The sequence below is a fragment of the Schistocerca gregaria genome, chromosome 9, assembly GCF_023897955.1.
Source record: "Schistocerca gregaria isolate iqSchGreg1 chromosome 9, iqSchGreg1.2, whole genome shotgun sequence".
Lineage (NCBI taxonomy): Eukaryota > Metazoa > Arthropoda > Insecta > Orthoptera > Acrididae > Schistocerca > Schistocerca gregaria.
The window spans coordinates 82,590,077-82,662,165 of record NC_064928.1 but is presented as its reverse complement, the minus strand read 5'-3'; the positions used below and the strand labels follow the sequence as shown (position 1 = coordinate 82,662,165).

Genomic DNA, 72,089 nt, shown 5'->3' with positions numbered 1-72,089 from the left:
GTCCTCGCCGATACCCCATGAGCAACAGTGTCCCTAATTTGCTGGGAAGTGGCGGTGCGGTCCCCTACGGCACTGCGTAGGATCCTATGGTCTTGGCGTGCATCCGTGCGTCGCTGCGGTGTACTGTGGAGACCTCACGCCCCACGTGTTGAGCAATTCGGCGGTACGTCCACCCGGCCTCCCGCATGCCCACTATACGCCCTCGCTCAAAGTCCGTCAACTGCACATACGGTTCACGTCCACGCTGTCGCGGCATGCTACCAGTGTTAAAGACTGCGATGGAGCTCCGTATGCCACGGCAAACTGGCTGACACTGACGGCGGCTGTGCTCAAATGCTGCGCAGCTAGCGCCATTCGACGGCCAACACTGCGGTTCCTGGTGTGTCCGCTGTGCCGTGCGTGTGATCATTGCTTGTACAGCCCTCTCGCAGTGTCCGGAGCAAGTATGGTGGGTCTGACACACCGGTGTCAATGTGTTCTTTTTTCCATTTCCAGGAGTGTGTATTCACAATTAACATGCCAGAACTGCATTACATTGATAGATATTTTACAGCGTTCTGTGTCATTTTATATAGCGATTATTATTGAGCGGAATAGCCTCGCTATACCCTATCGAAGGAAATAACATCACAGTAGCAAATCAAGCTCACGTCATGAAGTTCTTCACAATAGTGATAAAAAGTATGAGAAATGATAGTCATTATAAAAGGCAATACTCCATCAAACTCGCAGTTTCGCTTGAGCACCAGGGAATATATGGTTCAAATGGCTCTGAGCATTATGGGAGTTAACTGCTGAGGTAACCAGACCGCTAGAACTTAGTACTACTTAAACCTAACTAACCTAAGGACATCACACACATCCATGCCCGAGGCAGGATTCGAACCTGCGAACGTAGCTGTCGTGCGGTTCCAGACTGTAGCGCCTAGAACCGCTCGGACACACAGGCCGGCTCAGAGAATATACATTGTAAATGAACTCCTTGTGTTGGATTTAAATTCGCCACCAGGTCCTGTGACGTCAATTCCAAATTTGCTGTCTCCGCACGTTCGTTTACACACCAGTCCCTGCCGCTGCCCATTCAACCTAAAACTCATCAGCTGAATCTGTTTTCGGGTGCAAGTACACTACACAATCGCATAAACGAGAGCATGTACTCGCGTTTGCTACTACAGGGTGTTACAAAAGGGTACGGCCAAACTTTCAGAAAACATTCCTCACACACAAATAATGAAAAGATGTTATGTGGACTTGTGTCCGGAAACGCTTAATTTCCATGTTAGAGCTCATTTTACTTTCGTGCGTGTGGCTTCATTCCAACGTGATCAAATTGTAAATTTTCACAATCAAGATGTGTGGGCTGACGAGAATCCGCACGCAATTGTGCAATCACGTCATCAACACAGATTTTCTGTGAACGTTTGGGCAGTCATTGTTGGTGATATCTTGATTGGGCCCCATGTTCTTCCACCTATGCTCATTGGAGCACATTATCATGATTTCATACGGGATACTTTACCTGTGCTGCTAGAACATGTGCCTTTAGAAGTACGACACAACATGTGGTTCATGCACGATGGAGCTCCTGCACATTTCAGTCGAAGTGTTTGTACGCTTCTGAATAACAGATTCGGTGACCGAAGGATTGGTAGAGGCGAACCAATTCCATGGCCTCCACGCTCTCCTGACCTCAACCCTCTTGACTTTCATTTAACACCCGTACCAAATTTAGAGACTCCTTCGTGCTCGTATTGTGGACGGCTGTGATACAATACGCCATTCTCCAGGGCTGCATCAGCGCATCAGGGATTCCATGCGACGGAGGGTGGATGCATGTATCCTCGCTAACGGAGGACATTTTGAACATTTCCTGTAACAAAGTGTTTGAAGTCACGCTGGTACGTTCTGTTGCTGTGTGTTTCCATTCCATGATTAATGTGATTTGAAGAGAAGTAATAAAATGAGATCCAACATGGAAAGTAAGCGTTTCCGGACACATGTCCATATAACATATTTTCTTTCTTTATGTGTGAGGAATGTTTCCTGGAAGTTTGGCCGTACCCTTTTGTAACACCGTGTATAAGCGAGGGATGCCAGCACCGGCCTGGATAAGCAACCGTTTTGTGTGACGATTATTCTATAGAAGCACCAAATACAGTGAATGATCGGTTATCAGAGAATATTTTTCTTTTATATAGGAGTCTGTTCAAAAGATTCCGGAACACTCGTAATTTTGCGCCGGTGTATTGGAGCGAAGAGCGGTTGGCATCTCTGAACACGCCTGCGTTTAATGTGTAACTGCCAGAACTTTCATTGTTGTGTGTCTGATAATTATTGTTCAGTGCTGTATTGAGTAGATCTGCTGTATCCAACAGTTTGCGAACTGCGAGATGGCAGAGTTAGAGGAGCGACGTGTCTGCATTAAATTGTTCGTGAAATCTAATTAAAACCAAATGATGCAGGAAGCATACAAAGATGAGTGCTTAAGCCGTTCTCCGGGTTGCGAATGGTTTACATGGTTTAAAAATGGCCGAACTCAAGTCAAACATGGCCCTCGATCAGGACACCCTTCGACGTCTACCGACGACTCTCATGTCAGGAATGTCAACGAAATTGTTCGTGCCAATTGAAGACTGACTGTGCGAGAGATTGCAGAAGAACGTAACATTTCATTTGGATCATGTCATGAAATCCTGATATAGTATCTTCGAATCCATCCCGTTGCCGCCTTTTTCGCCCCATAGCTCGTGAGTCAAGGCAAGAAAGACGTTCGTCTCGCAAACTTTGAAGAACATTTGGATGACCCAAAAGAGAATGAGATGTTGCTTGAGAGACTCACAACTGGTGACGGGACATGGTTCTACGGTTACTGCTCTGGGATGCAATGGGTGGCAGAGTTCTTTGATACGAGCTTCGACCCAGCAAGTTTCATAAAAAATCCTCAAGATTGAATTCAGAGACTGTTGCCTTCCATGTCACGACCAATACGAGAGTGTATTTCTGCCAGTTTGGCCACGCGTCACACTGATGACGAAAGGTCATAAATCTACATGGAGTGCAGGGTCAGTCATTTAATACCTATTGTATGATGAACATGTCCTTTATAAAAAAAACGACATGTTGCTTCATGGTGTACCACTTTACATCTCAGTCAGTGTATGTGGGATACTGAGTACAGGGGTTACATAGAGGTGTAAAGATTGTAATGAGTCGGGTTCCAGGACGGCAGCAGATGAAAGTGAGGTCTATGTTTGCCTTTCGCATTAGTTCCTCGTACCACTCGATTTCTAAAGTACGTGATGGGGTACAGAACTGTTTACTTTTCCTGTACTCATTTCGACACAAATTACCTTCTCTCCGTACGTCTGCTAACTTCGACACACACATACCGTCTGCTGGGAGTGCTAATGCCGTGTCCTGCGCAGGAAGTGTAACGCTTATAATGGCAAGGCATGTGACATAACTGTGCTACGTATCTTTTTTACGTGACAAGGAAAAGTCGCCCACTACGCCTCTTCCTTCGTATCCTTCGCAAGCACACCTGACACCTCGTCTCAAATGGTGCAACCCGCGAGACACTGTATCTCCTCGGTGTAAAACACTTTCAGTCGCCGCTCGTACGACAAGCTTTGGTGTTACGTCGATACGTGGTACGAGAGCACCACAGCGGAGTAATCAGCCTCGTAACATCAGAGGACAGAGCGTATACTTTCCCCACTTTGAGAAATAACCTGCAAGCTGTTCTCTTGGCCTGAAGGTAATTTGGTTTCCCTATCTGATAGTTACACCGCTAGCCACAGACGCTAATAATATGCTTCTCAGATGTGCCTCTATTTCTTTTTTTTTAATCAATACACAACATAGGAGATTATACACTCTCGTTTACGCTATTCTAAATAAAGCTGTTTCACCATGTTTCCGAGAGGATGTGAGGAGATGCAATTTAGTAAGACAAGCAATTCATATGATGAAAGTGGGAATTTAAGGAGGTGGGACCTGGATAAACTGAAAGAACCAGAGGCTGTAGAGAGACTCAGGGAGGACATTAGGGAACGATTGACAAGAACGGGGCAAAGAAATACAGTAGAAGAAGAACGTGTAGCTTTGAGAGATAAAATAGTGAAGGTAGCAGAGGATCAAGTAGGTAAAAAGACGAGGGCTAGCAGAAATACTTGGGTAACAGACGATATATTGAATTCAATTGATGAAAGGAGAAAATATAAAAACGCAGTAAATGAAGCAGGTAGATTAGATTAGATTAGATTAATACTTGTTCCATAGATCATGAATACGACACTTCGGAATGATGTGGAACGTGTCAGGTTAATGAAAGATGTCTGTGCAAGATATTACATTACACAAAATATTGCATGACACTAATGCTTAAGTTAGTTTTTTTCCCTCCCTTAATTTATATCTAAAAATTCAGCCAATGAGTAGAAGGGGTTGTCATCTAGAAATTCTTTTAATTTATTTTTAAATGTTGGTTGACTATCTGTCAGGCTTTTGATGCTGTTTGGTAGGTGACCAAAGACTTTTGTGGCAGCATAATTTACCCCCTTCTGTGCCAAAGTCAGATTAAACCCTGCATAGTGAAGATCATCCTTTCTCCTGGTGTTATAGCTATGCACACTGCTATTACTTTTGAACTGGGCTGGATTATTAACAACAAATTTCATAAGTGAATATATATACTGTGAGGTTACTGTGAGCATCCCTAGATCCTTAAATAGATGTCTGCAAGATGACCGTCGGTGGGCTCCAGCAATTATTCTGATTACACGTTTTTGAGCAATGAATACTTTTCTACTCAACGATGAATTACGCCAGAATATGATACCATACGAAAGCAGTGAATGAAAGTACGCATAGTAAGCTAATTTACTGAGATTCTTATCACCAAAATTTGCAATAACCCTAATAGCATACGTAGCCGAACTCACACGTTTCAGCAGACCATCAATGTGTTGCTTCCAGTTGAACCTCTCATCAATGGACACACCTAAAAATTTTGAAAATTCTACTTTAGCTACAGACTTCTGTTCAAAGTCTATATTTAATACTGGAGTTGTGCCATTTACTGTACGGAACTGTATATACTATGTTTTATCAAAATTTAAAGAGAGTCCATTTGCTGAGAACCACTTAATAATTTTGTGAAAAATATCATTTACAATTACATCACTTAGTTCTTGGTTTTTGGATGTTATTACTATACTTGGATCATCAGCAAAAAGAACTAACTTTGCATCCTCATCAATATGGAATGGTAAGTTATTAATGTATATCAAGAACAGTAAAGGACCTAAGACCGAACCCTGTGGGACCCCATGCTTGATTAGCCCCCAGTTTGAGGAATCAGCTGTTGTATTAACATTACATGAACCACAGGCAAAAAGGAATACAAACATCTCAAAAATGAGATCGACGGGAAGTTCAAAATGGCTAAACAGGGATGGCTAGAGGAGAAATGTAAGGATGTAGAGGCTTATCTCACAAGAGGAAAGACAGATTCTGCCTACAGGAAAATTAATGAGACTTTTGGAGAAAGGAGAACCACTTGTACGAATATCAAGAGCTGAGATGGAAACCCAGTTCTAAGCAAAGAAGAGAAAGCAGAAAAGTGGAAGGAGTATATATGGGGTCTATACAAGGGTGATGTACTTGAGGACCATATTATGGAAATGGAAGAGGATGTAGATGAAGATGAAATTGGAGGTAAGATACTGCGTGAAGAGTTTGACAGAGCACTGTAAGACATAAGCCGAAACAAGATCCCGGGAGTAGACAACATTCCATTAGAACTACTAGCCTTGGGAGAGTCAGCACTGACAATACTCTACCACCTAGTGAGCAATATGTATGAGAGAGGCGAAATACCCTCAGACTTCAAGAAGAATATAATAATTCGAATTCCAAAGAAATCAGGTGTTGACAGATGTGAAAATTACCGAACTATCAGTTTAATAAGCCACGGACGTAGAGAAAGGTTTTGACAATGTTGGCTGGAATACTCTATTTCAAATTCTGAAGGTGGCAGGAGTAAAATCCAGGGATCGAAAGGCTATTTACAATTTGTACAGAAACCCGATGGCAGTTATAAGGGACGAGGGGCGTCAAAGGGAAGCAGTGGTTGGGAAGGGAGAGAGACAGGGTTGTAGCCTCTCCCGGATGTTATTCAATCTGTATATTGAACAAGCAGTAAAGGAAACAAGAGAAAAATTCGAAGCAGGTATTAAAATCCATCGATAAGGAATAAAAACTTCAAGGTTTGCCGATGACATTGTAACTCTGCCAGAGACAGCAAAGGACCTGGAAGTGTAGTTGAACGCAATGGACAGTGTCTTCAAAGGAGGATATAACATCAACAAAAGTACGACGAGAATAATGGAATGTAGTAGAATTAAATCGGGTGATGCTGAGGGAATTAGATTAGGAAGTAATACACTTAACGTAGTAGATGAAGTTTGCTATTTGGGGAGCAAAATAACTGATGATGATCGAAGTAGAGCGGATATAAATGTAGACTGGCAATGGAAAGGAAAGCGTTTCTGAGGAAGAGAAATTTGTTAACATCAAGTACAGGTTTAAGTGTCAGCGAGTCGTTTCTGAAATTATTTGTATGGAGTATAGCCATGTGTGGAAGTAAAACATGGACGATAAATAGTCTAGACGGAAGAGAATAGAAGCTTTAAAAATGTGGTGCTACAGAAGAATGCTGAAGATTAGGTGGGTAGATCACATAACTAATGAGGAGGTACTGAACAGAAATGGGGAGAAGAGAAATTGTGGCACAACTTGACTAGAAGAAGGAATCAATTGGTAGCACATGTTCTAAAGCATCAAGGGATCATCAATTTAGTATTGGAGGGTAGCCTGGAGGGTAAAAATCGTAGACAGAGACCAAGACATGAATACACTTAACACATTCACAAGGTTGTAGGTTGCAGCAGTTACTGCGAGATGAAGAAGCTTGCACAGGATAGATTAGCATGAAAGCTGCATCAAACCAGTCTCTCAACTGAAGACCACAACAACACAACAACATGACGAGAGTATGAGTTTATAGTCGGTAGACAATGCATTTCGTTAGTTAAGGTGGCAGGCTGCCCAGTAACTGACAACACAGAGGAATCTGTACGGCTATTCGAAGCTTTCTGCCAATCATTTTGTACGGAAGAACCAGACTTGCAAATAATGAAAAAAATAAACACACGTATCTTCTAGTTGGTGAATGACGAAATCAGCCACAAATAATTTATAATTTTTATTTTGTTTTGGTGTCATAGCCGGTTTGGGACAGCCATGCACAACTTGAGATGGTTAACAGTTTTCGCTACACAGACGTTTTGATCCAATGCATGTCGTCTGCTCCGCAATACCTTATAGTAGACAGCGATCAGTTTTGTTGTGGACCATGTGGTTTTCTAGCTCGATGTAAATGTTCTTCAATGCCACCGTACCAAACATATTGTCAATAAATAACTCTGGCACACTTCATAATATTCTTAAGATGCGTGCTGACATCGCGTTTGCGTGTGCCACAGTGATTTATTTACAACATGTCTGCTGTGGTGAATTTCAAGAACATGCACTAAAGAGTCAAAGAAACTGGTACACCAGCCCAGTATCCCGTAGGCCACCCACGAGATGCAAAGTGCCACAACACGATGTGGCATGGACTCGGCTAATGTCAGAAGTAGTGCTAGAGGAAACTGACACCATGAATCCTACAGGGCAGTCCATAAATCCGTAAGAGTGCGGCAGGGTGTAGATCTCTTCTGAACAGCGCGTTGCAAGGCATACCAGATATGCTCAACAATGTCAATGTCTGGAGAGTGAGGTAGCCAGCGGAAGAGTTTAAACTCAGAAGAGTGTTACTGGGGCTACTCTGTAGCGATTCTGGAGGTACGGGTGTCGCATTGTTCTGTGGGAATTGTCCAAGTCCGCCGGAATGCACAATGGACGTGAATGGATACAGGTGGTCAAACAGGATGCTTACGTACGTGTCACCTGTCAGAGTCGTATCTAGGCGTATCAGGGGTCCCATATGACCTCAACTGCACACACCCCACACCCACACAGCGTTAGCGCGGGACAAAGGCCGAAAGAAAGGAAGAAAAAATTCTGCCATACACTTTGACTCGCAGTAGTAAACACTCTCTTCAAAAAGTCTCAAGAGGATAACATGTGTTCGGAGAGGACCAGGAGACACTAGGACATGTCATGTCGAATACATAAAGGTGAGACAAAAGGTTTACAAGTCAAATACTGGACTGCAGATCACATCCTAGTGCGTGTGATGCTCATATGAGAAACTAGCACAAACGAGCTTCAGGCTGAAATTCTAGACAATGAAGCAATGTATGTAGGCTGTTTAGGTTTTTTTATTGGTAACGCCACGTAGCGCTCTGAAAATCACTGGCTGTGCCGTGTGCAGACTGTGGCTGGTTTGCATTGTTGTCTGCCATTGTAGTGTTGGGCACCAGCAGCTGGTTGCTAACAGCGCGTAGCGTTGCGCAGTTGGAGGTGAGCCGCCAGCAGTGGAGGACGTGGGGAGAGAGATGGCGGAGTTTTGAAATTTGTAAGACTGGATGTCATGAACTACCATATATATTATGACTATTAAGGTAAATACATTGTTTATTCTCTATTAAAATCTTTCATTTACTAACTATACGAATCAGTAGTTAGTGCCTTCCGTAGTTTGAATCTTTTATTTAGCTGGCAGTAGTGGCGCTGGCTGTATTGCAGTAGTTCGAGTAACCAAGATTCTTGTGAGGTAAGTGATATGTGAAACGTATAGGTTAATGATAGTCAGGGCAATTCTTTCATAGGGATTTTTGGAAGTCAGATTGTGTTGCGCTAAAAATATTGTGTCTCAGTTTAAGCACAGTCGTGTATAATTTTTCTAAGGGGACGTTTCAGCAAGTATAAAACGAAATGCCGTAGGGAGCATTTAGTACACTACGGCGCAAAGTTAAAATGTTGTGCTCTAGTGAACAAGTGTGACTAGTTCACTACAAAAGGACATATAACCAAAACCTTAAATCTGTTTTATGAGCATCGCCTTAATGCTATGCTAATTTAACTGCAAAGTTATATTTTTTAGGAAATATTTTTGTCTCGTGGTTTGGCAGTTATCGATTTCAAGTCAATAAGTACAAAAAAAGCCTAAATTTAAGAATTAAATTTCAAAATATACGTATTTTTTCATGAAGAAGTGGCGCAAAGATATAGTAATTTATATTTTGGGTTGATACAGTTCCATATGATGCATACCAAAAGCAAAAAAGGGGCGCTCGTTGATCTTGGAATGTTTGGCAGCCCATCCATAAGACTTCGCTCTTGAATCAGCCACGAAATCTGTTTTAATACCAGTCACAATCAGGTGCGAGACCGTTATTAAGATATGATGATGAAAATTAAACGTGAGTACCTTACCACACCCTAATTCAGAAGCGTGGACTGTGTGGTCTGCATAGATATTTTTGTTTTTATCTAATCGAGTCTATATGTCATTGCGCCTATTGCTCATGTTTAAATCTACACATCATGTAAACAGTGTATACAGTCTATGCAAAATAAACCGTAGAGACGGTACTAAAAGGAGGGTGTTAATACAAAACAAAGAAATCCTGGATATAAGATTTGCACATTTTAAAAAAGTTAATTGATTTTATATATCCTTACGCACATTGTTCGTGTACAAGTCAACAATCTGAAAACAGCATAACTGTTCATCTCAGACAGACATTCCTGTATATGGAATCTGATTTGAACATATTACCTACTCTCTCATCAGTAATGATTACTTTGCATGCTAATACAACAAAAATAATTTCATAAATGTTTATTAGGCCCATTGTGTTAAAAATGCGTTTCTTTTCCAATGCCGTTCTGACAAAGCCGATTTTTCGTCATGATAGTTAGATACCTATCTTTAATTTAGTTCAAATTTTGCAGCACCTTTTAACTTTTCACGCTACTTAAAACCATAGAAACATGGTGTTTTCCAAATGCACTTCTGACCTAAACGTCATTCTCGTAGGTTTGAGTTTTTTGTTATTCCTTTGAGTTCTTGTGTTGATATTTGGATAGAAACATTCATCCGTTTACACATATTTCCATATTTGTAAGCGAGAAGTCCAATACCTATTTTCATATATTTAACTTTGAAAAGGTTTCAATAAATTCCATTATTTTCATAAAAATTTTCAGTCTCTATTTCACTGCCTTAGAGACTGAATTTCCAAAAACAGTAACACAAGATTTTTTAAAAAAATTCTCACCGACAAGTTTGTTTTCATAGTTGTAGCTTGAAAATTGTCTTTGTAGTTTTGAAATAACGATTTAAATAAAAAAAGCTCAGACACTATTTCACCACCTTATGGATTGCATTTCCAAAAATAATGTGTCATATATTTTTTATAATTGCTGACCGAGAAACCAAAAAACAATTTTCGTAGCTTCGAAACTACCTTAATAGCGACATATTTTCGAAAATTCCACCAGCTTCGAAAAATCACTTACTAAACGATGTGTACATTATGAGATCAACACTTTCTCCAAATTGCCAATTTCTATTGTTAGTGGTTTAGGGTGAACGATGAGAGTCAATCACTTTGGACACTGCATTTCACATATACATGATCAAAAGTATCCGGCCACCCGCCAAAATATACGTTATTCACATTAGGCTCTTTGTGGTGCCACCTACTGCCAGGTACTCCATATCAGCGACCTCAGTAGTCATTAGACATCGTAAGAGAGCAGAATGGGGCGCTCAGTGGAAGTCAGGTACTTCGAACGAGGTCAGGTGATTAGATGTCATGATAAAGTGTCACTTGTGTCATAAGTATATACGCGAGATTTCCACACTCCTAAAAATCCCTAGGTCCACTGTTTCCGATGTGATTGTTATTGTTGTGGTCTTCAGTCGTCAGACTGGTTTGATGCAACTCTCAATGCTACTCTATCCTGTGCAAGCTTCTTCATCTCTCAGTACTTACTGCAACCTACATCCTTCAGAATCTGCTTAATTCATTTCTTGGTCTCCCTCTACGATTTTTACCCTCCACGCTGCTCTCTAATGCTAAATTGGTGATCCCTTGATGCACTCAACATATGTCCTACCAACCGATCCCTTCTTCTAGTAAAGTTGTGCCACAAACTTCTCTTCTCCCCAGTCCTCTTCAATACTTCCTCATTAGTTATGTGATCTACCCATCTAATCTTCAGTATTATTCTGTAGCACCACATTTCGAAAGCTTCTATTCTCTTCTTGTCTAAACTATTTATCGTCCATGTTTCACTTCCATACCAGGCTACACTCCATACAAATACTTTCAGAAATAACTTCCTGACACTTAAATCTATACTCGATGTCAACAAATTTCTCTTCTTCAGAAACGCTTTCCTTGCCATTGCCAGTCAACATTTTATATCCTCTCTACTTAGACCATCATCAGTTATTTTGCTCCCAAAATAGCAAAATTCCTTTACCACTTTAAATGTCTCATTTCCTAATCTAATTCCCTCAGCATCACCTTAGCACCTGTTCATAATGCACAGCCTGTAGCAAAGTGGTTACACGACAATAACATCCCTGTAATGGACTGACCTGCACAGAGTCCTGACCTGAATCCTACAGAACAACTTTGGGATGCTTTTGAACGCAGACTTCATGCCAGGCCTCACCGACCGACATCGACAGCTCCTCTCGGCCCAACAGAAGACCATAAAAAGCAACCAAAGACTGTGTGTGCTGGATTGCTTCTGCGTTAAGCGCAATTTTTTGTCCAACATCGTCTTAGGCTACGACATCGATCACGAGAGTGGAACCATGCGGGCATACTGGCGCTCCCGCTAAGGTAGCAAAGCGCCGTCACACTGAACTGAGAAGAAAAGTAGTGCTTTGTAGCCAAAAGACTACATAGGAATCCTGAATGAAACCAACATGCTTTTACGAAAAACACCAGATGGAATAGTTATTGAGTGTTCCTCGTATAGCTACAGAGTAATAGGAAAGGGGTTAGTGTGGCATTAGTGTCTTTGTGACGTGCGTGTCGTAAACGCGGGAACGTGGACTATGGCGACGTTATTACCAAATGCGTCCAAATAGGACCACCATGCTGTTATTCTTTTCTTGCATGTCGAAGCAAAAACACCGGTTGAAATTGGAAATTTGTGGTTAGATCTTATGGGACCAAACAGCTGTCACCAGTCCCTAACCTTACACACTACTTAATCTAAAGCTGACTTACGCTAAGGACAACACACACACCTATGTCCGAGGGAAGAGTCGAACCTCCGAAGGGGGCAGCCGTCCGGACCCTGACATGACACCTTAGACCTCGCGGCTTCCCAGCACAAACACCGGTTGACATCCATAGGAGAGTGACGAATGTGCATGGGGCAGCACGTCCGTCGAAAAGCACTGTTGTGGAAGAGTGCGCTACTACTTCATGATAACACACGACCCCACTTCGCAACCGCTGTAGGGCAGAAGTTGTGCCAACTCGAGTGGCAGACACCCCAGCACCCGCCCTGTAATCCTAATCTCTCTCCAAGCGACTGTCACACCTTCTGTCTCATCTCTGTCAGATGAGCATGCGCAGCAGACAATTACGGACTTCTTACCGCTGCAGTAGACGGTGCCGTACCAAATGAGTACCTTCAACCTAGTGTGTCGGTGGCATGATTGCGTCGGCGCTCCAGTCGATTTAGCCTGATTTGCATACCGATTCTGGACTCCACGACCTTCGAACGGGAACTTTTTGGTCGCCCATTGTAGAACCGAGGCCTCCGCCGACTCTTCCTTCGTTAGCAAAAACCCAGAAGGACAAAAAACATTACCAATTTCTATGGCAGCATCTTGATTTTTTTGATATGATAATTAAAACTTTACACGTTACGCCTCGTATTTATCCGATCTGGTGCCGTAGTCGAAACTGAGCAGCGCAATGACGTGCTCCAACACTTCTCATTTATATTTGCGACGTAAGACAAACGGATTTTAACACATCAAATATCACATATAGTAGATGTTACAAAGAAAAACAAACCATTGGAAAGGGTAACATGGGGAATTTCACAGTCTTAGCAATCCTCCATCAAAACATCCAATCAATAAGAAATAAAATACAACCATTAGAATTTGAGCTCCAATCTTTGAACTGCACTGTAGTTTGTATTACTGAGCACTGGTGTAGAGACACAGAAATCCAACACGTTGTATTACTATTGTATGAAAAGGCTTACTGCAGAACTACTTCAAGAGGGGGAGGATCATGCATTTATATCAGAAAAGGAACACAGTTCGCCGGCCGTGCTGGCCGAGCGGTTCTAGGGGTACAGTCTGGAACCGCGAGACCGCTACGGTCGCAGGTTCGAATCTTGCCTCGGGCATGGATGCGTGTGATGTCCTTAGGTTAGTTAGGTTTAAGAAGTTCTAAGTTCTACGGGACTGATGACCTTAGAAGTTAAGTCACATAGTGCTCAGAGCCATTTGAACACAGTTCAAATCAGGACATGACCTCAGAACAGTAAGTGAAGACAAACGCTTTGAAATATCAGCTACTGAATTAACAGGGCTTGATACTACCAAGAAATTAACCATTTTGTGTGGGAATAGATCTCCCAGTGGTCGTGTGGACACTTTTTTCAGTAAGTTAACAGAAGTTCTAGATAAAGTCTCAAGTACAAAGGTCAAAATAATTCTGTGTGGGGACATTCACATCAACGCTAATATCATAAATGAATCCAGTAGCATCTTCATAAACATCCTACAAACTTTTGGCATGTCCCCATTGGTCAATAGTGCAACAAGTGTTACTACAACGACTGCTTCACTAATTGACCATACGGCCACAAATATGGACAGGGAAAAATGTGATATAGCTGTAAAAGATCTGGGACTATCAGACTGTCTCGATCAAATATCAACATTAAAATCAGGCATCGATTCATTCCCTAAACTACAAGCCTACAAACAGCATCTATCAGAAATCAAAATAAAAGGTTTTTCAAAAGAGTTCGAAAAACAAAGCTAGGATAAAGGTGTAAGGAAACCAATGTGAATATGAAATTCTCTAACTTCTCCACATTCTTTAAACTGAACTTGCAAAAGGCATGTCTGTATCAAGGTCTCACAGAAACAGATGGATAACAGCAGGTATTAAGAAGTCCTTCCAAACACTTAAACAGCTCAGTTCCATGAAAAAGATTCGCAATGATCCAGAATTCCTGAATTTCTATCATGGATACAAAAAATGCAATAGGAAGGTGATGATTCCTGAAAGAAAGTCATTCAATGAAAAAATAATATGTAATGCAGAGAATAAAATCAAAGCAGTCTGGGTTGTTATAATAAAGGAAAAGGAGAGAGGCAAACAAATGCAGAACAACATACTGCTAAGGGAGGGGGATAAGGTGATAAATGATTCACAACACTGTGCAAACTATGTAAACTAGCATTTTTCAAGCATTGCAGAGACGTTACAGCAAAAATTCGCCAAAACAAATATAAAACCTGTAAATAATGTTGCACTAAATACCGTGATGTTACTTCCAACTACAGAGATTGAAATCAATAAAACTGTTCAAAAACGAAAAAATTAAAAGTCAGTAGGCTTAGATGAAGTACCAATGTATGTACTGAAACAGTGCATAGGGATTATACAAGACCTCTTAAGAAATATAATACATGAATCCTTCACATCAGGGACACTTCCAGAGCAGTTAAAACACGCAAGAGTTGTACCTTTGCTTAAGAATGGTAATGCAGAAGTTGGCCCATTTCCCTGCTGTCAGCATTCTCAAAAATAATAGAAGCAATAATGAAAGATTAATGAATTACCTGAATAAATACAATCTTTTAAGAGAATCTCAGTTTGGTTTCCAAAGTGGCAAAAATACTGAATCAGCCATGGTAGAACTCACAAAAGTTGTACTTGATGCTCTTGATAAAGATGAGTGTGCCACAGGCACATTTTTGGATTTTTCTAAGGCGTTTGATACAGTCGACCACAAGATTCTATAAATAAATTAGAAGCATTAGGGAAATGAGGGATAGCTAATGACTGGTTTCGATCATACCTAATAGGTAGGATAGAAAGAGTAGAGATAACACATACTTCAAATAGAGCTAAACATTTAGTAAAACACTTATCAGAATCAAAATACATTTATATAGGGGTTCCAATGGTAGCATATTAGGACCAGTACTATTCCTGATATACATCAATGACTTTCCTAGTAGTGTTACTCATTGTGAAAAAATTCTCTTCGCTGATGACAGCAATATTATAGTCACAGAGAAAACAAGAAAACTCCTTGCTGAGAAAGCAAATGAAATTCTGAAGGAAGTTTATGATTGGTCAATAAGCAATTGAGTGACAATGAACTTAAAGAAAACTAATGGCATGAATTTAAGTTTGAAGAGAAAAAATGACAATGTTAAATTAAATGTAGATGGCACCTCTATAGACTGTGTAACAAATGCAAAATTTCTAGGAATGAATATTGATTGTCAGCGTAAGTGGTGCGATACACAATGGTACATGCAAACAGAATGTCATCAGCATGTTATGCCCTTAGAATCCTATCATCAGTGTGTAACAAGCAGTGTCTTTTAGTTACATACTATTCATATGTACACTCAATTCTTAGCTATGGCATTCTTTTTTGGGGAACAAACGCATAAAATATGAACACAATTTTCAAACTCCAGAAAAGAGCTGTGAGAGTAATAAGCAAAAATACTAATAGAGCTCATGGTAAAGATCTGTTCAAAACACTGGGGATTTTAACTGCTCCATGTGAATACATTTAACAGCCAGCTGTACACGCCAAAAATAACATTGGTAATTATGGCACAAACAGCTCTGCCCATGACCATGCGACAAGAAATCGATTCAACTTACATTTTCCAAGAAAAAAATAAAGATACAACTCAAATCAGCATTTTCTACCAAGGAATAAAATTGTACAATAAATTACCAAAAGAGATTAAAGAAATTGCAAAAATAAACTTATTTAAAAAGGCAGCTAAAATGTACCTGTTACACAATACATTTTATACATTGAAGGATTACTTATATAAAACAGAGTAGTGGTTTGATAGAAATGTTATACAAATAAATAATAATAATAATGATCATCCAACATTCCACATAACACCTTCACTTTATGTTTTTTCCCTTCTTTTTTTCCTTTCTCGAAATACTTATCCCCAAGCTACGCATAGCACAATACTAACACCTCTTCCTTTTTTGAGCTCAACATCTGATTCATTATGGAAGATACTAAGTTTTTCAGGATAGCAAATGGGAATAGTACAGAAAACGTCCCAGAGATCACCAGTGTGTGTGTGTGTGTGTGTGTGTGTGTGTGTGTGTGTGTGTGTAGTGAGTGAAGTGTTATGAAACAATGTGTGTATAGTGTTTGCAGAGACTGATAGTGAGATATGAGGGGGCAGTATGGCGTTACATTGTTTAATAATTTATTTGTAAAATAAATTTTGTATACCAGGAGTAAAAGTAATGATTGTCTCTAACTAGAAGTCTGTAAATATATGTGTGTACGAATTAGCTTATTTCAAGTTTGTCTGAACTTGTAAATACTTTGACATGTCCTATATCCTTGTAAAAAGAGATCTGCGTTAAGTAAAGTTGCTACTACTACTACTAAAATCGAAAGTTCCCAACCCCACTGAAAGAATATGTGTGGGCGCCGCGGAGTGGGAAACATTTATGCTTGCCAGGTGATCCAGTGTCACGTGTTAGCTTGCGGCCATGAACTCCCCCCGTGCACACGTCAGCATGAACGCCGACGCAACAGGGTGTACCGTGCAAACACAGGCCCTTTCAGGCGGCCGCGTCGCTTTAAGGGGCGAACGTCCATCGATCACGTGTCTGTCTGACAGGATAAAGTGCCTTCACTGTCTCAATTGTTTGCCGTAGCAACGATGTCCGTAGGGGCGATACAAGTACCAACTGAATGATTTTACACTACTTTGTTTAATAAAAGGGACTGAATTCCGATTATAGGTCGTGGTTCCTTCGAATGTAATTTGTTTTACCCTTGATTATGCAACTTATGCTTATCAACATTGATTAATATTAAGATAATTACAAAGGTCGCAGCTTAACGATAGAAATACTACAGAGTGACAGATAAGTAACTTTTTCGAACTGAAAAATTATCGAGGGATTGAAACAGGAACTGTTTTATTGATACTAAGTACCAGTTGAATGATTCTATGTTGCACGCTTACAGAACATGGTACTTTTTTTTTTGATCATCAGTCTACTGACTGGTTTGATGCGGCCCGCCAAGAATTCCTTTCCTGTGCTAACCTCTTCATCTCAGAGTAGCACTTGCAACCTACGTCCTCAATAATTTGCTTGACGTATTCCAATCTCTGTCTTCCTCTACAGTTTTTGCCCTCTACAGCTCCCTCTAGTACCATGGAAGTCATTCCCTCATGTCTTAGCAGATGTCCTATCACCCTGTCCCTTCTCCTTATCAGTGTTTTCCACATATTCCTTTCCTCTCCGATTCTGCGTAGAACCTCCTCATTCCTTTTCTTATCAGTCCACCTAATTTTCAACATTCGTCTATAGCACCACATCTCAAATGCTCCGATTCTCTTCTGTTCCGGTTTTCCCACAGTCCATGTTTCACTACCATACAATGCTGTACTCCAGACGTACATCCTCAGAAATTTATTCCTCAAATTAAGGCCGGTATTTGATATTAGAGGACTTCTCTTGGCCAGAAATGCCTATTTTTCCATAGCGAGTCTTCTTTTGATGTCCTTCTTGCTCCGTCCGTCATTGGTTATTTTACTGCCTAGGTAGCAGAATTCCTTAACTTCATTGACTTCGTGACCATCAATCCTGATGTTAAGTTTTTCGCTGTTCTCATTTCTACTACTTCACATTACCTTCATCTTTCTCCGATTTACTCTTAAACCATACTGTGTACACATTAGACTGTTCATTCCGTTCAGCAGATCATTTAATTCTTCTTCACTTTCACTCAGGATAGCAATGTCATCAGCGAATCGTATCATTCATATCCTTTCACCTTGTACTTTAATTCCACTACTGAACCTTTCTTTTATTTCCATCATTACTTCCTCGATGTACAGATTGAAGAGTAGGGGCGAAAGGCTATAGCCTTGTCTTACACCCTTCTTAATACGAGCTCTTCGTTCCTGATCGTCCACTCTTATTATTCCCTCTTGGTTGTTGTACATATTGTATATGACCCGTCTCTCCCTATAGCTTACCCCTACATTATTCAGAATCTCGAACAGCTTGCACCATTTTATATTGTCGGACGCTTTTTCCAGGTCGACAAATCCTATGAACGTGTCTTGATTTTTCTTTAGCCTTGCTTCCATTATTAGCCGTAACGTCGGAATTGCCTCTCTCGTGCCTTTACTTTTCCTAAAGCCAAACTGATCGTTACCTAGCGCATTCTCAATTTTCTTTTCCATTCTTCTGTATATTATTCTTGTAAGCAGCTTCGATGCATGAGCTGTTAAGCTAATTGTGCGATAATTCGCGCACTTGTCAGCTCTTGCCGTCTTCGGAATTGTGTGGATGATGCTTTTCCGAAAGTCAGATGGTATGTCGCCAGACTCATATATTCTACACACCAACGTGAATAGTCGTTTTGTTGCCACTTCCCCTAATGATTTTAGAAATTCTGATGGAATGTTATCTATCCCTTCTGCCTTATTTGACCGTAAGTCCTCCAAAGCTCTTTTAAATTCCGATTCTAATACTGGATCCCCTATCTCTTCTAAATCGACTCCTGTTTCTTCTTCTACCACATCAGACAAATCTTCACCCTCATAGAGGCTTTCAATGTATGCTTTCCTTTCCACCTATCTGCTCTCTCCTCTGCATTTAATAGTGGAATTCCCGTTGCACTCTTAATGTTACCACGGTTGCTTTTAATGTCACCAAAGGTTGTTTTGACTTTCCTGTATGCTGAGTCTGTCCTTCCAACAATCATATCGTTTTCGATGTCTTCACATTTTTCCTGCAACCATTTCGTCTTAGCTTCCGTGCACTTCCTATTTATTTCATTCCTCAGCGACTTGTATTTCTGTATTCCTGATTTTCCCATAACATGTTTGTACTTCCACCTTTCATCAATCAACTGAAGTATTTCTTCTGTTACCCATGGTTTCTTCGCAGCTACCTTCTTTGTCCCTATGTTTTCCTTCCCAACTTCTGTGATGGCCCTTTTTAGAGACGTCCATTTCTCTTCAACTGTGTTGCCTACTGCGCTATTCCTTATTGCTGTATCTATAGCGTTAGAGAACTTCAAACATATCTCGTCATTCCTTAGAACTTCCGTATCCCACTTCTTAGTGTATTGATTCTTCCTGACTAATATCTTGAACTTCAGCCTACTCTTCATCACTACTATATTGTGATCTGAGTCTATATCTGCTCCTGGGTGCGCCTTACAATCCAGTATCTGATTTCGGAATCTCTGTCTGACCATGTCGTAATCTAATTGAAATCTTCCTGTATCTCCCGGCCTTTTCCAAGTATATCTCCTCCTCTTGTGATTCTTGAACAGGGTACTGGCTATTACTAGCTGAAACTTGTTACAGAACTCAATTAGTCTTTCTCCTCTTTCATTCCTTGTCCCAAGCCCATATTCTCCTGTAACGCTTTCTTCTACTCCTTCCCCTACAACTGCATTCCAGTCGCCCATGACTATTAAATTTTCGTCCCCCTTTACATACTGTATTACCCTTTCAATATCCTCATACACTTTCTCTATCTGTTCATCTTCAGCTTGCGACGTCGGTATGTATAACTGAACTATCTTTGTCGGTGTTGGTCTGCTGTCGATTCTGATTAGAACAACCCGGTCACTGAACTGTTCATAGTAACAGATCCTGTGCCCTATCTTCCTATTCATAACGAATCCTACACCTGTTATACCACTTTCTGCTGCTGTTGATATTACCCGATACTCATCTGACCAGAAATCCTTGTCTTCCTTCACTTCACTGACCCCTACTATATCTAGATTGAGCCTTTGCATTTCCATTTTCAGATTTTCTAGTTTCCCTACCATGTTCAAGCTTCTGACATTCCACGCCCCGACTCGTAGAACATTATCCTTTCGTTAAGTTATTCAATCTTTTTCTCATGGTAACCTCCCCCTTGGCAGTCCCCTCCCGGAGATCCGAATGGGGGACTATTCCGGAATCTTTTGCCAATGGAGATATCATCATGACACTTCTTCAACTACAGGCCACATGTCATGTGGATACACGTTACGTGTCTTTAATGCAGTGGTTTCCATTGCCTTCTGCATCCTCATGTCGTTGATCATTGCTGATTCTTCCGCCTTTAGGGGCAATTTCCCACCCCTAGGACAAGAGAGTGCCCTGAACCTCTATCCGCTCCTCCGCCATCTTTGACAAGGCCGTTGGCAGAATGAGGCTGACTTCTTATGCCGGAAGTCTCCGGCCTCCAATGCTAATTATTTATCAAAATTTAGGCACTGTCGGGTATCGAACCCGGGACCGAAGACCCTTTTTTTCGTTGCTTCTACTCGGGGCGGACGTCGTAGGACATCTGTTGAAGATCGTTGTTGATCGATTAACTCAATTTTTTATTACAGAGAGCAGCTATCCCTCTGACCAAACACGCTGAGCTACCGTGCCGGCATCCGTTTGATTATGAATCAAAGACGCTACACCTAGACCACGGGTACATACGCAACCTGGTACTAAGAATAGCAATTAGAAGTCGTGGTTCAAGGAAGTAATTTTAGTTGCTTAGCTTTTTTGCTCTCAAATGTATACGAATCCTCATTTCAATTACCAAGACTACATCTGATCACTGAAAAAAAAAAAAAAAATACATTTTACCAAAGTAAGGCAGCTCTTGCGAAATGAAACTGTGTGAAAATTTCCTAATATTTGTTGATGTAATCAATGAAGTACGTGTTTGCCCAATCTGACGTTCAGCTCTGTATAGTGATTGGTGCTTCTTACTGTTACGATTGCCCACTTTTCTGTTTCAGTCTTCTCTTGTAACAGTAAGCGGCAAGTATGGCCGCACCGCTCCGTGTTTTTCTGATTCATCCGTCGTGTTCATTTTACGAGACACTTCTGTTGCCTGACTCTTCTTGCTATGAACACTGACGGAATTTCAACAGTAAACAGTAAACGAGTGTTGCATAATACCTCTCTTGCAGCGTCTGCCGCTCGACCTTCATAAACCTCGCCTGGATACTCAGACGTCAATTTTGTAGATCTGCTGGTATCTTCGCCCTCGCTGATATTTTCCGTTGTCATACCGTTGGTCGGGCGGAAGGGAATTGATTAGGATGTTGGTCAGTCTTTCAGCCGTCCCTGGGTCGGGTTGCCATCCGATTATTTAGTCTGATCAAAGGTGCAACGGTGCAGTGACTCAGGCCCACAGATTCATATTTCGCATATAGATCTGACTCATTACCACAAAGCACTGATGGCCCATGCAAGATGACTTGAGCGCCTACGTAGTTATTGGTAGCAATAGAAATTTTGTCTATTCCTTTAAAAACTGTAAGACACGAACGCCTATTCCTATTAAAATAACGCTTCATAATAGTGAACGCATTATTGTGGCAGAGATAGACGCGAAACCCACGCCTACTACAGTAGTACAAGTTCATATGCCAACTAGCTCTGCAGATGACTAAGGAATTGAATAAATGTACTAAGAGATAAAAAAAAAATTATTCAGACTGTGAAGGGAGACGAAAATTTCATAGTCATGGGTGACTGGAATTCTATAGTAGGAAAAGGAAGAGAATGAAACGTAGTAGGTGCAAATGGATTGGGGGTAAAAAAAATGAAAGAGGAAGCCGCCTAGTAGAATTTTGCACAGAGCATAACTTAATCATAGCTAACACTTGGTTCAAGAATCATAAAAGAAGGTTGTATGCATGGAGGAAGCCTGGAAGACACTGACAGGTTTCAGATAGATTATATAGTGGTAAGACAGAGATTTAGGAACCAGATTTTGAATTGTAAGACATTTACCGGGGCAGATATGGACTCTGACCACAATTTATTAGTTACGAACTGTAGATTAAAACAGAAGAAACTGCAAAAAATTGGGAATTTAAGGAGCTTGGACCTGGATAAATTGACTAAACCAGAGGTTGTGCAGAGTTTCAGGGAGTGTATAAGGCAAAAATTGACATTAATGTGGGAAAGAAATACAGTATAAGAAGAATGGGTAGCTCTGAGGGATGAAGTAGTGAAGACAGCAGAGGATCAAGTAGGTAAAAAGGAGACAATATAAAAAAGCAATAAATGAAGCAGGCAAAAAGGAATACAAACGACTCAAAAATGAGATCGACAGGAAGCGCAAAATGGCTAAGCAGGGAAGGCTGTTGGTCAAATGTAAGGATGTAGAGGCTTATCTCACTAGGGGTAAGATAGACACAACATAGGAGATTATCTACTCTCGTTTACGCTATTCTAAATAAAGCTGTTTCACCATGTTTCCGAGAGGATGTGAGGAATGCAATTTAGTAAGACAAGCAATTCATATGATGAAAGTGGTAATTTAAGGAGATGGGACCTGGATAAACTGAAAGAACCAGAGGCTGTAGAGAGTCTCAGGGAGGGAATTACGGAACGACTGACAGGAACGGGGCAAAGAAATACAGTACAAGAAGAATGTGTAGGTTTGAGAGATAAAATAGTGAAGGCAGCAGAGGACCAAGTAGGTAAAAAGACGAGGGCTAGTAGAAATCCTTGGGTAACAGACGATATATTGAATTCAATTGATGAAAGGAGAAAATATAAAAACGCAGTAAATGAAGCAGGCAAAAAGGAATACAAACATCTCAAAAATGATATCGACGGGAAGTTCAAAATGGCTAAACAGGGATGGCTAGAGGACAAATGTCAGGATGTAGAGTCTTATCTCACAAGAGGAGAGATAGACTCTGCCTACAGGGAAATTAGAGAGACCTTTGGAGAAAAGAGAGCCACTTCTATGAATATCATGAGCTCAGATGGAAACCCATCTCTAAGCAAAGAAGGGAAAGCAGAAAAGGTGGAAGGAGTGTATAGATTGTCTATACAAAGGCGATGTACTTGAGGACAATACTATGGAAATGGAAGAGGACGTAGATGAAGATGAAATGGGAGATATGAAACTGCGTGAAGAGTTTGACAGAGCAGTGAGAGACCTGCGGCGAAACAAGGCCCCGCGAGTAGACAAAATTCCATTAGAATTACTGACGGTCTTGTGAGAGCCAGTCCTGACAAAACTCTACATCTGGTGAGCAAGATGTAAGAAACAGGCGAAATACTCTCAGACTTCAAGAAGAATAAAATAATTCCCATCCCAAATAAGCAGGTGTTGACAGATGTGAAAGTTACCGAACTATCAGTTCAATAAGTCACAGCTGCAAAATACTAACGCGAATTCTGTACAGACGAATGGAAAAACTGGTAGAAGCAGACCTCGGGGAAGATCACTTTGCATTCCGTAGAAATATTGGAACACGTGAGGCAATACTGACCTTACGACGTATCTTAGAAGAAACATTAAGAAAAGACAAACCTACATTTCTAGCATTTGTAGAGTTAGAGAAAGCTTTTGACAATGTTGACTGGAATACTCTCTTTCAAATTCTAAAGGTGGCAGAGGTAAAATACAGGGAGCGAAAGGCTATTTGCAATTTGTACAGAAACCATATGACAGTTACAAGAGTCAAGGGGATGAAAGGGAAGCAAGGGTTGGGGCCATTCGACGGTTTCGCAATACAACACTAATAGGAATGATAAGACTGGTATCGTCGAGACAAGCGAATGTGAATGACGTATTCAGTGAGAGCTTAAGTCTTATACAGTGAAAGATATGCTCAACATACTCACCATACACCTTGTACATTTAAATATGTGTATGATAAACTGAGGACAACGGGATCTTAAACGCATCGAAAACATATCCGGAATAGGAAACACTAACGAGGAAACGGAAATTCGTACTCTTGCCACTGTGGTTCGAGATCCTTGTGTTAGTACGCGTCAAATCGGAACTGAATCTGGCGTGAGCCAGAGTAGTGTTGTTCGTGTTCTGCATCGTCATAAATATCCTCTTTTCCATATCAGTCTCCACCAAGAATTAATTGGTACGGATTGTACACGTTGCATTGAACTCTGCCGATGGGCTCAACTTCAGATTCAAAGGGATGACACATTTATTAATTTGATTTTATTTACTGACGAGGCTACATACAGAAACCATGGAAATATTGATCTGCATAACATGCATTATTAGGCAACTGCAAATAAATATTGGCTGTTGCAAGTTGCTCACCAAAAGCCGTGGTCGGTGAATGTGTTGTGTGGCATTGTGGAGGACAGAATTATAGGCTTCTATTTCATCGAAGGAAATCTTAATGGTAGGAAGTACACCGCATTTCTGCAAGAAACATTAGGTCTGTTATTGGAAGAGATACCTATAGGAACAAGGTTACAGAATGAGGTATCAACATGATTGGGATCCGGCACATTTTTCGCTGATGGCTAGAAATGAGTTGCCGAGACAATTCCCAAATTGTTGGATTGAACGCGGAGGAGATGTGTCGTGGCAGGCTCGTCCGCCAGACTTGGCGCCTCTGGAATTTTTCTCGTGGGGATTCGAAAAAGACATTGTTTATAAACACGTTCCAACTACACATGAAGATATGCGTGAGAGAATTATCAGAGCACGTGCTTCGATATCTGCCGATGTGATAAGGAATACCACTCAATCCATGGTAAGAAGATTGCAGCACTGCATTGAGACCAATGGTCATCACTTCGAACACCTTCAGTAAATGGACGTTCATGTCACCTTTGTGACGTTCGGTGACCTTCAAAGACTTTAGTGTTACACATCACTGGATTCGTCTCGATAGCTGCTGTCAGAAAATAAGTATCAAACTAAAGCATCAAATTAAAAAAACAAAACACGCAGTTGACCTTCATATCTCTGTAGCGACCCCAACTAGCAACAAAAAACCGCCGGCCGGGGTGGCCGTGCGGTTCTAGGCGCTACAGTCTGGAACCGCGTGACCGCGACGGTCGCAGTTTCGAATCCTTCCTTGGGCATGGATGTGTGTGATGTCCTTAGGTTCGTTAGGTTTAAGTAGTTTTGAGTTCTAGGGGACTGATGACCTAAGAAGTTAAGTCCCATAGTGCTCAGAGCCATTTGAACCATATTTTGAACAAAAAACCAACGTCATGTTATGGCTGTTGTCCCACGCAATTTTTGTCCCACAAAACTTTTCAGCTCCTATCATATTTTGAGTTATTCTTGGTGGCAATATATGGTACCTTACATCTCATGCGTATCAGATGCTTTTCAGGGTGGAAACAACCAATTTCCTACGGCTTGGATCCCACACTTTCTTCTCCCCCCCTTGCAACCTAATTATCCCGTACAGACCCTGCAGACAAAATTTAGAAAATAACAGCTAACACAGAAGCCTACTAGCGGTAATTCCTTCTACGCCCCATCCGTGAATGGAAAGAAATCTTATCATATGGTACCATAGAAAATACCTCCTGCGAGGCACTTAGCCTCTCAATGGACACAGAGTAATAAGGGCACACGCTCTAAGCGTGGTCGAATGTCTCTTGCAGTGTTTAAATGCCATTCACGTGTTGGAGTCCGTTGAAGCCCAGTGACCTGACAACGCCACGTTCCTCACAAAGACAGGCGCCTACCGCCCGCTCTCGTTTATGGCGTAGACTTCTCGTCAGCGGTTAGCGTGCGTCCGCTATAACCCACAAAGGAAATAAGCCTCTGACGTCACACGATTTGCATTATCAGGTCAATGGAGTGTCGCCCGGACGCAGAACGTAAGATGTGCGCAGTAATTCTACAGTCTTTGAATTTGTGGTATCTAGCGGTCTGCTGCAGCTATGCTTATTTTAGAATTTTCTTATTGAGGGAACACAAACTAGTCGATAGCCCATGAATAGGCTGTAAAGGCTACCGTGTTCCCAACTGTTGAATATATAACCCAATGCGGGTAAGCATTTGAGGATTTGGAAACACGGATTTATACGTAGATTTAGTTTGGCAGTTTGACATTACCTTTCGTGTTTGTCTGTGGTCTCTGGCAAACTATGTTTCTTCCCCTGATTCTGCGATTGCGCTGCTGTATTTTCTTCCTAGGACAATGCCTGCTTACTCAGTCTATGTTGCATCGGTGGTGCTGGTCGCTGCACCTGAGAAAAGGTATCACATATGTTCGGTAAGCTCGATTAGCTTGGGGGCTGTTTTTCACGTCTTGTGATGCCGGTTCTAACCCAACGTTTTGGGTTCTGGGATTACGTCTATCTTAGTTCCACTGGCTGTTTCATTCATCACGCCAATCTTTTGCGGTAAGATAGGGAACTTATATTATTTACCGTTTCGGAAATTTTAAGGGCATTATTGTTTGAAGGTCCATATACCTCACTTGATAGTCAGTTTTAATATAGTTTTGACACGATTTTTGTATCTTCTTTAGATCAAAAGTTTGTCATCAGTAGATGTAACTACAGTACTGGCCATTATAATTGCTACATCAAGAAGAAATGCAAATGATAAACGGGTATTCATTGGACAAAAATATTATACTAGAACTGACATCTGATTACATTTTCACGCAATTTTGGTGCATAGATCCTGAGAAATCAGTACCCAGAACAACCGCCTCTGGCCGTAATAACGGCCTTGATACGCCTGGGCATTGAGTCAAAAACAGCTTGGATGGCGTGTACAGGTACAGCTGCCCATGGAGCTTCAACACGATACCACATTCATCAATACTATAGACTGGCGTATTGTGCCGAGCCAGTGGCTCGGCCACCATTGACCAGACGTTTTCAATTGGTGAGAGATCTGGAGAATGTGCCGGCTAGGGCAGCAGTCGAACAGTTTCTGCATCCAGAAAGGCTCGTAATGCAGTAGTGCATTATCCTGCTGAAATGTAGTGTTTCGCAGGGATCAAATGAAGGGTAGAGCCACGGGTCGTAACACATCTGAAATGTAACGTCCATTGCTCAAAGTGCCGTCAATGTGAACAAGAGGTGACAGAGACGTGTAACCAATGGCACCCCATACCATCACGTCGGAAGATACGCCAGTATGGCGATGACGAATACACGCTTCCAATGGCCGGCCGGGGTGGCCGAGCGGTTCTAGGCACTACAGTCTGGAACCGCGTGATCGCTACGGTCGCAGGTTCGAATCCTGCCTCAGGCATGGATGAGTGTGATGTCCTTATGTTAGTTAGGTTCAAGTAGTTATAAGTTCTAGGGGACTGATGACAGCAGAAGTTAAGTCCCATAGTACTCAGAGCCATTTTTTGAACCACACTTCCAATGTGCGTTCACCGCGATGTCGCCAAACACGGATGCGAGCATCATCATGCTTTAAACAGAACCTGGATTCATCCGAAAAAATGACGTTTTACCATTCGTGCACCCAGGTTCGTCGTTGAGTACACCATCGCAGACGCTCCTGTCTGCGATGCAGCGTCAAGGGTAACCGCATCCATGGTCTCCGAGCTGATAGTCCATGCTGCTGCAAACGTCGTCGAACTGTTCGTGCAGATGGTTGTTGTCTTGCAAACGTCCCCATCTGTTGACTCAGGGATCGAGACGTGGCTGCACGATCCGTTACAGCCATGCTGATAAGATGCCTGTCATCTCGACTGCTAGTGATACGAGGCCCTTGGGACCCAGCACGGCGTTCCGTATTACCCTCCTGAACCCACCGATTCCATATTCTGCTAACAGTCATTAGATCTCGACCAACGCGAGCAGCAATGTCGCGATACCATAAACCGCAATCGCGATAGGCTTTAATCCGACCTTTATCAAAGTCGGAAACGTGATGGTAATCATTTCTCCTCCTTAAGGAGGCAAGACAACAACGTTTCACCAGGCAACGCCGGTCAACTGGTGTTTGTGTATGAGAAATCGGTGGGAAACTTTCCTCATGTCAGCACGTTGTAGGTGTCGCCACCGATGCCAACCTTGTGTGAATGCTCTGCAAAGCTAATCATTTGCATATCACAGCATCATCTTCCTGTCGGTTAAATTTCGCGTCTGTAGCACGTCATCTTGATGGTGTAGCAATTTTTACGGCCAGTAGTATGTGATGTCATAAAACTAGTCGTGATTAATAAGTCGTTTTGATGCAGCTGTTATATTTTTCGTCATTTTAAACGCATAATCACAGCTGTGGTTGCTCAACACAACAAGTCATTTGTATTATATATCTGTTATAACACAATAATATATGTACTTAAAATAAGCGTTATGGCGTAAACAACACTTACAGATTTTCTATTGTCACTGAATCTTGTTCGGGTATTAGGAAAAGCATTAACTACGCGATTTAAGGATGAAAAAATGATCTGAGATTAAACAGCCTTGGTCGTGAAAAACATCCTAGTTACGAGTGCTGGGCACTCATGAAAGTAAGGAGAATCTGTTATAAGAAGTTAGGCCGAGCTGACGTGGAAGAAGTAGCGTCAGATCCTGTGAAGTTGTGCATGCTTGTATGAAAGCCCGCAGAGAGACTGGAATCGGGGCATAGTTCTGAAGAAAATGACTCTATACGTACTGTCGTAATATCAGGTAGCCGGCAGTTATGGGCCAATTACAGGTACTTACGGTGAGAGTATTGAGGGGCGCTGTGTGTGCTGTATTGAGACATGGAACACTGGGATTAATAAGTGTGTGAATGTGTTGCCTTCGTTGTTCTGGCCTTCAGTCCGAGGACTGGTTTGATGCGTATTTCCAGGCCAGTGTGTCCTAAGCAAAGCTCTTCATTACTCTGTAGCTGCTGCAAGGTACGATGATCCTTAACTAACACCTCACAAAATTTTTTCCCTGAACATATTTATGATTCACAGTTAGAAAGGCAAAGGTCCCGAGTTCGAGCCTCGGTCGGGCACACAGTTTTAATCTGCCAGGAAGTTTCATGTCAGCGCACACTCCGCTGCAGAGTGAAAATCTCATTCTGGAAACATCCCCCAGGCTGTGGCTAAGCCATGTCTCCGGTATATCCTTTCTTTCAGAGAGTGCTAGTTCTGCAAGGTAATCTGCCAGGAAGTTTCATATCAGCGCACACTCCGCTGCAGAGTGAAAATCTCATTCTGGAAACATCCCCCAGGCTGTGGCTAAGCCATGTCTCCGCTATATCCTTTCTTTCAGGAATGCTAGTTCTGCAGGGTTCGCAGAAGAGCTTCTGTAAAGTTTGGAAGGTAGGAGACGAGATATTGGCAGAAGTAAAGCTGTGAGTACCCGCCGTGAGTCGTGCTTCGGTAGCTCAGATGGTAGAGCACTTGCCCGCGAAAGGCAAAGGTTACGAGTTCGAGTCTCGGTTGGGCATACAGTTTTAATCTGCCAGGAAGTTTCTTTCAATAGTTGTTTTACGTGTACTATATTTCTACACAGTCTTTATCACGTAGTATAGCCTCACTCTAGTGTAACAGCAGTATTTCCTGCTGGTGAAAGCAGTTGTCCTATTCTTGTAGCCATGTGTTCATTGAATCTCAGTATCTTCCAAATGTGTCCTCAAGTGTTCCTAACAAATGGAAATATGAGGTTTCCATATCTCGGCTGCAGGGTGGACGAAGCAATAAGTCCAACCAAATTTGTCAATGTACTCCCTGGTTCTGACACTGTGCGTGGCAGTGCACTGTGTGTATGATAGAGAAAGTTTCGATGCTTTTTAGATCGAAAGAGTTCTTGAGTTTGTTAGAGTCTTCACACATGCCTCCGACTTAATGTTTGACCTCTTCGGCTATACATCTATTGCAAAGACTGTTATGACCAGACAAGACTACAGTCTTCCAGCCATAAGTGTAGATGCCATGACTGCTCTATGAGATGTTTCATTGAAATTTAACGTAAGAAATATTAGTCCAACTTCCTGGCAGATTAAAAGTGTGCGCCGGACCGAGACTCGAACTCGGGACCTTTTGTCTTTCGTGGGCCAGTGCTCTAGGTTCGCAGAAGAGCTTCTGTGAAGTTTGGAAGGTAGGGGACGAGGTACAGGCGGAATTAAAGCCGTGAGGACGGGGCGTGAGTCGTGCATGGGTAGCTCTGTTGGTAGATCACCTGCCCGCGAAAGGCAGAAGGTCCCGAGTTGGAGTCTGTCCGGCACACAGTTTTAATCTGCCAGGAAGTTTCATATCAGCGCACACTCCGCTGCAGAGTGAAAATTTCGTTCAGGAATGTTAGTCCATTTTATTACATCAATGGCAAAGAGATTTATTTAACTTGACACAATCATCGATAATTTACAACTGTCACTGTCTCTTAAAGCATTCACTTGGTGCACTAATTAACATACTCTTCTCTTGAAGTAAAATGATCAACATTTCTAGGAACATACTTCTATCTGTTACTTGAATAACTCTTTATTCCTACTCATTCATGTTTGCTGCTTCGGTTGAGACCACGTACTGGGCACAGCACTTCCATGTGTGGCTCTATATTGACCTCTGTGTGAGTGCGCTGCTGTGCTGAGAGAGGGAGAGCATGGCTGCGTTAGCGTCTCGCTGTCGCCATCACGGATTGCAGTGTGACATCATTAAAGCAGTGTGGTTTAGTGCAACTCGATCATGTTTGCTACTTCGGCTGAGACCACAAACTGGGCAGAGCACTTCAATGAGTGGGTCTATATTGACATCTGTGTGAGGGCGCAACTGTGCTACGAGAGAGGGACTGGCTGCTTTAGCTTCTCCCTGTCATCATCGCAGATTGCGGTGTGACACCATGAGAGCAATGTGTTGTGTAACCGCGAGCATTGGGCTTCACGACAGTGAGCTGTCTTGAATTTCTTCTGTCTCTGGCGATTAGGCTTCCATATGAGTGTGTTACCCCATAGCTTCATCACCTGCAACGATACTTGACAGAAAGACCTCTCCATTGGTCTCTAACTCCTCCTAGAGCTCTGATGAAATGTGGTCCATTGTGGGCTCTCTTGAGGCTCATCTGGACCACACTTTCGAACATCTAAGCCTCTATCATAGCACATGTGCTTCCAATGTTCCCTGACTGAAGAACTGTGATGCACCAGTCTGCATGACTAACGACATAGTGGCAGTGGGTGTGACAGAACGTCCCAAGTGGCTTGTCGTGGAGTTCAGTTTCTATACTTACTGCCGATTTAATTCTCTGTCTTCATCTGTCAACAGTGCTCCTGTCAACTGCATCATTACCATACACAACACACGCACGTTTATGGATGTTCATACTGATTTCTATTACCGCAACCAAGAATTCAATTGAAGCGCGTTTGCTTGTAACGAGTGTCTTGCTTGGGCGCCATTTTCATCGTTACATCACTACCATGCGTCTAAACTATCCGAAACGTCACCTACGTGAAAGGAAAACACAAATTTGAAGCACCTCAATGGACGTTTTCCTATATACACTAACGGAAATAAATTCTAACACCAAGAAGGAGTTGTGCAACATAAATGAAAGTTGGTAGGTGTTTTGATACAGGTCTATTCAGATGTGGTGCCAGTTGCCATTATGAGGATGCAAATCAAATTTGCTTTAAATAAACACGCTGTAACGGTCGTGGGCGTTAGTTACCTTTCAGACTGGACATGGTGAGTCGATGTTAGTCACGAAAGCCTTCAAGGTGACAAAGACGGCATTGTCAACACCTCAGTGAGTTTGAAGGAGGTCTTGCCAAAGGGCTACGAGAAGCTATATGTTCCTTCTGTGATATTGCAGAAATGCTTGGTAGGAATGTAGCGACTGTACGTGATTACTTGCAGCTGTGGTAGCAAGAATGTACAGTCGCAAGAAAACAGGTCTCTGGTCGGTCACGTGGCTGTGACAAAAGACCATCTACACTCCTGGAAATGGAAAAAAGAACACATTGACACCGGTGTGTGAGACCCACCATACTTGCTCCAGATACTGCGAGAGGGCTGTACAAGCAATGATCACACGCACGGCACAGCGGACACACCAGGAACCGCGGTGTTGGTCGTCGAATGGCGCTAGCTGCGCAGCATTTGTGCACCGCCGCCGTGTCAGCCAGTTTGCAGTGGCATACGGAGCTCCATCGCAGTCTTTAACACTGGTAGCATGCCGCGACAGCGTGGACGTGAACCGTATGTGCAGTTGACGGACATTGAGCGAGGGCGTATAGTGGGCATGCGGGAGGCCCTGTGGACATACCGCCGAATTGCTCAACACGTGGGGCGTGAGGTCTCCACAGTACATCGATGTTGTCGCCAGTGGTCGGCGGAAGGTGCACGTGCCCGTCGACCTGGGACCGGACCGCAGCGACGCACGGATGCACGCCAAGGCCGTAGGATCCTACTCAGTGCCGTAGGGGACCGCACCGCTACTTCCTAGCAAATTAGGGACACTGTTGCTCCTGGGGTATCGGCGAGGACCATTCGCAACCGTCTCCATGAAGCTGGGCTACGGTCCCGCACACCGTTAGGCCGTCTTCCGCTCACGCCCCAACATCGCGCAGCCCGCCTCCAGTGGTGTCGCGACAGGCGTGAATGGAGGGACGAATGGAGACGTGTCGTCTTCAGCGATGAGAGTCGCTTCTGCCTTGGTGCCAATGATGGTCGTATGCGTGTTTGGCGCCGTGCAGGTGAGCGCCACAATCAGGACTGCATACGACCGATGCAAACAGGGCCAACACCCGGCATCATGGTGTGGGGAGTGATTCCTACTCTTGCCGTACACCTCTGGTGATCGTCGAGGGGACACTGAATAGTGCACGGTACATCCAAACCGTCATCGAACCCATCGTTCTACCATTCCTAGACCGGCAAGGGAACTTGCTGTTCCAACAGGACAATGCACGTCCGCATGTATCCCGTGCCACCCAACATGCTATAGAAGGTGTAAGTCAACTACCCTGGCCAGCAAGATCTCCGAATCTGTCCCCCATTGAGCATGTTTGGGACTGGATGAAGCGTCGTCTCACGCGGTCTGCACGTCCAGCACGAACGCTGGTCCAACTGAGGCGCCAGGTGGAAATGGCATGGCAAGCCGTTCCACAGGACTACATCCAGCATCTCTACGATCGTCTCCATGGGAGAATAGCAGCCTGCATTCCTGCCAAAAGTGGATATACACTGTACTAGTGCCGACATTGTGCATGCTCTGTTGCCTGTGTCTATGTGCCTGTGGTTCTGTCAGTGTGATCATGTGATGTATCTGACCCCAGGAATGTGTCAATAAATTTTCCCCTTCCTGGGACAATGAATTCACGGTGTTCTTATTTCAAGTTCCAGGAGTGTAGTTTCGCGTATGGCTCGGATCATCGTACATCATCTGCAGCAGCAACTTGAGCAGCAACTGGCATAACAACGACACAACAGTCAAACTCGGCTACATCAAGGATAGCTCCAAGTCATACCCGGTGTAGCGTACACTGAAGTGTGCAAACCAACGGAATTTACGATTTAAGAAATGTCAGGGTAGAGGTCTGTTGTATTTTCCAACGAAAGCTGGTTCTAAAAAATGGTTCAAATGGCTCTGAGCACTATGGGACTTAACATCTGTAGTCATTAGTCCCCTAGAACTTAGAACTACTTAAATATAACTAACCTAAGGACATCACACATATCCATGCCCGAGGCAGGATTCGAACGTGCGACCGTAGCAGTCGCTCGGCTCTGGACTGAGCGCCTGAACCGCGAGACCACCGCGGCCAGCCGAAGGCTGGTTCTAATTCGGTGCCAATGATGATCATGTGTTGATTAGAAGGAAGCCAGTTTAGGGCCTGCAGTTACCTACACCTGGAGTTATGGCCTGGTGTATGATATCATATGACAGCATTAGCACTCTGATGCTTCTCCCACACACCCTAACTGCAAATTATGTCAGTCTCGTGATTCGACGTTTCGTGCTGACATTTATGAACAGCATTCCAACAGGATAGCACTCGATCACTGCTATTGCAACCCGACATGTTCTACACCATGTCAACGTATTGGCTTTTCGTGCGAGATCACGAGATCTGCCTCCAATCGACATCATTGCATGACAACTCCAACATCAAGCACAACCAGCATTAACCATTCCTGTATTGACCGACCACGTGCTTCAGGCATGGGACTCCATCCGGTAAACTGACATGCGGCACCTATAAAATACAGTGCATGCACATTTGCTTGCATTCATTCAACTTTCGTACTGTTACATCTGTTATTAATGTACCAGCATTTCACATTTGCAATGGCTTATTTCGCGCTCACTTTAACTTGTGATCGTGCTTTGTTACTCACGTTACCTAGCCAAATGTATTACAGAATATTTAATGCTCTAACTTAATTACATTTTGGCGTTTGATTTTTTCCCGTCAATGTATATTAACGCTTGTAAAAATATTTGGGAAATTGTTTATTGAACGATCCTAGTACATCCTGTCATACTGCTTACTGTACTCAAGTCTTGGTCACACACTATAGTTCTTACTCGCTCCACGCTATACCTACCCACTATCATCAAATTATTCCTTGTTGGCTTGATGCCTCAGAATGTTTCCTACCAACCCATCCCTTTTTTAAGCTTGTTGTGCCCTACATAGTTCTCCCAGATTCATAAGTTATCCGATGTATCAGCCTTATCTTCTCCATTCTTGTGATACCTAGGGTCGTCTCAGCTGTGTTAACTTGGCGCACTAAAGTTACTGGTACCATTTTATGTATAATGTTTTGACGACTGATTCTGAAGTTCCCTTTGGTGCTGCGATCAGTGTTTTTACGTGTACTTGATGGCTGGATTCCTGCCAGACTGGCTCCTTAAATAATTTTCATGAGTTATATGTAACTGTAGAACGATCCGTTTCAAGGCTACGTCCAAAAAATAAATTGTGAATGTGGCAACATATTGCCCATTTACATAAATTGTATAATGGCTCATATATAACAAGGGTTAACATATTACTTCACGTTATCCTCGTACCACAAGTGAAAACATTTATCTGAACATACTGCATCCTCTTCTCTCCATTTCCACCTCTCCCTACCTCTATTCATCTTATCCTCCCACCTCTATCTACCTCCTCCCCAGTCTCTCTGTCTCTTTATATCAGTCTCCCAATCTCTGCGTCCCTTTCCTCTCACCCCTCTCTCTGACTATATCTTCTTCCCCTCCCTCTGACCATAGCCTCCCTCCACTTGCTCATCACTACTCTACACCTTCCACTTGCCTCACGCATCTGCCCCCCCCCCTTCCCCCTCTCTCACCATTACCTCATCCTTGATACCTCCTTTTTTTAGGCGAGTTGTGTCCTACATTTTTCTCCCAGATTCTTTAGTTAATCATCCCCTCCTCTGTCCATCTCAAGCTGTTCCCAGCCAAGCTCATTGTAACATGTAGCCGCTGCACTACAGTTCAATAAAACAGGCAAATACTGTGGTATCAAGCAGAGATCGTGATGTCTCATCAAAGTTAGCAACACTAATCGATACCACAGATATTAGCGAGGCCTCTGTGCAATCTGGAACAACCAATGGGAGGCACTCCAGAAGACCACACCTGCCTCTCAGCAAGCAGTACCTTCACACTGAAGTCAACAGAGTGTCGAGAATGCAAGAGCTCAGTAATATTCGTGACCTCATCTGCGGGAGCCAGCACCATTGTGTACGACCAATGAGATGTTAAGGTTTCAGATGAATTGTCGCTGTAGTAAATGTCAAACATTGTACTTCAAGACAACAGTTTGTTACTCACGCATCACGTGATGCTTTCATTGACAATTGTACATTATCAGTACTCCTTTGGCAAAGAAGTACCTCAATGTTACTTCCTGCCAGATTAAGACAGTGTGCCGGACCGAGATTCGAACTCGAGACCTTTGCCTTTCGCGAGCAAGTGAACTACCATCTGAGCTACCGAAGCACGACTCACGCCCCGTACTCACAGCTTTACTTCTGCCAGTAGCCGTCTCCTACCTTCCAAACTTTACAGAAGCTCTCGTGCAGAACTAGCAGTCCTAAAAGAAAGGCTATTCCGGAGACATGGCTTAGCCACAGCCTGGGGGATGTTTCCAGAATGAGATTTTCACTCTGCAGCGGAGTGTGCGCTAATATGAAATTTCCTGGCAGAGTAAAACTGTGTGCTGTACCGAGACTCGGACTCGGGACCTTTGCCTTTTGCGGGCAAGTGCTCTAGCAGGAGAGCTTCTGTGAAGTTTGGTAGGTAGGAGACGAGCTACTGGCGGAATTAAATCTGTGAGGGTGGAGCGTGAGTCGTGCTAGGGTAGCTCAGTTGGTAGAGCACTTGCCCGAGAAAGGCAAACGTCCAGAGTTCGACTCTCGGTCCGGCACACAGTTTTAATCTGCCAGGAAGTTTCATATCAGCGCACACTCCGCTGCAGAGAGAAAATCTCATTCTGGATCTCAAAGTTAAACGAATATTTCCTTCCTTAATGTGATAATATGGCCTAGTATTTAAAGTTTTCTAGCTTGATGAGTCCTCTCCCAGAGCGATAAAATACTCTACAGCTATGACTGTAAGAAAGTGACCTGGCCACAAATGATATTGCTGCCACAACATGCCTGTCATGTGTGGATAATTACCAGTCAGGGACTTGCAAATGCTTTATTTGTCCCTGATGCACGGACCAACCTGCAGAGCAGGTCAATAAAGCAAGCTGATACCACTCCAGCACAACGCACCTGCCACACAGGGCAAGCTACCTGTCACGTCCAAAGAATCCTTTCTTGTTTGTGACATATAGGCTGCCCTGCAAAGCAGGTGGGTATTGCAAGCCGATACTATCCATCACAACATACCTGTCGTGTAGGGCTGGAAAATAAACACTCCTAGAAATTGAAATAAGAACACCGTGAATTCATTGTCCCAGGAAGGGGAAACTTTATTGACACATTCCTGGGGTCAGATACATCACATGATCACACTGACAGAACCACAGGCACATAAACACAGGCAACAGAGCATGCACAATGTCGGCACTAGGACAGTGTATATCCACCTTTCGCAGCAATGCAGGCTGCTGTTCTCCCATGGAGACGATCGTAGAGATGCTGGATGTAGTCCTGTGGAACGGCTTGCCTTGCCATTTCCACCTGGCGCCTCAGTTGGACCAGCGTTCGTGCTGGACGTGCAGACCGCGCGAGACGACGCTTCATCCAGTCCCAAACATGCTCAATGGCGGACAGATCCGGAGATCTTGCTGGCCAGGGTAGTTGACTTACACCTTCTAGAGCACGTTGGTGGCACGGGATACATGCGGACGTGCATTGTCCTGTTGGAACAGCAAGTTCCCTTGCCGGTCTAGGAATGGTAGAACGATGGGTTCGATGACGGTTTGGATGTACCGTGCACTATTCAGTGTCCCCTCGACGATCACCAGAGGTGTACGGCAAGTGTAGGAATCGCTCCCCACACCATGATGCCGGGTGTTGGCCCTGTTTGCATCGGTCGTATGCAGTCCTGATTGTGGCGCTCACCTGCACGGCACCAAACACGCATACGACCATCATTGGCACCAAGGCAGAAGCGACGCTCATCGCTGAAGACGACACGTCTCCATTCGTCTCCACGCCTGTCGCGACACCACTGGAGGCTGGCTGCACGATGTTGGGGCGTGAGCGGAAGACGGCCTAACGGTTTGCGGGACCGTAGCTCAGCTTCATGGAGACGGTTGCGAATGGTCCTCGCCGATACCCCAGGAGCAACAGTGTCCCTAATTTGCTGGGAAGTGGCGGTGCGGTCCCCTACGGCACTGCGTAGGATCCTACGGTCTTGGCGTGCATCCGTGCGTCGCTGCGCTCCGGTCCCAGGTCGACGGGCACGTGCACCTTCCGCCGACCACTGGCGACAACATCGATGTACTGTGGAGACCTCACGCCCCACGTGTTGAGCAATTCGGCGGTACGTCCACCCGGCCTCCTGCATGCCCACTATACGCCCTCGCTCAAAGTCCGTCAACTGAACATACGGTTCACGTCCACGCTGTCGCGGCATGCTACCAGTGTTAAAGACTGCGATGGAGCTCCGTATGCCACGCCAAACTGGCTGACACTGACGGCGGCGGTGTACAAATGCTGCTCAGCTAGCGCCATTCGACGGCCAACACCGCGGTTCCTGGTGTGTCCGCTGTGCCGTGCGTGTGATCATTGCTTGTACAGCCCTCTCGCAGTGTCCGGAGCAAGTATGGTGGGTCAGACACACCGGTGTCAATGTGTTCTTTTTTCCATTTCCAGGAGTGTAGATTTTACCCATACCTTCACTAAATAGCACAGTACTGATTCAAGTGAGGTCTGCTGTTTCTGTACCATGTGGGGTTGAAATACATCCAGAGATTTCGGAGGAGATCCCAGACAAACAAACATACACACATACACCCTGATTTATAGACACTGAGGTGGCAAATGTCGTGTGATACCTGCTAATATCGTGTTGGATCTCCTTTTACCTGCCACAGTAGAGCCATTCGATGTGGTATGAGCTCAAGAGGTCGTTGGAATTTCCTAGAAGAAATTTTGAGCCATGCTGCCTCTGGAGCCGCGTAATTATGAAAGTGTTGTCAGTGCTGGATTTCTCCACGAAATGACCTATCAATTATGTCCAGTAAATGTTTGATGGCATTCGTCTTGGGTGATCTCAGCAGCCAAATCAGTCGCCAGAATTGCGCAGAATGTTCTTAAAACAAATCACGAATTATTGGATCCGGTTACAGGGCACAATGTTATTTATAAAACTAGTCGGACATAACCATTTTCAGTGAGTGATCGATTCAGTTGGACCAGAGGACCCAGTTCATTCGATGTAAACACAGCCCACACCATTAATGAGCCGCCACCATCTTGCACAGTGCCTTATTGACAACCTGGGCCTTGGCTTCGTTGGTTCTGCGCCACACTCAAACCCCATCATCAGTTCTTACCAACTGCAGGCGTGACTCAAGCTACCAGGCCACAGGGGACGCGCTATAGGTGATGTCGTACTGTATAGCAAACTCGCTTGCGTCGATCGCCTGCTGCCATAGCCCATTAACGCCAAATGTGGCCGCAATATCCTCGCGAAAATTGTCGTATGACCCACACTGATTCCTGCGATTATTCCAGGCGGTGTTGCTTGACTGTTAGCACTAACAACTCTACGCAAACCCCGCTGGTCTCGGTCATTTAGTGAAGGCCGTTGGCCGCTGGGTTGTGCGTGGTGAGAGGTAGCGCTTGAAATTTGATAGTATCGCGATGCTCTTGCCACTGTGAATCTCGGAATATTGAACTCCTCAAACATTTCCGAAATGGGATGTCCTATTCGCCTAGTTCCAACTACCATTCCGCACGCAAAGTACGACAGTTGGAACTTCAATTTACGCAACTATTTATTTACAGTTCTTAAAAAACAGATACGTGTTTCAAAGTTTTACTAACCTTCAAGGTAGTCACCAGCATTGTGTACAATCCGTTGTCAGCTAAGTCGTAGTATACTCTTAGCAGTGCCAGTTGTATTGACAGTTCGAGTGGACTTCTGTCTGTAAGCTGGTGGTAGGTTGTGTTCCAAAAATGAACAGCATAGAGGCAGAAGTGATGACACTTTCTGCAGGACCTGACCATGATTTTGCAGGACAATGCTCAAGCACGTACAGAGCAAGCTGTTAACGATTTGTTTGACTGATTGTGCTGCTAAGTCCTATACCACCTACTGCACTCCCCTGACTTAAGTGACTTAAGTCCTAGTAAGTTCATCTCGAATTCTAAACTGAAGGAAACACTTCACGGCATTTGCTTGAGAACTGCTACAAATTCGTCGGGCAATAGACCGCGCCGCTCGAACTGTCAACACAACTGGCCCTGCTAAGCGTATCCTACGACTTCCACATCGCTGACAACGGATTGTACGCAATGCTGGTGACTACTTTGAAGGTCAGTAAAACTTTGAAACACGTATATATTTTTTACGAACTGTAAATAAATATTTGCCACTATTAAAGTTCCAACTCTCGTACGTTAATTCCCTTAGTGTGCCCATGATCTCGGCAAATGCACTGCTCTTTTATACTGTTTGCACGCAATGCTACTTCGATCTTTATATGTGCATTTCGCCCTTCGGTGACTTCCCAGGAGATCAATCTCGGGTCGAGAGAAGTATACGCGATGCAACACTGACCATACGATATGCCCTAGAACTTAGTTTCACGGTTTAGAGAAATATTTTCACAATGTAGACTGGATTATATTATTCTGAAGTAGCAGGGATAAAACACATGGAGCATAAGCTTATCTCATCAGTTTGTTCGAAATCTGAACTGCAGTTATAAGTATCGAATGGACATGACAGAGGAACAGTAATTGAAGAATTAGTTGTAGTTTCACTTATTTAGAGAGTGAAATATCTAGGGATGGATGAATAACTAACGAAATTAATAGGAGCTTACAGAAGGGAGGCAATTTCTACCAAACAATAAAACACCTGATTTGGAATAAGGAAATTTCAGAAAAAGCAAAATTCCTTATCTATAAGAATTGTTACTTCCGTATTGTCACCTACAGTAGAGAAACATTTACAATGACAGAAAGGGACTGGAGCAGAATGCAAGCAGGAGAAATGAAATGTCTCAGAGCAGTTAAGGGAAAAACAAAAATGGACAGAGTAAGGAATGTACAGATTAGAAAGGACCTTAAACAAGAAAGTATGAGAGAAGAAATTGAAAAAAAGAGATTAAGATGGTATGGGCATCTTAAGAGGATGCATGGGCAGATACTCCCCAAAATTATGGAAGAACTAAAGATGGGTGGGAAAAGTCCTAGAAGGCGCCCAAGAACACGGTGGAGAATGGGAGTGATAACATCTGTAGAAAGGAAAGGTGTGACCTGGCAGTAAGTGGAGGAAGAAAAGTGGTGGGAGGACCGAGCCTAACGGAGAGGACTCGTCAGCACCCAGACCCGGCAGTAGCTGGAGCGGGATCCGGATATAGATAGATTGTTCTAGCCTATCCTCTATGTTAGTGAATTTGTTCTTTGAGTAAATTGTTAAGCACACCAAAGACAAATTTGAAACGAAAATTAAAGTACACGGAGAATTAATAAAAGCGATAAGGTTTGCTCATGACATTGTGATTGTGTCAGTAAGAGCAAAGGAGAAGGGAGATGAAGTAAACGAAGTGGATAGTGTCTTGAAGAGAGATTGCAAGGCGATGACGGAGAGCAGATTGTAGACGTGAGATTCAGGAGCTACGCCTCAGTGAAGAACCTGGCGCTGTGTAGCCCGTGTGGGACGCTGCAGTCGCCGGGCTGAGGAGCGCAGCAACAACACCTTCATATTGAAAGGAAAATCAGCATTGGTCGTATTTCTTTGCTGGTTCTCCTTCCAGTTCTATCCACCATTTGGTCGTGGTGCACAGAACACTCCATGGAATCGCAAATCAATACAATTCATATTGCCATTGCCAGTGTTTACTGAGCAGGAGTCTCTAGAACGGATGGATTGTCCTGAAGAAAAGCTTTGGGAATAATCTGAAAATTTTCTCAGTTACGTCTTAGAGCTTAAATTATGTTCAAATATTTTTCTAGGTGTATAGTGAACTCCATTCTCAGCCCCTGAGAAGTTAAGTAATGCGCAGTAAACGCCATTTTATTTTATCCGGGTGCAGGTAGCTACGGACATAACTGTTCTTATAGAATTGCAACGAATTATTAATGACAAATTTCCTCAGCAAATATATACGCTGTAAAGGTTCATTTAACAAGACTAACTCTTTGAAGACGCACGTACTAGATAACAATGGATGAATAATACGTGTTATTTTCATGGTTCACTTTTCTACAGTCAGTTTTTTGGCGTATGTTTTGTGTTCCCCTTCAATCCATTCCAACGAAAGTTTTTGTTGTCAGTTTACTGTGGATTCATAATCGTTTTTGAAATGTCAAGTGAAGTAAGATTATTATTTTGTAGCAATAAAAATATCAAGTTTTGTTTCTCTTCTGTTCATCAGTCTTTCTACAGGCATTTCGTAAGTAGTGGTTAACCAATAACCTCCAATACCATGAAGACTGATTCCTTAAAGAATCGAACCCCCATGTATAACGCAACTTTGAACTTCTACGTTACAGACGAGTATAGTCTCCGTAATTTGAGTTCCATTTTACGAAAAACAAATTTCTCACTTCCTGAACTATGTGTTCCACAATGATACCACTTTGCTATACATTTGCATCCTATAGATGCTATCTGGAAAATACGTTGCAATTTGACTGAGGAGTAAATAAGTGATGAATTGGTACATCATGTCTGATGATACACTTTTACTGCATAAACGTTGAAAATGTGGTAAGCCATAAACTTTTTCTCCCATTTTTTTTGTATTCCAGTGTTCGAGATGCACAGTTTGGAAAAGGTTCAAAATTACGTTTAAAAGTTGTTGCAAGTGGTTCTGTGCTCTCATTCTTAAATATGGGGTGAATACAGCCTGGGTAATTTGCACATAGTTAGGATGTCTCACTACATACACGCAGTTTATCGCTCTTATGCTTGAGTTATTATGATGAGCAGGCTATGACATTATTTTATGTTTCTTAACTTCGGTTAATGATCGTATGAAATATCGTAAAATATATTTTTGGTGTCCCTGGAAGCCGTTAAATACACATCTGCAAGTGAGAATGGGTAACCATTTTAGCTGGTTGGCAATAGAGATATGTGTACGGTTACAAATCCAAGGTTCTAAGTTGGGACCAAATAAATAAAGCGTCATTTATATTCACTCAGTATTTTTTTTTTATTTTATTATGTAGATCGACGAAGCACTACATTTTATGCGTTGATTGTGGGACGTATGAGGTGAAATTACGATGACTGGCGCGCGTGGATTGATGTGTGTGATGTCGGCGGTTGTTAAGATGAAGGGGCAGTTGAGTTTCCACCTGCAACAAGAAAGAGCATAAGTGAGTTTGTAAATTTAAAAAAAATAGTGTGACTTTTTAACTGTAGCTATTGCATAACAGTAACTACTATACATGAGGTGTACCAGAAATACTTTTACAACATTTGGAAGCGAATTACTCAGTCTTCAGTCTAAAAGCAGAAGAATATTTTGCAGAGAGGTCAGAATAGAAAAAAAAAGTCTCCTGCCCTTAAGTACGCGTCGTTGTATATAATCCTCATTCTACCTTTCAGACCAGGCGCCGGCGGCGATTTCAGACTGTGTTCGAGATGGGAATGCATGTGATTGCCTGGTGCGTCCGCATGATATCTCACTCCCTTCTCAATGAGTGTCCCAACCAGTTCTTTTTCCTTTCTCTTACAACATTCAGCAGACGTCTTCTCTCACCAACCCTGTTATACGTGGTGTTATTCTACGTATCGCACCACGTTTTGCAGATGCTGTGTTCCCTAACAAAGGGAAATCCGGAAGTATCTCCCTAGTTTCACATCATGAGTGCTGTAGATATCAGCGTCAGTGATGCTGGCAAACGACAGAGGCTGAACGAAGTCCTATCAGACTGTATACCGAATCTGCGGCTGGGTTAGCCTACTCCTGCAATCACTTGATTTATCAGCCCCGGATAAGGCTTCGGACACACTGGGCATTTGGGGCAAATTGTATTATTTTTCCGGAAACATACGGTCTGTGGGCGATAGACTGGCTAATGGCCACAGTGATGCGACAGAGAAAATCGTTACTCGTTTTTTCTTCTGTGCTGGCAACGCTAGTGTGCAATCACCTCACACCGATCAGCAGCTACGACAAAAATTGCACACGAAAATAACAAAGGTTTTCCAAAACGCATTACAGAGACGTTCGTTTTCAAATGTAGTACTTACTTGTGGTAGTGAGTATGAACGTAAATTAAGTCATTTACAATACAACTGGATGAGTAGAAGACAGACGACGTTTGAAACATCGTATTGCGTTTTGCAGAACAGACATATGGTGTGAAAACCACAGTTGCAAAACGGGCTTGCCTACACGGATCTGTCGCTTTGACTTTGATCCTACTATTGGGCCTTTCTTTTAATGCTACCACTACATCTTCTATATACAGGTTAACAGTAGGGGCGAAAGACTGCGCCCTTGTCAACACTCTTTATAATGTGAGCACTTTTTGGTCTTTCTGTCTTATTTTCCCTTTTGATTCATTCACATGCGATATATTAAACTTCTTTTCCTGTAGCTGAGGCCTACCTTCCTGAGAATTTTAAATATATTGCACAATTTTACGTCGCCAGTCGCTTGTACTAGACTGACAAAGCGTATGAATGGGTGGTGATTTTTGTTAAGTCTTACTTCCGTTATCTAACCATCACCTTTCCTAAAACCGAACTGATAGTCGTTTAACAAATCCCAAATTTTATTTTCCGTTATTCTGCGTCTTGTCAGTAACTTCGATGCATGAGAATTTTTCGCTGATTGTGTGATGTCGGGTGGAAATTAAGCCAGAACATACTGATTTGCTTCGCCATTAGCGTTTAAACGAGGTAGCCCTAGTTAAAGTGAGCAAATTTGTCGATTTCACAATCCACGCTTGCCATTATAACCACATAGACGCACGCAATGTTATGTTGGACTAGTCTTCGGCGGAAGATTCGTGCACAGTCGGCCCACATCAGTGTGTTGCTTGGTTTTTCTGTGCGTCTAACAGTATTTTAGCAAACAAATGGTTATTTTACTACCTGATGTTTGTTGCATGGTTGTAACTGCACCACGATATGGATTAAGTCTATCAGTATCGACTACTCATTTTGTGTCTTTGCGTCCACTCTTCAGTACCTGACTTTCTGCCAAGGCGAAAATAAAGATTAATGGCTTGCTTGAGTAATGCATACTTGAAGGTACTAACCTACATTAAAAACATAAGTAAATACTGGTGTAGCGTTGGTCTGTAACCTACCATCAATCATCAATATAAGTCTCTGTAATTATACACCCAAAACCCTACATATACTTCGCGAGTAACTGTGGAGTGTGGGGTAAGTGGAGGGAAGATTTACCTCTGTTCTTTCCTGTTTCATTCACGTACTGAGCAGAGCAAAAAATGACTATCTACATGCTTCTGTGCGTCCCCTAAACTCATTTATCCTATTTTTGTGGTGGTCTCTACACGAAGTATACGATGCCAACAAAAGTTCAGTGCAAACTTCTTCGAATACAGCTTCTCTACATTTTACCACCAAAGTTTCGCGAGGTCTACATTGTTTTTCCTTCAATGATCAACATTTGAATTCCTCGAGCATATCTATCACACTTTTGTGTAGAGTACACCGACTTATGACGATCATACCAGTTATGATTGCAACAGGTTTTCTTTTCGTGCCTGCTGTCATAACTGCTTGATTTTATATGTGTAACTATCAGTAGAGATTCCAGCCTGAAATACCTCCAACAGCACACTCTGCTGCACTAGATATTTTGGTCAACAAATAAAATGAGCGGAGTGGGGGAGGACGTTATGTACAACTAATGTAGAGTTAAGACTAAGATACACTGTAAGTATTCGAGAACTAACTCAAAGGGAGCACAATCAGAACATATTTATTTTGCAAACAAAGCCGCAAGTTCAACTAAATAACTAGGTATAACAATTAGGAACAACTTAAATTGGAAGGAACACATAGAAAATGTTGTGGTGGTCTAACCAAAGATTGCGTTTTATTCGCACAACACTTGGAAAATGTAACAGACCTACTAAGGAGACTGCCTAAACTACGCTTGTCCGTCCTCTTCTAGAATACTGCTGCGCGGCATGGGATCATTACCAGATAGGACTGACGGAGTGCATCGAAAAAGTCCAAAGAAAGGCAGCACGTTTTGTATTACCGCGGACGTGATCCTCTCACGAAATTCCAATCACCCACTTTCTCCTTCGAATGCGAAAATATTTTGTTGACACTCACCTACATAGGGAGGAACGATCACCACGATAAAATAAGGGAAATCAGAGCTCGTCCGGGAAGATATAGATGTTCGCTCTTTCCCCGCGCTATACGATATTGGAATAATAGAGAACTGTGAAGGTGGTTCGATGAACCCTCTGCCAGGCATTTAAATGTGATTTGCTAGTATCCATGTGGATATAGGTGTAGATGTAGTTACTTAACAGACTCCTTCAAAAAGGGATTTATTGCAACACTGTATAAGTGCGTATCCAAAAGACGCAAAAATCAAACAGGTTGACGAATTCGTCTAGAAGTAGTGTAGGTGATCAGTTTGGCAACAGTCTGTTAGTTTTTCTGCAGTAGCCCTGGATAATGGCTGGAGTGAAAGGGATGGCCTTGGTTGGGTGGGAAACCTGCATCGATCAGAAGACACATGCAGACTGAATGAGACAGGGATGTTGGACTATTGAGGAGTAGTTGGTGAAGTAGGATGAAGAGACAGTAAACTGAATGAACGATCGTGATACCAATGGACTGTTGAAGGGCAGACTCTCTTACCAGAGATGGTGTTCAGTGCAGCAGCGACTTGTAGCCCAGGCCGATGGCTGGAGCTGCGGCGATGGCAGGCACCGCTGTCTTGATCACCGCCGGTGTCTGCAACAAGGCGACATGTTATGAGCTCCCTGTGATGAGTTACCTCGCTTGCATCGGTGGGATACGTTATGGATTGTGGCTGGCGTCCAGTTTACAAATAAGGTGTATCCACTGGTCGGGTTACATATGTTTTTATCTACGTGCACATCTAGCAGTAGCGCTCTGACTAGCCATGAGCAACATTCTTGTTCCCGGCTTCAATCACAGACACTTTGAAACGTCCCCTTTAGAAAAATTATACATGACTGTGCTTAAACTGACACACAATATTTTTTTTAGCGCAACGCAATCTGACTTTCAATAATCCCTACAAAATAATGGCCCTGACTAACCTTAACCTATACCTATCATGAATCACTTACCTCACAAAAAATCTTCGTTACTCGAACTACTGCAATACAGCGAGCGCCACTACTGCCAGCTAAATAAAAGATTCTAACTACAGGAGGCACTAACTACTAATAGGTATAGTTAGCAAATGAAAGATTTTGATACAGAACAAATAATGTATTTACCTTAATAGTCATAATATATATAGCAGTTCATGACATCCATTCTTACAAATGTACTGTTTCTGATGGACACACCTCCAGATTATCCATTCTCAAAAATCCGCCATCGTACTTCCCCACATCCACCACTGCTGGCGGCTCACCTCCAACTGCGCAACGCTACGCGCTGTTAACAGCCAACTGCCCAACACTACAATGGCGAATATTACAACAATGCCACAACCAGCCACAGACTGCACACAGCACAGCCAGGGATTTTCATACAGAGCGCTACGTGGCGTTACCGATAAGAAAACCTAAACAGTCTACTTACATGGCTGTTGATATACTTTCCGGGATGTGAGGTCGTGGTCCAAGAACTTTTTCTGCTCCTTACGTTTCGTCCAGGACTGCGCTGGAGCAGAAAAAGTTCTTGGACCACGACCTTACATCCCGGAAAGTATATCAACAGCCATGTCACCCGATCGTGAAAGCCTTCATTCTACAGTCTACTTACAACTTATTGAATGTGGGACAGAAATCACGTGCAATTGTGGTCAAAGACTACTCATATAAGTTACTCTCGTTCTGCTAACGGCATACTATAGGTCAGCAATCGCTTCCCTAAATCTGATCAAGAGGATTTTATGAAGGCAGTGTCGTATTTTACAGTCCCTGAGAACACTTGTTCATTGGATGGGCTGTAAAGATCTCAGATATAATAACACTAGTAGCACATATTTGAAGTCTTTCGTTGTATGTATACACAGCCATTTGATAAGAATTCCAAACACTAGAGCTGTGTCTGTTTGCGTTACAGATCTACTGGACTTTTGGAGAGCTGACTCAAAAATCTGTCGTCCATTTCTCTTCTACTGATGTGCCGTTGATGTTCCATTTCATATCGCTTGTTAGTATTGTCCCTACATATCTAGATAATATGGTGGGCTCCAGATATTTGTGTGAGGGTACTGGTGTGTAGTATCTATAAGTGGTTGTTCTTTGGAGGGCGACAATGCCCAATGGCGCAGAGAGTCGCAAGTAGAGGCAGTTGTTGAGAGGCTGTGGAAGGTGTAGGCTGCGTGAGCCAAAGGCGCTTGCGTAGCGAAGGATTTGTCTCTCTGTTTAATACTAGTGGCACACAGTCTGAATAATAGTGTGTTTATGTTTGTGCAGTGTGATAAAGGAAATAAATTAAATTTTACCAGTTCTTAATGCGTCTCCATCAGTTAGTACCACACCATTGCATTTAACAATGAGCGAAGTCTCGATATACACGGTCAACTACAACAAGAGGATTGTAACATAATAATAATTAACTAACCTATATAATCACCAAGGGGAAGGGAGCTTTTATTTGGAACAGGTATTGTTACTGTATGTATGTACTGTATGTAGCCTCCCCCCGATGTTATTCAATCTGTATATTGAGCAAGCAATAAAGGAAACAAAAGAAAAATTTGGACTAGGTATTAAAATAGATGCAGAAGAAATAAAAACTTTGAAGTTCGCCGATGACATTGTAATTTTGTCAGAGACAGCAAAGGACTTGGAAGAGCAGATGAACGGAAAGGACAGTGTTTTGAAAGGAGGATATAAGATGAACATCAACAACAGAAAAACGAGGATAATGGAATGTAGTCGAATTATGTCGGGTGATGCTGAGGGAATTACATTAGGAAATGAGACACTTAAAGTAGTAAAGGAGTTTTGCTATTTGGGGAGCAAAATAACTGTTGATGGTCGAAGTAGAGAGGATATAAAATGTAGACTGGCAATGGCAAGGAAAGCGTTTCTGAAGAAGAGAAATTTGTTAACATCGAGTATAGATTTAAGTGTCATGAAGTCGTTTCTAAAAGTATTTGTATGCAGTGTAGCCATGTATGGAAGTGAAACATGGACGATAAATAGTTTGGACAAGAAGAGAATAGAAGCTTTCGAAATGTGGTGCTACAGAAGAATGCTGAAGATTATATAGGTGTATCACATAACTAATGAGGCGGTATTGAATAGAATTGGAGAGAAGAGGAGTATGTGGCACAGCTTGATAAAAAGTAGGGGCGGCTGGTAGGACATGTTCTGAGGCATCAAGGGATCACCAGTTTAGTATTGGAGGGCAGCGTGGAGGGTAAAAATCGTAGAGGGAGACCAAGAGATGAATACACTAAACAGATTCAGAAGAATGTAGGTTGCAGTAGGCACTGGGAGATGAAGCAGTTTGCACAGGATACAGTAGCATAGAGAGCTGCATCAAACCAGTCTCTGGACTGAAGACCACAACAAAAACATCATTGTTACTGATCAGGTGTCATCGAGAGCTCTGGGAGCCAGTACTGTGAAATGTATTAGGACGCTATACATTGCTTCTGGATTGTAGACTACGTTATCTAAATGCAGCCAAGAAGATTTTTTTTATTATATTGGCTCTCGTTACAACAGTATATCTCGTTTCAAATCCTCGTTTGTTCTACTTATTCAGTGAACGTTTCCTTTAACTCCATTGCTTTGTGCACAGAGCCACATGCGATACATGGCCTCATATGTGCAGCTGGTGACCCATAGGAAGCGGGTAGAAGAAAAAATAATTACTTTACGAGGCATGAAATATTGCCTACTACAGCTTCAATAGATGTTCGTGAGAGAGACCAAGCAATGTTGGGGAAGTTGAAAGGGACAAGAGAAGTCTACTAGTATCAAGCATAGGCCTCAATTTGAGGAAGAAATTTGTAAGAATATACATTTGGAGTAGAGCATTGTGTAGTAGTGAAACTCCGTTGCTTTGCCAATACAAGGACAGAAGGTAATCCAAGAATTGGAGATATGGTTCTACAGACGACTGTTGAAAGCTATGTGGACTGGTAAGGTAAGGAATGAGGACGTTCTGAAACTGATTACTCACCTGCTCGTGGATGACCTGGGGCGGCCCCTGGACCAGCTGGGCAGGGGGCTGGATGAGGCGGGTCTGCACGATGGGGGGAGGCTGGATCACCTGCCTCTGCAGCACTGGGGGCGGCTGCACCAGCTGGGTGGGTCCGGGCACCACTCGGGTGCGTACCACAGTGGCTGGAGCGGCGGCGATGCCGATGGCGGGGGCGGCGGCGATGGCGGGGGCGGCGGCGATGGCGGGGGCGGCGAAGCTCAGGCCTCCAAAGCCGCCTCCCAGGCCGCCGCCGTAGCCGCCACCGTAGCCGCCGAAGCCGCCTCCGTAGCCTCCCAGGCCGGCAGAGAAGCCTCCCAGGTAGCCCGGGGCGGCCTTGGCCTTCGCTTCCGGCTCTGGGACTGGGCTGCACTGGGCTGCAGCCACCAGGGCGACCGTCAGCTGCCATCAAGACATCACAGTGTAAACACCTACATAGCAGGCATTCAGCTGAGAAAATACTAGTTTCCTACCATGGAGTGGGACAGTAGCAAACTGTTATTGTTCGGACAGGAGTCCATCTTGGCAGCTCGTGATCTACAGCTACATCTACGTCCATTCTCTGTGAACCAGTATGAAGTGCATGGCAGAGGGTGTACATACGAAGACATCACAACCCTTAGCTATAGCTGAGGCTTCTGCATGTCCTGAACAAGGACCTGCGCCTCAGTCTCCCAACTGTGGCTGTATCTTTCATCAAACCACAGCGACAAAGTACTGCCCTCCTAGATCAAAACAAGACTGTGACAGGCACTGAGTTCTTCATCAATTTGAATACCTTGAGCATACAAAGCGTATTCAATACCTAACATCATTTTGCTCTTGAGCAATCTTCCATGATGAATCAGGACAGTATTTTCTAAGCAGTCATCTTTGTACCAGGTATACCAGTATGAAATGACTGTTAAGATATAAATGTGTCTATAGGGAACATTTGTTATGAACAAGCCTTAATTTCTTTTTATTTGCTTGATACGACATCTGTCAAAGATGTTTAGTATACATCAAGTCATGGAACAAACAACATCATGTGTTTTCATCGTATTAACAATGCCGAATTTTGTACCATAAAGTGATGATTTGCGGAAAGCATTAATTTTTTGTTTTCATTTGAAAAAAAGTGCTGCAGAGTCGCATCGAATGCTTGTCGATGCATGTGGTGATCATGCTCTATCAGAAGCAACATGAAAAAGATGGTTTCAACGGTTCACATATAATGATTTTGATGTAAGAAATGAAGAACGTGGAAGACCACCAAAAAAGTTCGAAGACGCCGAATTGCTAGCAATATTGGATGAAGATGATACTTTGAGTTATAATCAAATGGCAGCAATGCTAAATGTAGCACAACAAACAATTTCTAATCGTTTGAAAGCTATGGGAAAGATCAAAAAGTGTGGAAAATGGGTGCCACATGAATTGAATGAAAGACAGATGGAAAACCGAACAACCATTTGTCAAATTTTGCTTCAAAGACATGAAAGAAAATCAATTTTGCATCGAATTGTCACTGGCGGTGAAAAATGGATTTATTTTAAGAATCCTAAACGGGAAAAATCATAGGTTAATCCCAGACAGCCATCAACATCGACTGCAAAACCAGATCGATCTGGCAAGAAGACAAAGATCTGTGTTTGGTGGGATCAGAAATGTGTGATGTAACATGAGCTTCTAAATCTCGGTGTAACTGTGAATACTAATCTCTACAGACAACAAATGATCAATTTGAACTATACATTCATCGAAAAAAGACCAGAATGGGCCAGAAGACATGGCAAAGTAATTTTTTTACACGACAATGCACCTGCACACAAAGCAAAACTGGTTCAGCACACAATCAAAACACTTGCCTGGGAGCTGCTACCCCAGCCGCCGTATTCACCAGACTTGGCCCCTTCCGACTACCATTTGTTTTCATCAATGGGACACGCATTGGCTGAGAAACACTTCGAGTCCTACAAAGAAGTCGAAAATTGGGTGTCTGGTTTGCTTCAAGAGACGAACATTTGTATTGGTGTGGTGTCCACAAACTGCCAGAAAGGTGGTCAAAATGTATAGAACGCAATGGTCAGTACTTTGAATAAAATGTTTTTACTTTGCAGTTCAAAATTAGTGGTTCATTTTCACACAAAAACGCTCATTTCATACCGGTACACCTGGTAGGCTATAGTTTTTCCAGAATCTTACCAATGAACCGAATTCCTCCATTTACTTAACTTACATCTGAACCTACACAGGTTGTTACTTCCAGAGATTTGTGTGACATGACTGATTCCAGTTGTGAGTCACTGATATTACAGTCCTAGGATTCAAGGTTTTTTGTTGTTGTTGTAAAACGCACAGTTTTACATTTGTGGACACTATAAACATAGTGCTGATATTCGTTCCGTATTGAAACTGTAGTATCGTCCAGAGATCACGTTGCCACACCACACTCGGCAAGGCATATCAATAACACGTATGTTAGCAAGGGCTACAACGAAATATTGGAGGCACTCGTGAAGACCACTCCTACCTCTCAGCAACAGCAGCGGCCTCACGCTGAGGTCAACATAGTGTCGAGGACGCAAGTCTCGAAGCCTCTTCTACAGCAGTGAAACTCCTCATGTAGGACAGTGACAGCTGTTACAGTTTCAGATGAACTTGTACTGTTGTGAAAGTTGAACAGTTCACTAATTAGTGGTGCAAGTAATGCTTTCATACTCCATCTCAGTTGTAAACTGTGCATTACTCTGTGGCCAAAAAAGTGTGTCAAAAGTTAAGTAAGTCTTTTAATCGTTTATGTGATAAACTGAACTCATGTCTCGTATTTTGTAGTGAGAGCAATCAAAGAACCCACAGTTACGGCTGGACGGAAATAGCTTCGTCTGCTAACAACAGAAATTACACCAATATCTGAGTGAGTTTTCGTAATGTTATTCTCTCACGTGCATATTCGTTACTGATAACGAAATCGTATGCAAAAATTATAAGCTATAATTAATATTGTTAGTCAAATCAAGAACGTGAAAGGTCACAAGATACTTCCCAGAGCTACTACTGAAGTTGCTTCTTTCATTCACTGTCCACCCAAGATAACATGTTGCGTCCTCCCTATCAAGACGGGGGATAAAAGAAACACTTAATGCACGATCTTTCTGTGATCTCCAGTGAAATGTGAGGTACTGTGCTGATTTATTGGATGAATTTGTATGAGTGTTCTCTGTTTTTCCACCGCCAAGTCAGACGCTCTGGCTTAAACGCAGAACGTGTACGCCTTTGATTCACAACGGAATTGTATCACAGTCTCGGATTATCAGACGCAGACAAGCTTTCCTGCCATAAATATGTTTTGCTTTAGATTACCTTTTCAGTTTCTAGGAGGCATTCTTCACGATTTAATCACATTGGTTATTGTTGAAAATAGCACAATGACTCACGTTGTTAGATTCTATGGGTACATATCAAAGGTCACAATTTCGAACAGCATTGCATGCATGTTTCTTTCGAGCCTTGTTGATGCGTTGACTTCTGGTTAAGCATCAGCTGATTTTGCCAGTATGCTTTATGTTTCTGGTTAACAATGCGACGTACAATGGGTTCTGTTTTCCACCTTCCCAAATAAAATAAAAAATCGGCTATCAAGAAATGAACCTTTACGTTGGTAGCCAGCTGTGTTGGTGACAACTGAGGCGGGCAACATCCTGCTGTGGCAGTGAAGGTGAGAGTCCCACTTCCCACCATCTACGAGGCCACTGGAAACAGAATACCAACTAGTTGGAGTATCCGAGGTCGCTAACGCACGCCTGGTCGCTTTTAGTTTGGCCCTGACGTAGGTCGTTAGAGAGGTGGCTGTGAAAGATGTTTAGCTCATTGCAAGAGAAGAGATGGTGGCTTTTAGTTGACGATTATTAGTTACCACGGATGTCATATGTATCCAAAGTATTCCTTCAAAGATGTGTGGTGTGAAAGGATGAGACATACTGTTCAAAGTGGTCTATCGAGCAACAGTATCTTCGGGAGACATTGATTGTGATTTAACACTGGAGTCAACGCTTCTCCTTACATTCAGTACTTCTCTACATGATGAACCAAGGAGGATCAATATTATACAGGCAGTAGAGGATTGCAAGCAGGATATATTGATTTAAGTAAACAGTGGTTGGAAAAGAGCATTTAAGGCAGTAGTATTGAATACTGAGTGAGCTAAGCGACTGAAGCGCTAGCGTTTCGTAACAGACAAATGACTGCCGCATTCCAGTTGTTGTCGCTAAGTCGAAAAACAATGCACTGTCATCCGTGAAGCGTCCACCATTACCAAAGTTTGTTATTGGTTGACGAGATAGAGAATTCTTCGTTATAGACATTAGCAGACATACACGGTGTTCCAAAAAAGTGTGTCCCGTATTCCTACAGGAGAGAGTACAGCTGTAAGCTAAATACAAGACTTATCAACATATTCTAGGAAACAAATGCTCTGCTTCACAAAAAATGTGAAGCTCTCCAAAAAAGAGAAGGAGGAAATAAATTTGAAGGGTTGAGAGGCTATGTAATGCTGTTTCAGCGGTACCAAAATCGAGTCAAATTAAAAAAGATTGGTTGGCATAGGAGTCCATGGATAGTCAGGCAGCAGTTAGAGTTGACGGTAAATTGAGTTCATGGGAGAGATTAAGATATGTGAACACAAAATAAGCAGTCTTGCATATGCGGATGACTTAGTTGTGATGGCAGATTCGATTGAAAGTTTGCAAAGTAATACTTCAGAACTAGATCAGAAATGTAAGTACTAGCGTATGAAGATTAGCATCTCCAAAACGAAAGTAATGTCAGTGGGAAAGAAATATAAACGGATTGAGTGCCAAATAGGAGGAACAAGGTTAGAACAGGTGGACAGTTTCAAGTACTTAGGATGCATATTCTCACGGGATGGCTACATAGTGAAAGAACTGGAAGCGAGGTGTAGCAAAGCTAATGCAGTGAGCGCTGAGCTACGATCTACTCTCTTCTGCAAGAAGGAAGTCAGTACCAAGGCTAAGTTATCTGTGCACAGTTCAATCTTTCGACCAACTTTGTCGTATGGGAGCGAAAGCTGGGTGGATTCATGTTACCTTATCAACAAGGTTGAGGTTACGGATATGAAAGTAGCTAGGATGATTGCAGGTACTAGTAGATGGGAACAATGGCAGGAGGGTGTCCACAATGAGGAAATCAAAGAAAAACTGGGAATGAACTCTATAAATGTAGCAGTCAGGGCGAACAGGCTTAGATGGTGGGGTCATGTTACACGCATGGGAGAAGCAAGGATACCCAAGAGACTCATGGGTTTTGCAGTAGAGGGTAGGAGGAGTCGGGGCAGACCAAGGAGAATGTACCTGGATTCGGTTAAGAATGATTTTGAAGTAATAGGTTTAACATCAGAAGAGGCACCAATGTTAGCACTGAATAGGGGATAATGGAGGAATTTTATAAGGTGGCTATGCTCCAGACTTAACGCTGAAAGGCATAATCAGTCTTAAATGATGATGATGAGGAAGAGGAGGAGTCCACTTATCAATATGACGTTACGCCCCGTCTGGCGAGGATGCATGTACTGATTCGCTAGAGAAGGGTGTCGTGAAGGCGTTATGTCCTCTCCAGAGGCTAGGAGACCCACAAACGTTTTAACAGTTCTTTCGTAACCAGATTCTAGAACTGGGAATGGGAACCTCAGAGCCGGTCCCACACATGTTCCATGGGGAACAGATCTAGAGATCTTACTAGTCACGGTAGCACCTCAACACCACGAGCACGGTTCACACAGACATTTGCCATTTGTGTACGAGCGCTGTCGTGTTGGAAAGCGGCGCTGCGACAGCTGTCTCATTAGAGGTGACACGTGAGGCTGTTGTGCAGAGTTCCCTCAGTCACAGCCAACCATGCCTTCAAGTCAAACCCAGTGGTACCTAAAAGCATGATGCCAGATGCAACACTGCTACGACTCTTCAAAGAATTGGAAGAACTGCACATCTCTCCAGTTCGCCGCCACACTCCCAGACTATGCTCATGTGGGGCAGTATAAATCGGCAATTCGTCAATGGGCCACCATTCATCAGCAGTCCATGCCTTCTGATCACTGCAGCATTCCCGATGCAGCTGTTTGAGTTGTGGCGTTAACTACACCCTACGAATGGTCTGTAGGCCCTAATCCGACAGCTGCTGGTCACCAACGTTTGCTCAGTATGAATCAGAATGTTGTAGGGAGTCCATTGCTTGTTCACTGGCGGTAGGGGATGATTTGAGGGTTTGTGATGTGCTTTGTGCACGATACGGCGGTTCTTCCTTGCCGTGGTCAATCGAACCCTTGACAGCGAGTATGTCTGCCCTCACACTTCCATGCAGCCAGTGTCAGGCCACTCTCACGTCCGAACGTCCCACAAATCTGGAGAGTGCACGGTTCAACTGGCCGGCCAAATGGAGAACCACAGTACAGCCTCTTTAAAACTCTGCCAAATGCTGATTACGCTGTCTCACACGAGTATGTATCACTTCATGCCCTTGACAATGATCACGCAATATATAACGTAGCTCATGTACTTCAGACACCCTACCATGCCTTGACAGGAAAGCTAAACACGAGCAGCGCTAACAGATTCTGAAGGCCGTTGTTCCAGTCACAGACAATTGTAATTGTAATCATTTGCATACCCGCCGATGTTGTCTACAATGACGAAGAAGATACAGTGAATTCTCCTCTGTGTCTTCACTTGTGAGACAGGGCATATGTAAAGGGTGTTTTTACGCGACTCGAGGTTAGTAGTCAGTGCTGAAGGTTGACTTTCTGATTATGTCCATTGCACATTTCTAATTTCTTCTATTTGCCTTTGTTGTAAGTCCTCCGACTATACAGTTGTTAAAAAGTTCTGCAAGGTTCGCAGAAGAGCTTCTGTAAAGTTTGGAAGGTAGGAGACGGATACTGGCAGAAGTAAAGCTGTGAGTACCGGATGTGAGTCGTGCTTCGGTAACTCAGTTGGTAGAGCACTTGCCCGCGAAAGGCAAAGGTCCCGAGTTCGAGTCTCGGTCGGGCACACAGTTTTAATCTGCCAGGAAGTTTCATATCAGCGCACACTCCGCTGCAGAGTGAAAATCTCATTCTGTATACAGTTGTTGTCTGGCGTAGCACTAACAACCACCTTCCAAAGTTGCCAATTAGTTCTTTTTATTTTCTTTCTTTATTTGGTTTTCGATCATCAGTCTTTAACTGTTTTCATGGGGCCCGCCACGCTCTCCTGTGCCATTTTGTCATTTCAGAGTAACAGATGCAGCCTACGTCTCCACTACTGGCTGAATTTATTCCTGTCTCTGTCTTTCTCCACACTATTTACCCTCTACAACTTCCTGATGTTTTAATAGATGCCCTATCATCCTGTCTCTTCTTCTTGTCAGTGGATCTGCAGAGAACGTCCTCATTCCTTACCTCACCAGCTCACGTAGTTTTCAACAGCCGTCTGTAGCACCACATCTCAAATTCATCGATTCCCTTCCGTCCTCCTTTTCGCAAAGCAACCGCGTTTCACTACCGTGCAATGCTGTGCTTCAGATGCACATTCTCAGACATTTCTTCCTCAAGGTCTATGCTTCATACTAGTAGACTTCTCTTGGCCATGAATGCCGTTTTATGGCTTCTTTGCTCCGTGCGTCATAGATTATTTTACTGCCTAGATAGGGGACTTCCTTAACTACAACTGCTTCGTGATCACCAGTTTTTACGTTAAGTTTCTCGCTGTCCTCATTTCTACTATTTCTTATTACCGTCGTCTTTCTTTCGTTTACTCTCAGTCCGTATTCCGTACTCATTACATTGTTCATTCAACAGATTCTGTAGCTGTTCTTCAGTTTCACTGAGAATCATCAGCGAGTCTTACCATTGATGTTCCTTCATCACGAATATCAGTCCCACTCTTGAATCATTCTTTTATTTCCGACATTCCTACTTTGATATGTCTATTGAAAAGCAGAGGCGAAAGACTACATACGTGTTCAAATGGCTCTGAGCACTATGGGACTTAACATCTGAGGTCATCAGTCCCCTAGAACTTAGAACTACTTAAACCTGAATAACCTAAGGACATCACACACATCCATGCCCGAGGCAGGATTCGAACCAGCGACCGTAGCGGTCGCGCGGTTTCGGACTGAAGCATCTAGAACCGCTCGGATACCACGGCCGGCGCTACATACGTGTCTTACACCCTTTTTTATCCGGGCAATTCGTTCTTGCTCTTCCAGTCTATCGCTCCCTGTTAGTTCTTGTACATATTGTATGCTGCCAGTCTTTCCCTACACCTTTCCTCTATTTCTGTCAGCGTTAGGAATATTTGGCGTATTTTACCTTGCCGATCGCTTTTTTTGAAGTCGAGGGATCGTATGAACGCGTCCTGTCTTTTCTTCATTCCTGGTTCCACTATGAACCGCAACGTCAGAACTGTCTCTTTGGTGCTTTTATCTTTCCTAAAGCCAAACTGATGGTCATCTAACACATCCTGAGTTTTCTTTCCCATTCTTCTGTATATTATCCTTGTCATGAACTTGGATGTACGACCTGTTAAACTGACTCTGTCATAATTCTCCCACGTGTCGGATCTTACTGTCATCAGAACTGCGTGGATGACGTGTGATGGTATATCGCCACGGCCGGTCCCGGCGGAGGTTCGAGTCCTCCCTCGGGCGTGGTTGTGTGAGTTTGTCCTGAGGGTAATTTAGGTTAAGCAGTGTGTAAGCTTAGGGACTGATGACCTTAGCAGTTAAGTCCCGTAAAATTTCACACATATTTGAACATTTGAATGGTACATCGCCAGTCTCATACATTGTACAAATCATCGCGATTAGTCGTATTGTTGGCACTTCCCGGCCCATGATTTTAGAAATTCCGATGAAACATTATCAATCTTTTCTACCATATTTGATCTTAAGCCGTCCAAAACTCTTTCATATTCTAACACTGGCGCCTCTATTTCTTCCACGTCGACTCCTGTTTCTTCTTCAATCACGTCATCGGACCTCGTCATTGAGGCCAATTCGTACGTATCGTCTTGCGGTTGTGCTGACACCAGAATGTGGTATGAGATTCCACGGAGTGCGCACAATGTAAATCGAGATATGAAATACTGGTGTTCCGTGCGGGAGATAGCAGGTACGGTGCTCTAGTGTTGTTCAGCCAACGGCGTTTATCACCAGGCACGTGTTGCATACGTCTCCTACGGCAGTAGCTAATACACACCGTTAATGTGTGGCGCATTAGTCGTGAAGGTTCAGCAGCGTGGCCTCCCCCTTCACCTGACCGCAATTCCCGCCATCAGGCAAGCCTTTAAGCTAGCATCTGGTATCACCCCTGGCTGATTTCTCCTTCTTTTTGCACTGCAAACATCATGAATAATTGTCGCTTATAGGCGTCTTATGAGGCGAGGTAGATGTGGAAGACGTACAGCGGCTGAGTCTGGCCTCATTAGGGCAGTACGAGAGCCGAGTTACTTCAGTCTACTTGGCGGCGGCCGCTCTTAAATAACTGTCAAACAGGAGCAGAAAAACCGCGTGGGTGAGACCAGTTCGCATGTGAGCTGCTCATGAACAGTAATAACTCCGGTGGGTTATCTGAGACCAGATGCGATCGGCTGGCAGCCGGTAAATCGCGCAGCATTCTGGGCAGCTGGTCGGATGTGTAAAGAGCTAGGCGGTCTGTCGTAAGGAACGGCTGACCAAGGCGGGTGCAGGCAGCCTGGAGTCTCGTGTTCGATACCATAGCGCCGGAGAGAGAGAGAGAGATCGCACGTGTCTGGCACGCGTATGGCTGGGTGGGGGAGCAAAGGCAGAGACACACAAGGGCGACACGAATTATTAGAAACTCAGACCAGGACTAGTTTTGAAAAACATCTAAATGATTTTATTGTTTCGCAAAATATCCCCAATTAAAGTCAATGCAATTTGGCTTTGGGTGAAACCAGTCCATAAAGCCATGATCCCATTGTTCCTCAAAGACTTCACTGATCAGGTTTTTACATTGCTCTACTGCTTCATCTGACGAAGAAAAAATGAATCCAGGGATTACATCTTTTAATTTTTAGAAATAAAAAAATCAGAAAGGGCTGTATGGTGCGAGGTCAAGGATCTGACTATTATCGCATGCAAATACTCAGTTAATAGTTGTGTTGTGTGCAAAAAATGGCTCTGAGCACTATGGGACTTAACAGCTATGGTCATCAGTCCCCTAGAACTTAGAACTACTTAAACCTAACTAACCTAAGGACATCACACAACAGACAGCCATCACGAGGCAGAGAGAAAATCCCTGACCCCGCCGGGAATCGAACCCGGGAATCCGGGCATGGGAAGCGAGAACGCTGCCGCACGACCACGAGATGCGGGCTTTGTTGTGTGCGTCTGACGCATTGTCGTGATGGAAAATGGTACTTTTTTTCTCTAAATTTTTCATCATTTTGCGGAAAACAGACAATTGTGTAGTAAAGATGGGTCTGTCTTCTAACGCTATTGTAGCAATGCGGCACCTTTTAGAAAAAAAAAGTTGCTACCATCGTCTTACCCTCAATGCTAATCCGTCGTTCTGTTGTAGTGAAAGTCTCATTGATGAAATTGTTCTAAATTAATTATTCAGCAAACCTGCATCTGAGTGCGTCTCTCAACTTGTTTCATACACTCCTCCATTTGGCCAGAAATGTAACATGTATTTGCCTCTGCAGTAACATTTAAGAGAATAATGCAGTTTGTCCAATGTCATTAAGATGAACTCGAAAATTAATTTTTGGCCCTGATGTTTACTTGGTTCTGTCATTGGTGGATATCTACATCTACATCTACATCCATACCCCGCAAGCCACCTGACGGTGTGTGGCGGAAGGTACCCTGAGTACCTCTATCGGTTCTCCCTTCTATTCCAGTCTCGTATTGTTCGTGGAAAGAAGGATTGTCGGTATGCTTCTGTGTGGAGTCTAATCTCTCTGATTTTATCCTCATGGTCGCTTCGCGAGATATACGTAGGAGGGAGCAACATACTGCTTGACTCCTCGGTGAAGGTATGTTCTCGATACCTCAACAAAAGGCCGTACCGAGCTACTGAGCGTCTCTCCTGCAGAGTCCTCCACTGGAGTTTATCTATCATCTCCGTAAGGCTTCCGCGATTACTAAATGATCCTGTAACGAAGCGCGCTGCTCTCCGTTGGATCTTCTCTATCTCTTCTATCAACCCTACCTGGTGCGGATCCCACACTGCTGAGCAGCATTCAAGCAGTGGGTGAACAAGTGTACTGTAACCTACTTCCTTTGTTTCCGGATTGCATTTCCTTAGGATTCTTCCAATGAATCTCAGTCTGGCATCAGCTTTACCGACGATCAACTTTATATGATCATTCCATTTTGTAGCTAAATGATAAGGGATCTATCTTTCTATGTATTCGCAGCACATTACACTTGTCAACATTGAGAGTCAATTGCCATTCCCTGCACCATGCGTCAATTCGCTGCAGATCCTCCTGCATTTCACTACAATTTTTCATTGTTGCAACCTCTCGATATACCACAGCATCATCTGCAAAAAGCCTCAGTGAACTTCCGATGTCAACCACCCGATCATTTATGTATATTGTGAATAGCAACGGTCCTATGACACTTCCCTGCGACAGACCTGAAATCACTCTTACTTCGGAAGACTTCTCTCCATTGAGAATGACATGCTGCGTTCTGTTATCTAGGAACTCCTCAATCCAATCACACAACTGGTCTGATAGTCCGTATGCTCTTACTTTGTTCATTAAACGACTGTGGGGAACTGTGTCAAACGCCTTGCGGAAGTCAAGAAACACGGCATCTACCTGTGAACCCGTATCTATGGCCTTCTGAGTCTCGTGAACGAATAGCGCGAGCTGGGTTTCACACGACCGTCTTTTTCGAAACCCATGCTGATTCCTACAGAGTAGATTTCTAGTCTCCAGAAAAGTCATTATACTCGAACATAATACGTGTTCCAAAACTCTACAACTGATCGACGTTAGAGATATAGGTCTATAGTTCTGCACATCTGTCCGACGTCCCTTCTGAAGACGGGGATGACCTGTGCCCTTTTCCAATCCTTTGGAACGCTTCGCTCTTCTTCTAGAGACCTACGGTACACCGCTGCAAGAATGGGGGCAAGTTCCTTCGCGTACTCTGTGTAAAATCAAACTGGTATCCCATCTGGTCCAGCGGCCTTTCCTCTTTTGAGCGATTTTAATTGTTTCTCTATACTTTACTCTACTACTCATTTTCATATTCAATTTAAACAAAGGAGTTGGATTACGATTCAGGCCATTAGATATAAACTCACTGTTGATCTCAATACATATATTATAAAAATTTTAGGTCATACACAAAACCTACCGTAGCACGAAACACTCTTACAAAAAATTTTAGCAAACGCTTTCTGTGTCAAACCTTGGACAAAAATATCCTAACTCTCAATATTATCTAACAAAACCAGATTAAAATCATTAAACAGGGTGTTACAAAAAGGTACGGCCAAACTTTCAGGAAACATTCCTCACACACAAAGAAAGAAAATATGTTATGTGGACATGTGTCTGGAGACGCTTACTTTCCATGTTAGATCTCATTTTATTACTTCTCTTCAAATCACATTAATCATGGAATGGAAACACACAGCAACAGAACGTACCAGCGTGACTTCAAACACTTTGTTACAGGAGATGTTCAAAACGTCCTCCGTTAGCGAGGATACATGCATCCACCCTCCGTCGCATGGAATCCCTGATGCGCTGATGCAGCCCTGGAGAATGGCGTATTGTATCACAGCCGCCCACAATACCAGCACGAAGAGTCTCTACATTTGGTACCAGGGATGCGTAGACAAGAGCTTTCAAATGCCCCCATAAATGAAAGTCAAGAGGGTCAGGAGAGCGTGGAGGCCATGGAATTAGTCCGCCTCTACCAATCCATCGGTCACCGAATCTGTTGTTGAGAAGCGTACGAACACTTCGGCTGAAATGTGCAGGAGCTTCATCGTACATCAACCACATGTCGTGTCGAAGTTGTAAAGGCACATGTTCTAGCAGCACAGGTAGAGTATCCCGTATGAAATCCTGATAACGTGCTCCATTGAGCGTAGGTGGAAGAACACTTAAAACGAGCTCTAACATGGAAATTAAGTGTTTCCGGACACATGTCCACATAACATCTTTTCTTTAATTGTGTATGAGGAATGTTTCCTGAAAGTTTGGCCATACCTATTTGTAACACCCTGTATATATTCTCTGATTTACGTGCTAAGGTTTGGTCTGGGGCAGCGAGCGCGACCTACCTTGCGGTTGGCAACTACCGACTATATTCTGGAGCTACATTGATCAGACCTTAGCACATACCTTTCAGTAGCCTTAGACTTTGTTCTAAGGACCCTTTAAGCTGACTCACTTTTCTCCACAGCATTATTACCAGTAACGATATTCCAAACCCAATACGAAGGTAGAATTCATTGCCATTGTCAGTTTGCACGAGGCCTTCTTTTGGAAAACTCCCAAAATCAAAGGAAGGCTACAACGATTACTAGCTTCCACCAGTTAAATTACCTTCCGCAGACCACACGACAGAAACCAGCTTCTACATCGGTTATTAAAGCGCGCCGCTTTGCCACAGCCATATGACAACTTCAGTTTTTGACTGAGAACTGTAAGCAGGAGTGCAACGAAGTGTGTCGCTTTACTAACCGATACAGACACTATTTTCTATTGTGCGATCTGAACATGCCCATTTGTTGTTGTCGTTGTCGTGGTCTTCAGCTCAAAGACCGGTTTGATGGAGCTTTGCATCCTACTCTGCTCTGTGCCTCTTCATCTCCGAGAAACTACTGTAACCCACAGCCTTCTGAATTTGCTTGGATGAATTTATCTGTTGGTCTCCTTCTACGATCCCCCCCCCCCCCCCCCGCTTCCCTGCAGTACTATTGCTGATCGCTTGATGCCTCAAAATGTGCCCTACCAACCGATCACTTCTTCTAATCAGATTGTGCCACCAATTTCTCTTCTCCCCAATTCTAGTCAGTATCTCCTCACTAGTTAAGTGATCTACACAACTAATCTTGAGCATTCTTCAGTGGCATTTCAAACGCTTCTATTCAATTCTTGTCTAAACTGTTCCGACCGCAGTGGCCGAGCGGTTCTAGACGCTAAAGTCTGGAACCGCGCGACCGCTACGGTTCGAATCCTGCCTCGGGCATCGACATGTGTGATGTCCTTAGGTTAGTTAGGTTTAAGTAGTTCTACGTTCTAGGGGATTGATGACCTCAGACGTTAAGTCTCATAGTGCTCAGAGTTGTTTGAACCATTTCAACCATCAATTCATTTCTTGCGCTTCCATCATTACGTAATGATGAGAATTGAATGTCTCGGGGAATATTAATCATAACATCTATAATCTCTGTACGTGTGTAATACGTTCCTACCTTCTTTCACTTGTTTGCCTTATGTGTTTTATGTACGCGTAGGCTATCGCAGCCGTTGCCACAGTTATTAAAATTCTTCTGAGTGTCTGGCCACATCGTCCACGTGTAAAATTCTCCGACGTTTGGGCCACTGCTTTTTGCAAAAACAGCCAGTGGTAACAGTGTCCAAAACGACGTAAAATTAGCACTTGGACAATGCGGTCATGTAACCGGAACAATTCTACTGATTATCACGGCAAGCCCAAAGAGTTGTCTCTGTTATAGTTGCCAGCGTTTCGTAGCGGCCTAGTTCCCCATTCCAAAGCAAAAGGTCGCAATGACGTGGCCAGTATGTGATTGGGACGGATCTCGAATTCACTGTCACAGAACTACCGCAGGCCGGAGTGGCTGTGCGGTTCTAGGCGATATAGTCTGGAACCGAGCGACCGCTATGGTTGCAGGTTCGAATCCTGCTTCGGGCATGGATGTATGTGATGTCCTTAGGTTAGTTAGGTTTAATTAGTTCTAAGTTCTAGGCGACTGATGACCTCAGAGGTTAAGTCGCATAGTGCTCAGAGCCTTTTGAACCATTTGAAGCATCAATTCATTTCTTGGGCTTCCATCATTACATAATGATGAGAATTGAATGTCTCGGGGAATATTAATCATAACATCTATAATCTCTGTACGTGTGTAGTACCTCCCTGCCTTCGTTCACTTGTAGGAGTTACGTGTTTTATGTACGTGTAGGCTATCACAGCCACAGTTAATAAAATTCTTCTCGGTATGTGGTCACATCGTCCTTGTGTAAAATTCTCCGAAGTTTCGGCCATTGCTTTTGCAAAAACCGCCCAGAGGGTCATATAAACGGAACAATTGTATTGAATTATTTATTACAGCAAGCCCGAGGAGCTGTCTCTGTTATGGTTGCCGGCGTTTCGTGGCGACCTAGTTCCCTATTCCAATGCAAAAGTTCCCAGTCACGTGGCCAGTTTGTGATCAGGACGGCTCCCGAATTCACTGTCACAGAACTTGCAGACCACTCGCTGGACGCGACTTCGTGTCAGAAGTGACCTTCCTGAGGACCATCCCGTATGATCCCCACATTATCTTCAATTGTTCCTACAGTCTAGAAGTGTTAATATATGTTGCGTACATAGTTCCGCGTAGTCAGCGCGTACACAACTTTCCCACTAGAGCGCGCCCCGCTAAGTACAACAGCGCAGGCGCAGCGCTCGTCCGTCTCCGCACTACGAGATGGCGCTGCCATAGAGACGGACCAAATTCTGCTTCCGCCGATCCGCGTATTAATATGTAACGCAGCCTCACGGATCACACTCGCGCAGTGATACATAAACGCGCGAGGTATTGTAACGAGTGTACAGATCTCCGATTAGCCTGTACCAGACTGCATTTGTCTGCAACAGTCTGTGCCAGTCTGCATTAGTCTGTGCCAGTCTGTACGAGTTCTACATTTGCCTATACCAGTATATAGTCAAGTTTCAGTATGCGCCTAATAAGATTATCAATTCCTGTACATAGCCATGAAGATACTTTTGGCAAGTATCAGAGATATATGTGAGAATTAGATGAACGTACCAATACAAAAGGAACTTCAGATTTTCAATTGTAAATAGCATCCAGAAGCAAGTTAAGGAATTTTTATATGTGTGAAAATTAATCAAATTAATCAAGTTGGTCACCGTCCATCGGCTACTCTAGGCGTGCATGCGGCATTTATATCATCTGACCTGACGGCAAAAGGCAAACATGCCACGATAAGACCACGAGACACATTGCTGACACTCGCCTACTTCGTTAGAGCGACAAGTCAAATAATCTGATGGTGTGTGTACTGAAGGTCTTACAGTACGCACACCACAATATACTGCAGTGGCCCGTATACTCACTACGATGATCTTCATGGTCTCGGAGCTACACTGCTGTGCAAGGACGCGGTGCAACTGTTGCTCCAGCCACCGCGTGGGCCCCCCTTTATAGCTGGACAGACGGGGTGGCTCGTGCAGCCAGATTCCCACCCCGCAGTCCCTGATTAGCATCGCGCTCTGGTCACGCCGCGCACCGCCCGCTCACACACCATGGGCGGCCACGGCTTCGCTCGCCGCCACGCGGTTCTGCCCTACCCCACCTTGCCCTGCCCGTTCCTGTACAGTCTCTCTCTCTCTCTCTATTTTCTCCTTTTTTTTCCCAGTCCCCTCGCAGTCGGCGGGGCTGCCTTACGCGTCTCTGGCCGGAGAAAGGAAAGCGGCAGCCGGCGCGACGAGCTATTGCGTTACGGCGCGGCGCTGCACTCGCCTAGCATTTCGTAATTGTCTCCGCGCGAAATACCGATCACCCATATCGCCGCTCATTCACTTCGCGGAAGGGAACAGGCTTACTCTTAACAACACTTACATGTGCAACACTAGTCACGTCCAAAGTAGAGCCCTACAACATCTGCGCACCTCTCCCATCGCTAGAAACATCTTTTATAAAACATACGCACGTTTCAGAGTGTTCATTATTACCACATTTTTTTCCCCTCAGAACACAAACATGTCAAAAATACACTCCTGGAAATGGAAAAAAGAACACATTGACACCGGTGTGTAAGACCCACCATACTGGGCATGTGGGAGGCCGGGTGGACGTACCGCCGAATTGCTCAACACGTGGGGCGTGAGGTCTCCACAGTACATCGATGCTGTCGCCATTCGTCGGCGGAAGGTGCACGTGCCCGTCGACCTGGGACCGGACCGCAGCGACGCACGGATGCACGCCAAGACCGTAGGATCCTACGCAGTGCCGTAGGGGACCGCACCGCCACTTCCCAGCAAATTAGGGACACTGTTGCTCCTGGGGTATCGGCGACGACCATTCGCAACCGTCTCCATGAAGCTGGACTACGGTCCCGCACGCCGTTAGGCCGTCTTCCGCTCACGCCCCAACATCGTGCAGCCCGCCTCCAGTGGTGTCGCGACAGGCGTGAATGGAGGGACGAATGGAGGCGTGTCGTCTTCAACGATGAGAGTCGCTTCTGCCTTGGTGCCAATGATGGTCGGATGCGTGTTTGGCGCCGTGCAGGTGAGCGCCACAATCAGGACTGCATACTACCGAGGCACACAGGGCCAACACCCGGCATCATGGTGTGGGGAGCGATCTCCTACACTGGCCGTACACCTCTGGTGATCGTCGAGGGGACACTGAATAGTGCACGGTACATCCAAACGGTCATCGAACCCATCGTTCTACCATTCCTAGACCGGCAAGGGAACTTGCTGTTCCAACAGGACAATGCACGTCCGCATGTATCCCGTGCCACCCAACGTGCTCTAGAAGGTGTAAGTCAACTACCCTGGCCAGCAAGATCTCCGGATCTGTCCCCCATTGAGCATGTTTGGGACTGGATGAAGCGTCGTCTCACGCGGTCTGCACGTCCAGCACGAACGCTGGTCCAACTGAGCCGCCAGGTGGAAATGGCATGGCAAGCCGTTCCACAGGACTACATCCAGCATCTCTACGATCGTCTCCATGGGAGAATAGCAGCCTGCATTGCTGCGAAAGGTGGATATACATGTACTAGTGCCGACATTGTGCATGCTCTGTTGCCTGTGTCTATGTGCCTGATGTTCTGTCAGTGTGATCATGTGATGTATCTGACCCCAGGAATGTGTCAATAAATTTTCCCCTTCCTGGGACAATGAATTCACGGTGTTCTTATTTCAATTTCCAGGAGTGTAGTTTTGCGTCACCCCGGTTCTCAGAACTCCTGAAGATAGACGTCGACTGTGGATATTATATCACAGACACAGTCCATTTGGCTGTTCAGAGAGCTGGGTTGCGCTCGGTCTAAGCCGCCTTGTCACGGTCCAAATGGCTCTGAGCACTATGGGACTTAACTTCTAAGATCATCAGTCCCCTAGAGCTGAGAACTACTTAAACCTAACTAACCTAAGGACATTACACACATCCCTGCCCCAGGCAGGATTCGAACCTGCGACCGTAGCGGTCGCGTGATTCCAGACTGTAGCGCCTAGAACCGCTCGGCCACTCAGTCCGGTGTTCACGGTCCGCGCGGCTCTCTCCGTCGGAGGTTCGAGTCCTCCCTCGGCCAAGCTAGTGTGCGATGTCCTCAGCGTAAGTTAGATTAAGTAGTGCGTAAGTTTAAGGACCGATGACCTCACCAGTTTGGACCCATATGTCCCACAAATTTCCGATTTCCAAACCGTTCAGAGATGACTCTAACCCCTCCCAAAGATGTAATCATGCATGAGCAGCGCCTATTAGGCGGAGGAGGTCTGGCAGCCGATCAGTTCCACTCTTTCCACCAGGAAGGACGTACACGGCTCGTGTGGTCTGTAGTTCAACCATGCCAGACGGTTAATAATGTGGTTCGATCGCGTCCGCATTGTTGCTTTGTGCCAGGAAGGCCTCTCAAATGGTTCAAATGGCTCTGAGCACTATGGGACTTAGCGCCTAGCAATGCTCGGCCACCCCGGCCGGCGATGGGGTTCCCTGCCGTTTTGGGGTGGCATTATGTGGGGCCGACGTACGCCGCTGGTGGTCTCCTCCGACCGACGGTGCAACCATATAGGGAGCAAGTTGGCGAGGCATTCGTCTTCATGGACGACAATTCGTGCCCCCACCCTGGGCATCTTGTGAATGAATTCTTTGAGGATAATGACATCGCTCGACGAGGGTGGTCAGCATGTCCTCCATGCATGAACCCTATCGAACATGCCTGGGATAGGTTGAAAAAGGTTGGTTATGGACGACGTACCCACCAACTACTCTCAGGGATCTACGCCGTATCACCGTTGAAGAGTAGGACAATCTGGACAAACAGTGCCTTGATGAACTTGTGGATAGTATGCCAGGACGAATACAGGCATGCATCAATGCAAGAGGACGTGCTACTAGGTATTACAGATACCGGTATGTACAGCAATTCTGGACCACCATCTCTGAAGGTCTTGCTGTATGTTGGTACAACATGCAATGCGTGGTTTTCATTAACAATAAGAATGGCGGATGTTTATGTTTATCTCTGTTCCCATCTCCGGTACATGTTCCGGAACTCTCGGAAACGAGGTGATGCAAAACTTTTTTTGATGTGTGTGTTCATTGCTGTCTGAATTTAGTAACAATATTCATCAACACGTCCATGTCCTATTTTTCTACATTGTCTCCAGCACGTTCTATGGCCATACGCCAATGTTGTGGAAGAGCATGTATTCCGTGCTGGTAAAAGATCTTGTTCTCCAGATGTAGCCATGGTTTCACTGCATGACTGACACTCTCGTCATCTTCAAAGTGTGTTCCCCGAGGTCTCTCCGTCGGTCTCAAAAGGCTCCAACAATTCAGTTGAAATGGCCTTTTTTCTTAATCTTGTGGTCTGCTGTGAGCATTCGTGGGGCTCATCGTGAGAACCTGTTTGAATATCCGGGAGCCTCGATCACTGCAGACACACTTACAGTGCTGACCGACAACTGTAGAGCCAATTGTCGAGTTGTGATGCGCCAGTCGGCGCGAATAACGGCATCCACACGATTCAGCATGTCTGGAGCAGTGGTTGTGACAGGACGTCCCGAGCGTGGTTGATTATGGAGCTCTGTTTCTGCATTTCCTGAGGCTGTAACTTTCTCGCCCAACTGTACTCTTGTCAACTGCAGCATCGCCATACACAGCACCCTTACTGATATTACTAGCTCCTGGGGCATACTCGGCCGCGGGGGATTAGCCGAGCGGCCTAAGGCGCTGCAGTCATGGACTGTCCGGCTGATTCTGGTGGAGGTTCGAGTGCTCCCTCGGGCATGGCTGCGTGTATTTGTCATTAGGATAATTTAGGTTAAGTAGTGTGTAAGCTTAGGGACTGATGACCTTAGCAGTTAAGTCCCATAAGATTTCACACACATTTGAACATTTAGGCTCCCTCGAGATGCACCAGGCCATTGCAGTCAAAAACGACTGGCAACAAATTGTTTCAAATTGTTCCGGACGTGCCTCACATTTTTACGTCCCAGGGGTGATGATTGCTTCGATTGCGATGACTGGACCTTGGTTTCTGGATCATAGCCACAATTCCAGGCCTCATCACGAGTGATCACTGCGTTAAGAAAGTTGGTATTGCTGTTCACAGTACACAGCATATCCTGAGCGATATCGGAACGAAATTGCTTCTGCTCAGTTATTAGCAACATTGGCACAAATTTTGCTGACATCTTCCCGAGGTCTAATTGTTCGGTTGAAATGGAATTAATGGATCCAGTACCAACTTTAGCCTCGTCTGCAACTCCTCTGATCGTGATCAGTGATCACTAACAATTTCGTTTGCGGATGTTGAGGGCCTACCTGAACGTGCTTCACTCTTCACCGATGCGCAGTCATCCTTGAAGCGGTAGCACGGCTCTTTTATCTCTGTGGTACCCCAAACACTTTGTCGCATCTTGACGATTGTTTCTACTTGCGAACTACCAAGCTTAAACAAAATTTGAAGAACGAACGTTTTCCACATTTCTGTTATTTTAACACATCCGCCCCTGGGAGATGAGTGATCAGCCCGGGTTCGATTCCCGGCTGGGTCGGAGATTTTCTCCGTTCAAGGACTGGGTGTTGTGTTGTCCCAATCATCATCATTTCATCCCCATCGATGTGCAAGTCGCCAAAGTGGCGTCAAACTGCACTACGCGAACTGTCTACCCGACGGGAGGCCCTAGCCCCACGACATTTACATTTTAACACAACACAAAATCCGATGACTACAATTTCCATATGTTCACTTGTCAACATCTAGTCATCGGCAGGTTGTTTCCGCAGTCGTGAAAAAACCCAGTATCAGCACTACATATACTTACAAACGTAGAAACCACACGCGCACCAATACCACTGCTCATTTCAACAATAGAAAATAAAAAAGTTACTTTTTGAACAGTCTCCGTTAAGTGAAGAGTGATGAAAGAGAGATAACGACGTCAGCTGCATTAGGGCACTGAAATACACTCCTGGAAATTGAAATAAGAACACCGTGAATTCATTGTCCCAGGAAGGGGAAACTTTATTGACACATTCCTGGGGTCAGATACATCACATGATCACACTGACAGAACCACAGGCACATAGACACAGGCAACAGAGCATGCACAATGTCGGCACTAGTACAGTGTATATCCACCTTTCGCAGCAATGCAGGCTGCTATTCTCCCATGGAGACGATCGTAGAGATGCTGGATGTTGTCCTGTGGAACGGCTTGCCATGCCATTTCCACCTGGCGCCTCAGTAGGACCAGCGTTCGTGCTGGACGTGCAGACCGCGTGAGACGACCCTTCATCCAGTCCCAAACATGCTCAATGGGGGTCAGATCCGGAGATCTTGCTGGCCAGGGTAGTTGACTTACACCTTCTAGAGCACGTTTGGTGGCACGGAATACATGCGGACGTGCATTGTCCTGTTGGAACAGCAAGTTCCCTTGCCGGTCTAGGAATGGTAGAACGATGGGTTCGATGAGGGTTTGGATGTACCATGCACTATTCAGTGTCCCCTCGACGATCACCAGAGGTGTACGGCCAGTGTAGGAGATCGCTCCCCACACCATGATGCCGGGTGTTGGCCCTGTGTGCCTCAGTCGTATGCAGTCCTCATTGTGGCGCTCACCTGCACTGCGCCAAACACGCATACGACCATCATTGGCACCAAGGCAGAAG

General features: G+C 44.0%; 1 protein-coding gene across 1 annotated transcript; it reads right to left on the bottom strand.

Annotated features, from left to right (window-relative positions):
• Nucleotides 1–42,780: 42,780 nt before the first annotated feature.
• Nucleotides 42,781–66,369, bottom strand: LOC126292128 (cuticle protein 79-like). Its single transcript, XM_049985961.1, has 4 exons — nucleotides 66,299–66,369; nucleotides 49,937–50,356; nucleotides 46,451–46,546; nucleotides 42,781–42,939 (listed from the first exon to the last, which is right to left on the bottom strand). The coding sequence occupies exons 1-3, from the start codon at nucleotides 66,311–66,313 to the stop codon at nucleotides 46,463–46,465; spliced, it is 519 nt and encodes a 172-aa protein (XP_049841918.1). The 5' UTR covers nucleotides 66,314–66,369; the 3' UTR covers nucleotides 42,781–42,939; nucleotides 46,451–46,462.
• Nucleotides 66,370–72,089: the final 5,720 nt, after the last annotated feature.

Bases quoted from the DNA above. Each gene is read 5' to 3' on its own strand.
- LOC126292128 (XM_049985961.1), bottom strand. The intron at 46,547-49,936 runs GTGAGTAATCAG...GCCTTGTTGCAG, and splicing joins CCCAGGTCATCCACGAGCAG to ACACCGGCGGTGATCAAGAC.